The following is a 72,089-nucleotide window of genomic DNA, read 5'->3' as shown; positions in this document are numbered from 1 at the left end:
TGGGTCATTTGGATTAGAATTAGGTGGCTGTGATCCAGATGCAGATGGGTTGGATGTGGTTGGGTTATCCAAAATAACCTCATGAGGGTGATACTTGTCCCACTCTTCCAACCCCACAGTTTGAAACAGCTCCACATGCCCCTCACTGTGTTTGGACTCTAAAAAGTCCCTAACATCATCATCATTGTCAATCCTTCTCTTCCCAGTATCCCAAGTCTTCCCTCTCTCCTTAAACCACAAACTATAAATTTCAGCAACTTCCCACCCCATACCTATAAATCCTTCACTACAAAGATACTTTAAGTAACTCACACTCTTCACAAAGGACACAGGGACAGCATACTTCCAATACACAACCCCACCTTCATAAACCAAATACTTCCTCCCCCTACGATACTTTTCAACAAACCCTCCAAATAATCTAAGCTTCATGTCAATAGTTTCTTCCTCACCATCCATTTTATTCTACAATTAAAGCAAGTGAAACAACATACAACAAATCAATTTATAATTCACACATCAAATTCCACAAAATAAGACCAATTAACAATTATAAACAACAACACAGCATAACACATGATAGTACACCCACACAAGATTAATTAATTGTTAATTAAGAGATTAAATTAATCAAAGCGCGCAACTCTAGGGTTTACTATCAACTATTTTTCCTAAATTGCCCAAATTGAACATAATATATTGCAATTAAACCACCATTGATGCTTTGCTGGACCACAACAAGTACGAAAAAGGGTTCTTACCTGTCAAATGTTGTCGGAGAATCTTCAACCTTCCACTTCAGCAATGGTGATGACAGCGTTCCTAGGTGGACCTTCTCTTCCACTCAGAATCCAACACGAACACAAACCCTAGATCTGAGGATAAGATAGTGTAAGAGAGAGAAAGAAATTCGTGGTGAAAAGGAGGTAAAAAAAAATTCAATGCTGTGAATAATGGAGGTTGAGAGTATTGAATGGGAAGAGATAGAAAGAGACAGAGAAGTTAAAGAGAGAGAAGGGTAGTTAGAGAGAGAGGTAGTTAATAAGGTGGGCCCCACTAACGGCATATTGACAGATTTCGTCAAATGGTAGTTATTCATACAGTTAGGGAATTATGGTGGTAGTAATATAATTTTTTTTTTAAATGGGTAGTAAATGTGATACATGGTAATTTTGGTGGTAGTAAATATCAATTTTTCCTAAAAAAAAACTTAAACTTAAAAACAAAAAACAACACCAAACAAGCCCGAAATAATTAGATTTAATTAATATATATAAAAAAAAAACCACCACCATCTCCCCTTCCTTCTCCCTTTCCCCCTCCCCTTCCTCATCCTTCCTCCTCCCATGGAATCAACCCTCTCCCCACCAGACCCGCTGTCCGGATCCCCCCACCTCCGGCAACCTCCTCCACCACCAGACGACCCTCCCTTTCCCCTAATCACTGCCCAGCAACCACCTCCTTGATTTTGAAAAACCCTAGAAAACTGATTTGGGGGTTTTTTAATTTTGTGCATCTTGCTTGTAAGTTGCAATTGATGCTTGTTTTGGCTTTGATTATGTATGTATGTGATTCTAGGGTGATTTAGAAGCAAAGTGCAATTGATTTGGACTTGATTTGAGCATTTTTGAGTAAATAAGGTCCAAAAATTCGAAGGAAGGTGGTGGTTGCCAACGAGGATAAGGAGGAAAGGGACGGTCCACCGGAAGTGGAGGTAGGTCGCCAGAGATGGGGGGATCTGGGCGGCGGGTCCGGTGGGTGAGGGGGTTGCTTCCAAGGGAGGGGGGAAGGGAGGAAGAAGGGGAAGGGGTGGTTGGTTGGTGGTGGTTTTTTTTTTTATGTATAAATCAAATCTAATTATTAATGGGTGGGTTAGAGGTTAATTAGAAGAAATGGGAGGAAATTAGAGTTTAATTAAGTTAATTAGAGGATAATTATGAAATAGGTTTCCTCTTGCAAAAAAATTGAATGTGATGGTTTTTTTTAACCAAAAAGCTTTTAAAAGGTTTTTTTCGCAAAATAGTGCTTTTAAAAGGTTTTTTTTTGAAAAATTTTCCTAAATAATTTAATTAATCAATAAAATGCCAATCAGTAGTAAGTGTATGGATTACTCCATTTCTTCTGTAACTATTGAGAAACAAAGTATGACAATAGATAATTCGTATATGATTCATGAGAACACTCTCCTAAGGGTAGAATTATACAATTCTACATTCTTCAATTATCATAAATATTATTTGGACATCTCTTATCTTAAGCAAATTTGGTCATAATTGTTACTCCCTCTGTCCCTAAATTAAAAGTCTCTTTCTCTTTATTATGTGAGTAATAAATGTTAGAAAAAGGCTTTGCATTAAGGGATAGAGGGAGTATTAAATTAATGTATGGTATAAACTCTTAGATGATTTTCCCCCTTTTTCATAATCCTCGATCTTTAGTTCAACTCTACTCATCCATGTTTGCTACATAAAAGCTTTTGACTTTTTTTTTTTTTTTTTAAAAGCTTTTTACCTTTTAAAGCTATGTTAAAAGTCAATTAAAGCGGAACATTATATTAAGCCTTTGCAATGTGATAATGGTGATGAATTTGATAATATATTGTCCTTTTTATAATTGTTTTGTTGATTATTGCATGATTTTCGTCACAATCTAAGTACATCAATTATTAAAGACCATCAATAATACAAGAATTATTCTTACTCTATTATTCACACATCTCTTACTCCACTCTTCTAAGTTCAAGCTTTAGGTATAGCAACTTAATCATCTTGCCTACTTTGCTACTCGGATCGCACTCTCAATAATAACAAAGCCCCAACAAAGTTATCTTCGCTATTCTTATGATCATATTAGGGTTTTCAGTTGTTTATATGTTAACCTAAAATCTCTTGTTCAGTTTCTCATAAATTAACTCTTTATCTTTTTTTTTTCCATACTCATACGGATCATATGGATGAAGATACACGCCAAAATCAGTGTAACGGTAAGATTGTACTGCTGTTAATGATGTGGATTTAAACCCCTTAATCTGATAAAGAATCTAAAATCGCACAAGTAACACAAGCCTTCCGAATTCCTTAAGAAAATAGAACAATTTAAAGAACAACGAATCGGATATGACTTGTAATTCGACCACTCCTGGAACGAACTCAAGACTATTCAAACTACTTAGACTACTCCTAGAACTAAGTATTTTGATGATCAAAACTTAGACTACTCTTATAACTAAGAATTGAAAGCTCTAATTATCAAAACAACTCCTTGAATTAAAACTAGAAAGAAAAAGTTTAAACAAAGTTAAACAAATTGTATTGAAATTAATCTGATTTTCTATGAATCTAAAAGCCACGAAAATTCCCCTATTTATAGACTAAAACCACCTAATTCTACTCCGACAAGTATTAGGACAAACCCCTAACCTTGTTCCCCAAGTATCCTAACTAGAATAGAATTACTACTTCTATTTGGAATAGGAAAACCAAAACTAATCCTAAACAAACTTTACTTAAATAACTAAAAACTTTCCTAATATACTTAGGAAGTTTATAGCAACTAAATAACAAAAAATAAAGCTTATCTTAAGTGCTTAAACCAAGAAAAACCCTTTCAAGTGAAAGGTAAAATCCTGCAAGCAAAACTTAAAAAAAAAAAAAAAAAACTAAGTTAAAAAAAATCTTCCATTTCACATCGCCGCCATAACACCACCTCATGCGCCTGACCGGCGTGTAGCTGGCCTCAATCTGGTGCCGAGATGCCGGCACGTGGGACCCAGCTCGGCGTGTGTGCATCGTCATCGTCGCCGGAAGGGAACTGCTGCAAATCTTCTTCCTTGGTGATCACGCTTTCTTCTTTCTCAATTGATCTATTGAACCTTTCCTTGTTTATTTCCTTGTTTGGACAGCCTATACTGAAATTATTAAGACCTTCTAAAAGTACATTAGATCCTTCAAAAGGATTCCCCTCTTAATTCACATCAGCTAATATAGGCTTAAGTCCTATTATAAGCACTTTAAGAATAGAGATTTCTTTATGCCGCTAATTCAAATCAGATGTAATTATGTGAGAATTCAATTCGCTAGGGTATCTTCTCCTTATTTTCTACTACAGTAACATCAACACCATATACTACTCATAAAGACATACAGTATACTCTTTTCCATTCAACAAGCTTGCCAAAAATAAGGGTTGACTCTTAAATAGGGGTAATTTAAGGGTATAATTTAAACGTATTGTTCTTGCATCAGATGTTATCTATGTACGACTGTACGAGTAGTTTGAAAATTGAACCAAGATTTTGATGCCAGCTATTAGTAGGCTAATGTACGCATATGACTTTAAGTAGTTACAAAATTACAATGACGTCCAATTATAATCCAATAATCCCAGGTTCAACGGTAGACAAAGTCAACTAATTACACGATCGATTAAAGATTTATCTGTGTTGTTGTGAATTGAAGAACATTCTTCATTCAGTATAATAAACTACTCATACTCCATAACACATAAAAATAGTCTCTCAAATATTTAATACGGAGTAATTTTATATGAAACTGAATTATTTCATAACGTATATTTTATGCAAAGTCTCGAATTACGTATTTACTTTACTTTATTACTCCCTCACTTTTGTTTTTCAACTGTCACACTTTAGCGGGTACATTTACCATACGGAATTTTGACCAATTAATGATATCTCTTTTAATATAAGATTATTAATTATAAAAAAACTGCTATTCGTAAATAAATTATGTACTGAAACGATTACAACGTATAAGTGCTCATATGACCATGTTTAAACTTATGTACATATCAAGGATAAAATCAAACAAAATATGTGAATAATGTAAAAGTCAAAATGAGGCACTAAAAATAAAAGAACTATAGGGTATTTATTTGTAAAATTGTAGTACTAGATCAATAGACTTGACATCAAATTTTAAAATAATAATCTATAAGCTTGTTATGTTTGGGTGATATTTCATAAAATATGTATGATAATTCCTATAACAATGAAACATTGTATTAAAAATTTAAAATAAAGTATAAAGGTAAAGATATTTTCCTTCTCATAAACGGCATGTTTGATAAATGGTCATAAATTACGGGTATGTAAGATATGGTACAAACTTAAGAACGTGGAGGTTGAAATTCACTAGAATTGTTCGAATTATGGTACAAGTGTTATGTTCAATAATTCATTTCAATCAATTAATGTTCATGCATTGTTTAATTTTATTTCAGTATATTGTTGTCACCTTACTCCATGATTAGATCTTGCTCGGCCATTTGTATTACATTAACTAGGTTGTTGTGTTGAATATTTTGGTGGCTATTCAAGGTACGTAAATAGTATTATATTATATTCCATGAAAAAATATCAGGTTGAGTTGTATCATATAGAATTATATTCCATGAAAACCACTACCCAAAATTTTGTTAGATTTATTACATAATGTTAATTAGTTTGACGTTGTATCATAATATATGTTGTGTATAAATAGGTTATAGTTGTTTATTAGTAGTTGGGTGGGTTTCTTCTAAGGAAAAATTGCTCGGAATAATCCCACCTTTGGGCCGTCCGCTAAAAATAATCCCACCTTTGGATTATTTTTAAATAATCCCACCTTTGATATCAATCCGCTAAAAATGGTCCCAACCGGTCATATAACTTGTTATAACAAGTTACTTGACACGTGTCGGCCTGTGATTTGTCAAAAAAATAAAAATAAAATAAAACAAAATTTAAAATAAGTTAATTTTTTTTAAAAGACAAAATAATAAAACAATAATTATATATTGATTTTCAAAAAAAAAAAAAAAAAAACAATAATTATATAAAAACCACCACTAGCAGCCTTCCCCGCCCTCGTAACACCCCTGCACCGTTGCTCCAATCGCCAGACCCCCAACGCCAGCGACGGTGTCGGCGGCACGGCTGAACACCCTCCCCTAAACCACCTTTCTCCTTCACGAACCAGGCGCGCCTGACTTCCCCTGAACCACCCTCGAAACCCCTCCCCAGCTCCTCTGCCCATCCATACCCAACCCGGCCTTCTTGCCTCCCTCCCCGGCATCGGCGCGCCAAGAACCCCATCCCCAAGCCGGCACCGGCGCCGTGCCGAACATCCCCTGTTGTTCCCCCCCTTTCCCTGAATCACACAACCCTTTTCCCCGAAAAAATAGAACTTCCGATTAAGTGTGGGTTTTGATTGAATTGAAGAGGAGAAAAGGTTGAAGAAGAAAAGGGTTTAGTACCCAAAAGAAATGAGGATTAAGAAAGGCAATTTGTAAGGATACCCATTTCAATGAGTGGACGCCATTGAAGCTAAGTTTGTAAGCTCTAAATTGATTGCATTGAAATTGGAGAAATATACATAGAATCTGAGATGGGGATGTTCACTTTTGGGTTGTGGCTCTGTTAAACTTTGAGCTAAGACTTGGCCGGTAGAGGGAGGTTGTAGGTGCGCCAGTGCCGCCCACGGGGGGTTGGGAGGTCGGGCTGGTGGGGAGGGGTAGGGGGTGGCTAGGCTTTTTTTTTTTTTAATTCATTATTTTTTAATTTAAAATTTTAGACAAATTGTATGGTGACACATGTATTTTAAACCAAAAAAAAAAATTTACTTTTCTAGCAGGTAACCGGTCACTTGGGACCATTGAGAGCAGATTGGGGGTAAAGGTAGGATTATTTAAAAATAATCCAAAGGTGGGATTATTTTTAGCGGACGGCCCAAAGGTGGGATTATTCCGGACAATTTTTCCTTCTTCTAATGTATCCTTATAAGATAGTGTTTTATATCCTAGTAGGATAAGACTAGGGTCGGGAGGGATTCATATATACTTCCTCCGTTCTAAATTGAGACATAAAATTAACATCTTTAACGGTGTTGAAACCAAAATTAGGGTATGAAACCAAAATTAGGGTATGAAACCAAATGTTATAGTGAATTAAGGTGAGGCACCAAAAGTTCAATTCCGAACTTTAATGATTTTGTGTCAACATTATATTAGTATAATTATTAATGTACGTATGAGGACATTAGACTAGAACAAAAACAAAGCACGAATAAGACGTTAATGTACGGTAATACATACGGTATGACTTTCATTTGAGAGCATGACAACAACTAAGATAAATCTGATATTAATTCATTGGTGCAACAAGTAAGCAACATCAATCTGATTAGCAAAATCCTTACTTACATAATTACTTAGACTTGACTGATAATATGTGATGTATGAATACGACTTTGATAATATGAACTAGCCGTACTAAACGTACTAATCAAACTAAATGCAAGTTGATAAAACTCGAAACATATTAATTAAATAAATTATCCTGAAATTTTCATGATTAATTAAATCCATTGCACTTCTTGTACTTTTTATTCCATATTTCATTAGCCCTAATTATATATTACATACTCATAGACAATTTGTATTAATCTGTATTATTTTGCCGACTTTATATCTTAAAACCCTTTTCATACACTATATTGAATTATGGAATTATTTAGGTGGGTTAAGCAATTTGTCTAATTTGATGGCTCAATTTATTTGATTTTTAACTATAATAAACTTATTGATTTACATGAAATGAACATGAGGAAATGAATTTATTAAAATTAATGCACGTATATACTTGTATAAAAAAGATGCAAAAAGATAATGGTAATTAATAAGAGGGAAAATAATAATAAATATAAAAAAATTTGTATGTGGCAAGCCACATGGTGCGGCAGGGGTTACTTGTAGGGTGTTACTTGTAGGTGTTACTTGTATTATGGGGTTATTTGTAGGGTGTTACTGGTTTTGGTCAGGATGTTACTTGTATTCTGGGGTTACTCGTAGGGTGTTACTGGTTTTGATCAGGGGTTACTTGTAGGGTGTTACTTGTTTGGTATGGGGGTTCAGTCTGGGGTTACTTGTAGAGGTTACTCAGAATACAAGTAACACCTATACGTAACTAAAAATTCTACAATGTCATTCTTCAAAAAAAGGCACCACAATATGTTGACGTGGCGAAATCTGATTGGCCCATGTTTATTATTTTGATTTTAATTTTGAATTATTTTTTGTATCCATAATGTATTAAAATTGTATTTATATTACGTATTCTTTTTTAATACATGTAAAACACAATAATAAATTATGAAAATTCCTTTATGGCCATGCTTTTTCACCGCACCAAGCCACCAACATCAACTCCCAAACTAGACTACCAGCCGCCCGCAACGGCGCAACCCAACCAGCAACTCACCGATGCACCACCTACAAGCAGAACAACCACCTCCAACCGTCGAAAATCACATCAGCCACCAGTAGCCCTCCACCGCACCGCTACAAGTCTACAACAACCACCTGTCCACTACTCCATTGCCCCACAATCAATTATCAACCCACCGCTCCGAAATCTATCACCACCAACGTCCAGTTCAGCCCTGTAATCTATTACCACCGCCTGCTCGCAAACCCACAACAGCAGCATTTTCCGTCACCAGCCAGCAACCACCGCCACCTTCAGTCCACCGTCAACCTCCATTCCACCATCAATTACAGCAATTGGCTACCCAATGACAACAATCCCGGCCTCCAATCGCAGCAATAACCACCACCTCAATCCACGCTTCATCCACAACACCAAAACGTGACAACTAGAACCTCCAATCCACCATCAATTACAGCAATTCGCTATCCAATCACAACAATTTCGCCCTCCAATCGAAACAACAACTTCGAATTGTGCTCCAATTGAAGACCTCGAAGGTTCATTCATGGAAGCACTCAAGCAGATTCGAAAATAATTAAAAAAAATTAAATATTATAATTTTGTATTTTTTTTACAAAAATACATGTATTTACAATAATACATACGTGTATAGTATAATTTGATTTTTAAAAATAAATGAAAAATTGACCAATTATAGCATGCCACATTAGCATGTTATGGTGTCCTTTTTTGAAAATTGACACAGTAAACTCATACAAGTAACCCCAAAATACAAGTAACACCTACAAGTAACTCATACAAGTAACCCAAAATACAAGTAAAACCTACAAGTAACCCCTGACAAAACCGATAACACCCTACAAATAACCCCTACCACACCATATAACTTATGCCGCACTGAAAAACCTCCGTAATAAATAAAATATAAAGAAGTAAAGGCAAGAAATATGCATGAGTATATAATATTGATCCTAACTAGCTAACTGCCGATTGACTTTAAAATAATAATGAGAAGTTCAATTTCAGTTAGCAGCCCACAGTGTGTAGGAATACCAGCAGGTTACATGTTAAATCCTTGGGCGTTATATTTTGACTTCTAATTTAATTAAGATTTGTTTAATTTGATTGCTAGCTTAACATTAAATAACGAAGAAATATGAAATAGAATAAAGCTATAATGTTCGATTCATCTGATTTTGTCTGTGAGATTGGAATACTCTCTACATATCTGAAGTTATACTATTTTCTCTTAATTTAAATAAGTAATATTTTGTTTGAAATTATTAATTAATATTTTATCTGAATTAATCTGAACTTGTATTGTTTTGTCCGAATTGACGTAAACTTAATTTTTTAAGTAGAACTTATCTTGTCTTGGATATGATAAAATAAGTTAAAATATAATTATACAAATAAATCTTAAATTTAATTTCCCATTAAAGATACACAAAGATGATAAAAAAAAAAATATTTCTTAAAAATGTTTTTTTACAATGTTAGTACTAGTGTACTACTTTTGAGTTTGAACAAGATTTAAACTAGTTAATATTTAGACATGCATGAACAAACTTAGTCACGAATTTTCAAATAAGTTGTTATAAAACATTAATGAGCAAAAAAAAAAAAAAAAAATGGCGCTCGGCATCATTTACTTGAACTTAAGATCCTTAGATTTATGTTCAAAGACTGTCCTCAAAAAAAAGATTTATGTTCAAAGATTTTTATAATCTTAACTGATTAAGTTTTGACCGAGATTTGATCAAGTGAATCCATTCATTAATGTATTTATATCGTGTTCCGACACATGAAGAAGTATGTAAGAAGATAGAATCCCAACAAGCTAATAACACAGGGTAGTCATGATCAGAAATCAGAAGAAAAAACATCATCATGAACTCGTGATTATATGTAAAATCTAGTTGACATTTATTATTGACAAAAATTGAAAAGTGCAATATTTTTTTATTAGCCTATGAGGTATCAAGATTCGCGGGCAACCGTCCAAAATATGTGCGGTGAAAAATGATAATAAATGGGCTGTTATAATTCAACGACTCAAAAAAATATAAGGAGTATAACAGTTGACTTTGTACAAATGTTGATAATAAGCAGCAACACAGACAACTGAACCACGAGGAAATTAATACTCCCTCAAAACTACTCTCCCAGTCCGCCCCCAAAATTATAGAATTTGTTATATAATATATATACATGGGTGTACGGTATATTTGGAGTTATTTGCTCATTAATTTTTGCTCATGCTCAATTATTTAATGAGTGAATAATCTCGGGTGTACAGAATAGACTCTCCCGAAATTACTTCGTATGTTTTTTAGGTGCAATAGCTTTAGGAAGGTTAGTCCAATAGAGGAAAATATTATATATAAGTGATGTTTGTTGGAAAATTAATACAAGTATAACTAAAAATGAGATTGTGGGATACTCCATAATAGGTCTATTGTGTGTCATTTAAAAAAAAAACAAAAAAAAAAAAAAAAAAAAAAACAAATGTCTATCGCGGTTTTAACGGATTCTTATCATCTGGTCTCCCTGCTTCGTGGGGAGGGTCAAGGTAATATCGCTTATATATGGCTCATTAGGAATATTTTTCAACTTGCCTCAAGGTTTCGGGTTTGCAATATCCATAAGGCAGATCGCCAGCGCGTCCTCAGAGCTCATCTAATCGCAGGAGAAGCGGCGGTTAACTCTATTTGCTTTAGTATTAATATGTAATTGCTGTTTGTATCCTTTGTCAAAAAAAAAAAAGAAAACAACAATATGGAAAGGAAGAGATGTGACTGAAAGTAAAAATTATTAACCGTACTATTGAGGATAAGGTGATGATGAGAGATACTCCTTATACTTCCTCCGTTTTTATTTTATTGCACCATTAGGACTTTTACACTATTCACTTAATCTTCTTTGACCATCATTTGTGATTTATATATTAGGAAAAATATAGTCATGTGGGATCTAGTTAGATTCGTATTGAACTCTACTTTTCAAATATCAAATTTTTATAATTTTTACAAAAGTATAATTGAAGATATTGATAATTAAAGTAATGCATTGGCAAGCGTGAAATCCCTTATGGTGCAATAAAAAAAAACTGAGGAAGCATAATATTTCGTAAAAAATAAAAATAAATAAATAAATAAATAATTGTCTAAAACGAAAGTGATGCACTTTTTTTAAAAAAAACATCAATTTAGAAAATTGATGCACTTAGGGCTTGTTCACATTTACTGAAATAAGTTGAACTGAACTTATTGGAGTTAAACTAATTGAACTGGACTGAGCTAAAATGAATATTTTATGAGAGAAGGAAATTAGGAGCTGAACTGAACTAAACTGAAATGAACTGAACTGAACTGATTGGTGAACTGAACTGAAATTAAGTTGAAGTGAACAGACCCTTAATAAAACGAAGGAAATAGAAATAAACAAAAATTTTGAAATTACTTTGCAACAAAAGTCTTATTTCATCTAAAAACTAGTTTTTGGCATGGATAATGTCCCGGGTCATTGTTTGTATGTATTTTAAAAAAAATTATAATAAAATAAAGTGAAATATATTGGTAGTTTTATTTTATTTTTTTTTAAAATATCATTTGTTTATTTTTGCAAATATTGTTAATTAAAATTCATATTCAATATGTAGTAATTAAATTTTGTACTTCGTATTAGTTTATTTTATTTGCTAAAGGGATTTTTATTATTTAGTTGTCATAAGAAAATCCTTCAAAATCAACATATTTTGTGGTTAAAAAGAAAAAACATATATACGAAGTATAACATTGTTATGCATTTTTGGGTTAAATATGTAATTAAACTATCCATAATCTATACAATTTTATTTCGTTTTTGGTGAGTATAACCAATACTTCGTATAAATTATGAATGAGTAATTGAAAGAAATGAGATAAGTTTTATCATCATATTGTTTTTAAAATATACACATATAATATGATGATTAAAATTTTAGAATTTATGAATATTAATAACTCTTTTTAATATAAAATTATTCTTATGTGATGTAACTTAAGAGTGGTCATTAAAGGGTTTTTTTTTTTTTTTTTTGAAAAATTAACTTTGATGAATCAATAATATTAATGCTAATAAACTAGTTTTTGCTAAGGAAATATTGACGATCGGAAATAATATGACATGAAGCCACATCATTTGTCGACAGATGGTGAGATTGCCATTGAGTTTTAGTGAGAGGGGAGAAAACTAAAAATGTTATTCTCTCGGCGTGTCACATCAACAACCACGTCATACCATATAAAAAACAACAAAATTAAGTAAGAAAATAGGGGAGATTATTTTCAATCAATATCAAGATTATTTTCAATTAATATCAATAATCAAGAAACGAGATATCAAAGGATATTGATAAGAAGTTGAACCACTAAATCCACTAAAATGACCGCCTATTTAGGTTGTGTTCGCTCTCCATAGGAAAACCACCAATTAGTTGATGACGAGTTAGGAAAGACCCGCTAAAACTTAAAACTATGCTCCTTGACGATGAAGGTGCCAAGACTGAGCTTAGATGCGGACGGAATCCGGCGAGCACTCTAGGTGGCTTGAGTTTAAAGAAGGAAGAGAGAATGCTTGTTTTAGAGAGAAGTGTTCTTTTTGCGTGGTGTTTGATTTTAAATGTCAATACATTATGAATTATTGAGCGTATTGATATGAATAAATAATGATTATTCTAATAAACAAATTAAATGTATGTGTTTAGTCATCATGCATGCACAAGATTTGTTGACTCCCAAAAAAATGTATAAAACTTGTTAGATTTGGAGGAGTGTTTTAAGTTGAATTTTTCATCATCTAATTTTTCATCGAATTCTCATTCTCAAGTTTAATTTAAACTCAATTAAACAAAAGGATTCATCATATCTATTTATTCTCCTTTATAAAGGTAAATATCACAACAATTAATTACGACAAACCACTATTTATATCACCATATAAAGTACAATTCATGATTATTCAGGAAGGTTTTATTTTGTGATTGTACAACTAATTCCGAGCTGAGACTTGAACCAAAAGATTAAGTTTTTGATATAGTGATACCTTATTAACATAATATTATTAGAGCCAACGTGACAAGACAATCACATATTTCAATCTCATCATATAATCACATATTTCAGTCTCATAAAGATCAAAGTTTTATCCAAAACATGATATTAGGAATTAAACAAGCATTCTAACATGACACTAGGAATTGAAATAATCATCTAAGCATGATTTTTATATCAAAAGAATAGATAAGTAATTGAATTTCTCACTTTGATGCCTTGTACCTCTTTCTATCAAAAGAATACACGTGTTGGTAAACTTCCAAAAAAAATCAAATCAAAAAAATAAATCAAATAATAATTGAAATATAAATTTAGGACCAAACCCTCAGAACTATCAACCTTTCACGTCGAGGTCTAAGGTAACTACGAGTTTGGCTTGGAGTATTCGAATCTCGTGATGGAAAAATGGTGTTTGTTTGAGAAAAGTATCAAGGGTGAGTGTTCTTGAATGCATCGGTTTGTGTTTAGGCTAAGGCTAGACTAGAAATCAAGAGAGAGAAGAATAAGCTTTAGCTTAGAGAGGGAAATTAGATGATGATTGTTGGTGAATTAAAACAGAGGAAAACGTCCTCTATTTATAGAAAAAAGCGATGGAAAAGATCAGAAAAGAGTCAGAATATGACTCAGAGTAAAACAGCTCACATCGCAAAACGATGGTCATGTTGCGTCGTGATGCTTATATCGCTGCGATATTTCCATCGCCAGACATTGCTTTTGGAAGATAGAATCCGTACAAAATTCGTCTTCCAATCAAATTGGTTAAGATGAATTTCTGTATATCCTTATTTTATCATAATTAAATCTATTAAAAACAAATGTTTTATCCGATATAAAATTCTTAATCCTAATCTTTTTGAAAAAAGAGGATAAACTATAACCCTCTAGAGGATTCTAGAAGCTAATAATAAATCTGATCCTAATGGATTTAGAACTTAAAACAACATTCTAGAGAATTCTAGAAACTTGTGATAAATCCTAATTGGTTTAGGAATGAGGTTAAGATTAATGGACCCTTCACATGATCATTGGGCCGCAGGTAAGACTCAGTTTGGGCCCACTTTAGTATTTTGGCCATAACTTCTTATTATAACTCGGATTTGACTTATAATATATCATTGGAAAACTTTTTTCAAGCCCTATCCAACTACGCCATTATTGGACCCAGATTATGGACCAAAATAAACTGGTTTGGACGTTTTCATAAAAAGACACGAAATAAAATGATTTTAAGGATATGAAATGAATTATTTTGGACTAAAACATTTAGAGAAAAGTTAGGAAAGGGGAAATTGACGAGACTCTTCAACTCTTCACCTAACTTGATAATCAAAGACGTGAAATGTACTCATCAATGGGTTTGGTTTTTGGAGAGACACAATCAGGTGTCTACAACATGTGGGTTAGAGAAAGAAAAGTACTTGGGAATAATTGAAGAAATAGAGAGAGAAAGTGTTGAAAATTGATGTTATAAGTACAAAAGGGGGGTTGTTAAACAACGGTCGCATTTTACAAGGCATCGCTCGCATTTTAATACAAACTTCCGTATTTACCGCTCGTAAATAAATACTCACGACAACAATAAAAGTACTAATACTAATTACTCAATTAACCACAAAATTAATAATAATCATAATAAAAATACAAAGATTACAATAATAAGTTTGATCAATAAATCAATTCAAAAAAAAAAAAAAAAAAAATCTGCCTAAAAAATTAGGATCCACCTACTTAAAATTTCCGGATCCACCTAGGAAGATCCGGAAATTTTAGGCAGATGTGGAGATCCGCCTAAAATTTCCGGATCTTCCTAGGTGGATCCGGAAATTTTAAATGGATCCATCTAGGTGGATCCTAATTTTTTTGGCGGATTTTTATTTCAATTTTTTTTAAAAAAGTACGACGACTTATATAATCCTCCGATGAAGCCTTCGGTGTCCGAACGTTGTCGTCGTCCATTGTCCTAAACCCGTGCTAATGCTTAATAATTTTTTTTTTTAATAAAAAACTCGGATTTTTGGTGGGGGGTCGGATGTGGTGGTGTCGGGAATTTGTTTTACCACGTAGTAGTAAGTGGAGGGCTTGCGGAATGATATTATAACATTATATACTACAACTTACACAAAGGGCAATATCATCCTTCCATATCAAAAAGGGAGTGATGCCCTATAAAATGGGAACGTTGTTTAGCAGTTCACAAAAGAAAAGGAAAAAAAATGACTACTCATCAAAAAGAGGGTAATAATGTCAAAAAGTACAACCTTCAAGAGGCATTATATTTTGGTTTACCCAAAAAGAAAAAGAGGCATTGTATTATAAGACAGATGGAGTATTAATTTAGGAATGCATGCCAAAATTACGCGTCGATCAGTGTAATTAATGTTCATTTTAATTCAATAATTCTACTTTAATTTATTTTATCCAAAGCCCATAGGGCGTTCGTTAGCTTTTGCCTATTGTTTAATACTTTGTATCAAGTTCCTTTCACCTTATCACATTAACTTATTACTTATTCTTATCAATATAAAACCATATCAAATTTTACCAAATTTGATGGATTTCTCATTTACATCAAATTTTCAAATAAATATGGAGTGCAAATCACCAAATGAATAAATTACAATTAAATATAGATATACCTAACTCTAAATAAATCAAATCAAAATGTGATAACACCTCTTCATCTCTAAAAATTCTTATTTTGACTTTTTTTTGGTCAATCACTTTTATTTGGATGAGCTTTTATAGACGAGAAATTTTTTTTTTTCTTTTATGTTCCCACCGATTCATCATTTGGGCTAATTTTTTTCTTACTTTTTTTTAATGAAAACCATGAATGTAGACAAATCATTTTTTTTGAATGAAAACCTAAAAGCAATAAAACGATAAATGTGTACTAACTTTTTGTACTTTTATTTTGCTTTTTCCCATACGGCTCAAACGTCAACAACACGTGTCTATAAATCTATCCTTTTATTGTACTCTTCCTTTTTCTCCGTACATTCTTCCATATATAGCCATTGCTCTCCTCTTTCAACTCTTTAACCACCATTATTTCCAAAACACCCATTATTTTTCTTACCAAAAAAAAAAAAAAAAACTCTCAAAGTTATAGTCTTGTGAAGAATATTTCAAGAGTGTGAATATTATCAGAACAAAAATAAAGAAATGATGTACGAAAGGCATCATCAACAAGCGCGATTAGATGTGAGGAAGAATCACTTAATGAATACTTTTACTGTTAATAGTGATACTATTAGTAATACTAATCATGGTAAAAGTGTCAAGGATTTCAGAAGATCAAGATCGTCGTTAGCAACGACTAATAACAATAACATTAATAATAAAACGAATACGAATACAAAAACTAAGAATGATGATCAAAATGAAAGGCTTGAGATTGTTGATTTAAGTGGAAGGTCTCTTGATTCTCTCCCTAATCCTTCTATTAATCTTGCTGCTATCTGCAAACTTGATCTTTCCAATAATAATCTTGAGGTACTTTTCTACTCCTTCATTTTTCCTATTGTTTTTTTTAGTTTTAATTTGTTATTTTAAGTATTATTACTCCGTAATATTTTTTTTATTTCGGTTGAAGTTTATAATTTAAATGTATTTTACTCCTATAATATTAGAATTGCATGAACTCTGAGTTTTTTTTTTTTTTTTTTTTTTTTTTTTTTTTTTTTTTTTTTTTTTTTTTTTGAAATTGTCATCGAGAGTCTCTTGTTATTCACCCGGAAAATGATTCATGTTTTTCGGCTCTTTTTTTTGACACTTAAGTTTTAAAGAAACGACATTATTTCCTTGCATGTTTATAATTTTCTCTTTTTTTGTTAATGATTTTCCTTAGTGCTTACTATAAATAAAACATAACAGAAGTAGGGATTTTTAGCAACGCACAAAAATTTGCAAAATGTACATAAACTCTTTTAAAAATTATACTCCATACTTTAAAATAAGCAGATTAAAACTTTTAGGAATAGCTCAAGTGGTTAGAGCTTTCCTCCCGATTCCAGGAGATCCTGAGATCGATTCTCACCGCTGCCCTTATGGCTCTCTAAACACCAAAAAAAGATAGTCCGTATGTAAAAAGGAACTAATTACAAAGAATGAAATTATTTTAATAATAAAATTAGACTATACAACAAGGCGAGGAAAAAAAATCAAAATAGGAAGAACGAAAAATAACATTATGAGAATTAAGGAGCGGGGGCATCTTAATTGTAATAAAAATATCGAATAGAAAAACACCAGTAGCATATCATGATAAGCTTATCAAACCCCTCCTCCTTTTCACTTATTATAACCATTTGCTTACCTAAGACTTTATTAGCTTTTAAAGATGATGATATTTATTTTGGATAGAGACAAAATAATAGCACTTCATAAATTTTGTTTCATATTGGCTTACTTGAGTATTTTAAATTATTGATGATATATAAGTAATTTTAATTTAATTCGAGGGAAATTGCTTCTTAGTCCAAATTACTAGTGAAACTTTCACACTTTAAGAGCCTTTTTGCCCCTTCCGATCCAAAACGAAGTTACTCGTATTAAATGTTTACTAAAATAAAAAAGTTAAGTAGTTTTCTCCGTTTTATCATAAAATAAATGTCTAAACTTTTTAGTGTAATACTAGATGAAACTTGTCACTATCTAGTCTAGAAATTAAAGGTATCAATTTCTGTTTTATATGATGACCGCTAAAATCTGAATTTTAATGACAATCGCTATATAAATTTATTCCAACAAGTCCAAACAACTAGACGTCAACAATTGTCTTTCTAATCCTTATTCAATTTTTTTTGAAACAATGGTATTGTATCTTTAGGTTTAGTTTCTTTTAATTGGCTAGTTAATTTAATTGGCTAATTATCAATTAAACTTTTGATAGTATATATAATTAATTGATTGATTTGTTTGTTTTGTTTTGTTTTTCTCAATTCAAATTAGTGAATTAAAATTCCTTCAATTTTATTTATTTATTTATTTATTTTTATTTTTAAATTAGTGAATTAAAAGGGAATAATTAATTGATTTAATTGTTTTGTTTTTTCTGAAATTTAATTTAATATTCACAGAATATCCCAGAGTCAATGATAGCAAGGTTGCTGAATGTGGTAGTATTGGATGTACACTCAAATCAATTGACTTCTCTACCCAATTCAATTGGTTGTTTATCAAAGCTCAAGATCTTAAATGTTTCTGGTAACCTTTTAAGTTGCATTCCAAGAACCATTGAAAATTGCAGGTTAATTTCCTGATCTATTTTTCCTTTTTTTTTTTCAATTTATTTGCTTTAATATTACAGAGTATTAAACTCATAATTAATGCATGCACCACAAGTTTCACAACATAAAAGTTAGGATAGTTTTATCTCAATACTAAAGGTATTGGTATAATACGAGTAACAAATAACAATATGATGTCATGTTAATCATATTAGGCGATTTATCCATGTAAGAAAAAAATTTCTATGGTACAGAATAGTAGAATATTGAATTAAATTTAATGGGACTTCTTTTTAGATAGAAAATAATAATGCATTATTACGCATATTGTAGTCATCTGTACAAAATATTAAATGTACACTTGTACGCCTTGTATATGCGCTAGAGTCAATATGTGACACTTTGAATTATAGAAGCGCATGTCACATATGTGTTGCCCCAAAATTCGTTTGACATACTTTTTCTGAGGTTATATACATAGTAATATTAGAGATGTAAGAGTTATTGCTTATTTCCTAGCAAGAATTTATTGGATCATTTGAAACACACACACAAAAAAAAAAAAAAAAAAAAAAAAAAAAAAAAAAAAAAAAAAAGTTATGAAATCATTTAACAATAACCTTTTAATAGCCTTAAAACTAAGTTACTTGATTAAGTAATTCAATTGTAATGTTAAAATATACTCGTACTTGAGTTCCATTATTTAATTATATAATAGCGATGTAATAATTGGATTGTTAAGAAAGTTCAAAATCTTACATGAAATCGAGTTTCCGTGGTACTCATGATCTTCTAAAATCAAATTTTAACATCTCTATCTAAATCTCATTATGAAAAGGGTAGTTATCAAGAATTTTTAATGTCATATTTCTTATTTCTTTATGTAATTGATTCCATTTGATAGGAGCCAGCAAATCAGATTATCCAACAAGAACTTTCTCTACTTTCGTTAGTTGTAAGAGAATTGTCTACATTTTGTATGATTGTAATTAACAAATAATTGAGAAAATAATCAATCATCAATAACGATAAACTTCATTAATTTTCTATACTTAATAAGTACTCTTCTCTATCAACCAACTACTTGTTATATGCCTTAATCATATTTTTGAAAAGTAATTGAGAGTTGATTATATCAAGGAAATTAAATAAATAAAGTAATTTAAGGGTACACGTCTTTCACCTGATATTCATTATAGGAACTTATCTGAACTTTGGTAGCCCATATTAAGGCCCTGTTCTGTTCACCTTATTTCCACTTATTTAAGGGTTGATAGGTTCAAATAAGTTCAGATAAGGGTTAATAAGTTCAGATAAGATAAGTTCAGGAAAAATAAGTTTAGATAAGTTCAGATAAATTGTGATGAGGGTTAACCAGAGCTACCCAAGTTTAATTTATAACTAAAATAAGTTCTAATAAGGGTTAATAAGTTCAGATAAGTTTAGATAAGATCAGATAAGTTCAGATTAGCTCAAATAAGTTAAGATAAGTTCAGATAAGTAAAAATCAGGTGAATAAAACGCACCCTAACCATAGTTAGGATTTATATGAACTTATTTTTCTTGAGTATATGTTATTTGAATTTATTGATCCTTATCAAAACTTATTTCTCTTGTAAATAAGGTGAATTTAACATAATAATGCATGAGTTATGTAGAGTTATATATAGGTGTGAGTAGTTAATTTTGAGAGCAACAGTGTAGTAAAAAAAAAAAAGCTCCATTAAGTGTTCAAGTTGAGGTAATTATACATGTACTTTTATTTTTTTAAATAAAGGGATGAAGGATGTAAGAATTCAAAAAATTACAAAACAACATGAAATAAAAAGTAAGAAGAACTTCATAAAATTGATTTTTTTTTTTTAACATAAAATAAAATCGAAAATTTTTATGTATATACTGACATATATTCGGATATAAGGTGCACTCAACTAAAAAATATCATTGGATTCACCTTACACCTAGGTGTAAATAACAATCTCTCTCATACAGTAGGCTTAGGTTTTCTATTTCACAAAGTATTGGATGAGGTTGTTTCATACAATGGGTCCACCCTAAATCTAATACCAAGTATATAAAATGTTCAATGACTTGTAAGAAATTTCCTAAAAATTATATGATGAAATGTCCAAAAATTTAAATTCCAAAAAGTCAAATTGTTCAAAAACTTATATAAAGCGTTCAATAATTATCTCACCCTGAGTTTGAACCCACAAAATACCGTGAGTTTGAACCCACAAAATACCTTCTTTTTTTTTACTTACTAATTAAAGAGTATCAATTCCTAGCCCTTAAGATTTCGTTGAGCCATTTTCTTAATTAAATTATTACTTTAAGATTTGTGACAGGCTCATTGCTGGTAGTATACATGACATTTTATCTTGTACACCACATTTTGTATTTTTGTTATTATACATATCCTTTAATTAGCTAGGCTTGACCAAGAAAACTATTGTTTGAAAATCTTACCAATTATACAAGAAATTGAGTTGGATCGACTAGAATAAATCTAGGGTGTAATGAAAATGTCCACATCAAGCTTTTGTGGCTTCATTGTACTCTATATATGACGTACAATAGTACAAGTACGTTTATAAAATAGCCTACTTGATGTTAAAAAAAATTAAAAAAAAAAAAATCTAACTATTGTTGAAACATACTTTAATATATGAAGTAATAAAAAACTGGCTTGCACGATTAATGCTTCATTTTGATCAAATCTCTTTATTAAGGTGAAGATTAGTGTTAACCGTCGACCATGACTGCTTATAAAAATATTCTTCCAAATCTATATTCTCAACTTATTTCGTGGAATATAAAATTCAAAATTTTGAATAGTTTAGTGCTAGTAGTTTTTTCAAACAAGTAAAAATCAAGGTATTAATCTTTAAGGTCATATTTTATTTATTTTATTTTCACTTATCTTAAGAAAAATAAATCCATATTAATTCAAATTTCAAATAAATTTAGTCATTCAGATAAGATGAATTCTGAAAATTAAGTTTTGATAAAAATTGATAAGGGTTACTCGTGTCTACGTTATAAATAAAATAAGGTCTAATAAGTTTATATAAGTCTGGTAATATTAATAAGTTCAGATAAGTTCCTATTAGGTTAATAAAATATTTTTTTTTTTTTATTTTTTTGAGGAAATAGTAGAACAATTACTCTAAATTGGATAATTAATTGCCAATGATCAAATAGGGATACATCTAGGGGTGAGCAAAACTTCAGGGTACCCTAACCTGAAACCGGAACTTGCTCGGAATCGCATGTTCTAGAACCGGAACGTGTAGATCAAGTTCCGGTTCTGGGTAATAAAATTTTGGACCCGCAACCTGTAGGGTACCCTGTTAGTATAGGTTTCCTATAGAGTACATGAAACCGGAACCTATCATTTAAGCCCAAGTATAAAAGCCCTATATCAAAATTGTATAAAAGCCGTTACCTACCTCTCTCCCTCCTCTTATTCATTTTTCATCTTACTTTTAAAGGTTTAATTAATGATATTAATATAAGTATTTGTAATTTTGTATTAAATATTCTAGAAAATCAAGTAACTATTAATCTTGCTTTTGAAAGACAGGGTACCCTGTTCCGGAACCGAAACCTGCAGGTTTCGATTTCGGGTCTCAATTTTTAGGAACTTGTTCAACAGGTTCCGATTCCTATTTTCAGGAATCTGTTGCAACAAATTCTGGTTTCGGGTCCTAAAATTTTTACAGGGTACCCTGCTACGCTCACCCCTAGATACATCAACCATTTTAGTTGATAAACATGAACTTACACTTTTAGCTTTATTAAAAAAAAAAAAAAAAAAGACTATTGAAATTTCAAACATGTTTAATTGTATAGAAGAGAAACCAAAAAATTCATAGTTTATATAGCTAGAGGTTTTTTTTTTTTTTTTTCTCTTTTTTTTTTTTCTTAGATTGATGTTCAAAGAACATAAGAGACGTACTTACAATTTTCTTTTGACTAGTTCAATCATTACCCAAAATATGAATGGATAAGAAAAGAGGAATATAAAGCTGATAAATAATTTATTTTTTAAATTATATTTTATATTTTTAACGGATAAGCTTAGTAGTTATTAAAATAGATTGTATAAATATTTCTTTACATAGAAGAATTTGTATTACATTTACAAAGATAGATACGTATGTGATTAGGTGGGTCAATCACGTTACATAGATACTTCTATATTCATTTGGTCTTGCATTATCTATTCAATTATATCTAATCATTATATTTCCTCAATCTCTTCCCTTTGTCAATTTTTTGTATATTTGAAAATTGGAAAATAATCAAAAAAATTTGAAAACGACGTATAGTTTGTCATGTTGATTGCTTTGTTCTTCTATTATAACATGTTGGTGTTCTTGACTGTATTCGTGCTTAACGTGGCCACATGGTTCTATAGCAATAAAATTAGTACAATTAAGTTTAATAATTATAATAAAATTGTAATTAAGGCCGTCAATAGGTAGCTAGGTCGGCTGATTAAATTTCTAAAAGCATTGTTTAAAAACTTGGGGGTATCATCAACTACTATGTAACGAAAGTGTTGGCTATAAAATCATGATATAATGATATAGAGTCAGCTCGTTTTGTGTGCGGTTGGCTACATCATGTAACACTGACCGAGTAATTCTTATAACACTAACGAAATAAATCCATGATAACTAGCTACACGGTGTGACCAGTCACATATAAGAATTTGTGATTTTTTTGTAATTAAGTCCAATATGAAGTTACTAATTGTTATGTACCAGTTCATTTATTTAATACTACGTAACATTTTAAGGTATATATGACGCATGTTTCTATAATTTCTAACGTTTTCTTTCCTTTTGCATGAACAGATTACTAGAAGAACTAAATGCCAACTTCAACAAACTTACATTTTTACCGGACACAATTGGATTTGAGCTCTTAAATCTCAAGAAACTTTCAGTAAACTCAAACAAAATTGCCTTCCTACCATTTTCGATATGCCATGCAACGTCGTTACGTGTGCTAGACGTACGTCTCAATTGCCTTCGTTCGCTACCAGAAGACCTAGAAAACCTTATCAACTTAGAAGTTCTCAATGTAAGCCAAAACTTCCAATACCTCGTCGAATTGCCCTACTCCATAGGCCTTCTAATGTCACTTGTAGAGCTCGACGTGAGCTACAACAAGATATCGGAACTTCCAACTTCATTAGGGTGTCTTCGGAAGCTTCAGAAGCTTCATGTTGAAGGAAACCCTTTGGTTTCACCTCCCTTAGAAGTAATGGAGCAAGGATTAAACGCGGTTAGGCAATACATGACCGAAAAAATTAATGGTTATCATCAAGATTCTCCTAAGAAGTCTTGGTTTAAGAACCTTAAGAAGTATGGGAACTTTTATGGTAATGGAAATGCAACTCCCGGTAGAAGGTCGTACGAAATCGAGCGAGGGTTTATGATGCCAGAGTATCGCCCCATTGATGCTCTTGCTTCACCAAGATATAACTTTGGTATGTTCTCTCCAAAAAGGTTTTTCTCTTCATCACCTCGCAAGAGTTTCACCAACTACTTCTCCAAGTTTCGATAAAAGGGATATATACGTAGTATGATTCTAGTGGTTTTATGAATTTGGTTATGTGTGATCACATCATCACATGTCAAATTAAAGGTCCACTACATGACGATGTATTATATCACTACCCTTTGTGGCTCCCAAGAAGAAAGAAAAAAATATTCCAAAGGTCGAATATAATGTATATACATTATAGGGGTTTGGATTTCTTAATTATGTATACAAGATTTTGTGGTTTGGTACTTGATAATGTAGTACAAGTTGGGGTGTTTGTGACCCGTGTTACCTTGTCCTGTAAAACTATACTATTGGTTGTTCTTTGGAGCAAACTATAAATAAATTTGAAGTACTTAATTTGTGTGCATGTATCTGTTTAGTGTGCTAGAATGAAATTGTCAGATGTGTGCGTTTTTTATGTACTTTATAGATGTGAGATCGATCATTCACTCTAACACATTTTCAAGGTTGTTAATCCTTTTTCCAATTCCTTTGATTGTGTAATGTATTTTAACATATAATTTGGCCTCCCTGTAACAATCTGAGATGATGTGCGATATAGTAGAACGAATTAGAAAGATATGTTGGATTGAAAAATACATATATATGTATAAAGCATGCATAATAAATACAAACTACATACATGATGACAAATTCTTTTGCCAATAGTGCACAAAGAATGTCATTCTATCCATTTTCGCTTCATAAATAAGTTCAATATCTTTTATTTCTAAAAATTTTGAACTCCAAGATGTACTCATCTTCCTCTTCAAAGATTTTCATACAAAATAATTCATTAGCCATCACTTGACCAATTGTTTTAAGAAGTATGTGATCCACATACAAAACCAAAAAGACATGTGTATATGTCATATTTACATTCCAAAATAAATATTTCAGAATTCTCATTAGACATCAAACATATATTTCTTTGGCTGAGTATCTATTCTGCTTGTTTTCGTGGGTTTTTACTTTCCTCGATGTGTTTTGCTTCGTTTAACTAAGGGTTCGTTTGGCATCGCTGTGGTTTTCTGTTTTTTAGTTTTTTGTTTTTTAAAAGTATATTACATATGTCACATAATGGATCAAAAAATATTTAGACTTATTAAAATCATGATAATTTTGAAAACTGACAACAAAAAAGTGAAAACACCTTTTTCTTGTTTCCTGTTTTTGGTTTTTAGTTTTCAAAAAAACAGGAAACTGAAAACCAAAAATGATGTCAAACAAGCCCTAAGATTTTGGGTTTTTTTTTTTTTTTTTCCTTGTTTGGCAGAGGATTATTTCTCTTACTTTACTAAATGGAGGATGCAAGTAATTGAGCTTGTATTGCAAAATTAGGCTAGCTAGGATGCCAAATTTGATGGAATGAAGTGATGGATTGAAAAACAAACAATCCACTCTTTGCATTAATGGAACAAAATGGAAATAATAGGCTCATATAAATAGCCTTACAAATGAAACTAAATATTATCTAAAAATAAGCCACTAAAAAATTAAGTGGGTGAACATATTTTACATCCGCCAATACAAATTCACTAATAGAACTAGTTACTTGTAACATTTAATTTATGTTGGAAACATATATAATCAAACAAGGAGGGGATAATAATATAAGATTTTAAGGAGCTAGGGTATTTTAAGATTCCATCGCAAAAAAAAATCAATCAAATATGAATACGGTAATAGAGCATTGTCATGTGCTAATTAAACTCCGTTAGTCTTGAACCGCCCCGCCCACTATGCACGCCCATTAACTTTCTTCCCTTAGGATGCTAGTCAGGCTTAACTCCGAGGATGCTTATAGCAAAGTATGCAATGAAAGCTTAACTACGCGAGAGAGTAAGAATGGATGCACAAGAGATTAAGAATATTAAAAAAGATTTTAGTACTGGAGAATGATGAAAGTGCTTTTAAATGATATGATGCTACAAAAATGAGAGGAAGTGTTAAGATATTTAGAATATATGTTTTAATTTACTAGAATATTATATGGTAGGCATAGGATAGGATTATGGCATTCTTTGATTCTAGCTTGATTGTTTCCTAAGGCCTTCACATTTGTACGCTATATATATTTTCCAATTCAACTGAGATCAATACAAGGCTAAGTTTACACCGCATATAGATTTTACATGGTATCAGAGCCGTGTTTTTTTTAAACTTTAACAATGGCAGGTGATGATCCACCGCCACCATCTTCAAAAATTGAGCCAAATTCTCCTTTTTATCGTGGAAAACAAAGAAGCAACATACAGTTTCAAAGTCTCCCGCAAAGGCATAGTACCGCTCTCTCGAAGCTAATACATGTGAGCTGAAATGGTTGAAGTGTTTGTTACTCAGTCTTGGCATTTAGCATCCCAAGATTATTCATTTGTTTTGATAGTCAATAGGCATTACACATTGCCAAGAATCCGGTTTTTTCATAAAAGAACCAAACACATTGAGGTCACTTTTCGAGATGCTATTACCAATGGTACAATTGCGCCCTCTCATGTTACGACAAATTCTCAGTTGGAAGATATTTTTACCAAGGCTCCTGGTAAATGATAGTTTGATTACCTCTTGTCGACGTTGGGCATATATGATCCATACAATTCTCCAACTTGAGGGGGTTCAGATATTTAGAATATATGTTTTGATATACTGGAATATTATATGGTTGGCATATCATAGGATTATGGCATTATTTGATTCAATTCTAGCTTGATTAAGGCCTTCACATTTGTACGCTATATATATTTACACTGAGATCAATACAAGACTAAGCTTTCAGTGCATATAGATTTTACAGGAAGACACTTAATTATAGGGCTCCCAAGTGCCTAGAGACTTCTTTTCTAGAACCTTCTAACCTCCTCAAATGGAGAGTCCTAGAAGCTATCTTTTCTAGAGGCTTCTGTACAACTCCTGGCTATACAACTCGTATGTATGTACTTACATACTTCCGAAGTATTCTACAAATCTCTAGCACTAAGAGTATGTACAAGAGTATCCTAAAATGTTCTAGAAGCTTCCAAGCGTATCTCAAACCTCGTAGCGCAATATGGACATTTGTGGACCCAACTTGGAAAACCGACTTCACCATGATGTTCATTGGGTCCAAAAACGATGGGTCACCAAGTTGGGCTCGTTTAAGCTCCATTTGAGCCTCCAAATGGTCCATTATCGTGTTACTGTCAATGCGGTGTTCAATAGCAAAACAACACCTGAGCTAAATAAAGCTCTATAGGGAGAAGGTGCTTAGCAGCACCCATGAGCATCTCCCTTGGCCCAAGTTGTTGCCTATAGCCCACATGACCGCATTGACTCTAGCAAAGCTGTTGGGCATGAGTCGTGATAATAGTCTACTAACTCCATACCATTCCAAAACAGGAGTAGACAAGATAATAGTCTATTAAATCCTTTACCAGAAGCATTTCCTTACTTCCACTAATTCCATCAAAATATCTACTCCATTTCTATGTTAAAGTTCCTCTACTAAGGTGCTATCATTTCCGTTCTTTAACTATCTTTATAGCCTCAGCAAGTACAGGTGAATTGTGTTTTTGCAGGTTATTACGCGTTAGAAGTATTATCCCAATTCCATCCATGTCACGAAGGTCCGCAAGGATGTTGATTTCCACAAGCCTTTTTTTCTTTATGTTTAGTGGATTTACTAGTTTAGTTTGTTGTAGTTTCTTCCCTTTAGTATGTATCCTTCACACTTTGTAACGGCTCTTTATTTATGAAGTTCTCTTTGTAAAATAAATAAATAAATAACTAAAAAAGAAAAAACGAAAGAAAGAAACAAAAAAAGAAAGAAGAAGAAGAGAAGAAGAAGAAAAAAAAAAAAAAAAAAAAAAAAAAAAAAACATTCCATTCCGAATATCCCAAAAACCAACCAACAATTCCTTACTTCTGCAGTGGGTATTAAAGTGATCAGTGTGATCTATTGACAACATTTGTACTTACGAGAGTGATCAATTAATCAAGCTAACACTCTCACTATTGATGTCAACTGCTACCAAAAACCCACTTAATCATGTCATCTTGCAATCCTTTGGAAGTAATCTCAATTTTATTCCCAAAATAGAAAGAATTTCTTCAATATTTTCATTTCGTAAAAATCAAACTCCCATTAAACTCACAAATTGTCTCTCAAATTCAATTCAATCAACCCACAAAATTGTTCATGAATTTGATCCCAATATTCCTGTTGAAGAAGCTGTAACTCCACCCAGTTCATGGTATTTTGATTCTTCTTTTTATTCCCTTGAAATTGATCGTGTCTTTTACAATGGATGGCGAGTAATAGGTAATTCACTCAATTTTCTCTCTTTTTTATTACTTTTTAACCTGTTAAATTCTCGTATAATTTTCTGCAAATTTCGTTTTTTTTTGGCATAATAACAAAAACAACCAGATAATTTTTAAAATTTCTGCCAAAATGATGATGGTAAAATTAAATATGTGCTAGTATTGAAGCATTGTTAAAGATTTTAGTCTTGGATAATTGAGGGTATTTTTTACATTGGTGTTAAGATTTTAGGCTTGTGAAGTGATAACCAGATTATGAGGGTGATTCTGATGATTAAAGATGAACTTTTAAAACAAAGATATTATGGAATATAAATATATAATGTTGGAAACCTTATTTTTGCTTAATTGGGTATGCTTGTAAGGCAGGCTTAATTGTAGGGAAGCTAGGGGAGTCACCACGACACCCACCAAGTCACAATCTAGACAACCAACCAACAATTCAATCCAATGAACCTAAATAATAACAACAACTAATCACCAACAAAAATCAGCTACACATGTAATATAAACACGACAATAGTAGGAAGATTAAATTGCAAAGTATTCACAGGAATTATACATGGAAAACCCCTTCAAAACCCCTTCAATGTGAAGTGTAAAAACGACATTGACAGATAAAAGGTGTAGAAATCACTAAAACATTGGTGTTTGTCGGACGAACCAGAGCTTCATGCGACGATTCAACTGTCTATAAAGAGGTCCTATGTGTCTTCAACAAAAACTGACAAAACGATCTGATGGTTGAATTTCCGGCAACAGTCAGTTTTTTGGAAGTTGTCTCTGAAAACCTCAAAATGAATAAGCTCAAAAACCCGTGCTCCCGTTCTCTCTATTTTTGTGTGTATATTGTCTTAATATTCACCCTCTCACTTGCTGACTTCTTTTTAGCAAGAATTACTTTACCAAAGCGTACTAAGCAAGCTTCAAATTAAGCCGGTGAAGCCCAATTTGGACTTAACCATTCCTCAAAAAAAAAAAAAAAAAAAAAAAAAAAAAAAAAAAAAAAAAAAGAGAAAAAAAGGTTGGTCTTAAACATAATAAGTAAAATGCCAAGCAAATAGGCCATCCAAAATGGACCAAAATAAAACACATGTTAGTGAGACTTGGGCTGGACGCCTGGACCCACAACATTAAGTCATTAATATAGTAGAGGGAAGAAGACTGTGATCTTGTCTGTGTTCGCGGTATAGTAACAGTGTTATGCATTATAGTGTACTCGTAGATTGGTTGATATATGGTTATTTCTGAGATATGGGTATGCTCACTTTGCTTGTAAGGGCTTCTAGGATTAATATTAACTTTGGAGAATCAGTGATATCTAAGTATGAGAAATTGTCTCTTTGGCGAGTTATACTGGAATTATTAGTTTCTACTGAAAGTCTAAAAATGAAGTATGTATCCTTGATTCCTTGGTCCTAAAGGACAAAGATAGCATAAAAGATATCTAATGAGTAGATATTTTCCTATGTTATTTAAGGCTTTTACAGGCAGTGGAAGCTCATGTAGCTTTCTGTTGCCAGGTAAGCCAAAGCATGTGCGTAGACCAAAATCCTTAAAAGTAAAAGAGAATTCATGTACAGAAGGCGGAATTTCAGAACTCCCAAATTTAGCTGCTGCTGCTAAACTTGGGGATGATGCCATTTTCTTAGCTCTTATTGGTCTTTGAGGAAGTCAGTAGGCATTTATCTATTTTGGATGATACTCTGTAGTATCTGTATCTGGTTTTGTCATTGCTGTTCAGTTTGTTTGGTAAGAATCGGAACATTATTAGGAGTTGCCTATGGAGCAAAAGTTCTCAGTGTAGAATAATATATTGTATATTGCACACGATGTTTGTCAACAATACTTTCTTTTCAATGAAGGAATGCAACTGAATTGTTGTAGTTTAAGTTTCATAAGAAATCATACAGATATCCATTTTGGTCTTTCCAGTAATTAAATTCAGAGTAGGAATTTGGCTACTTTTGCTTATTACTTATTCTTTATATAGCTCTTTTGATAACTAACCCTTGACAGTCAATTAAAAGCTACTAAAACAGCTTGAGCTAGACCCTTAATTAGCTTAAGTTTTATAACTTCATGATTTATCTTTTATAGAAAAAATGTCATATAATGTGTATTTAAAAGCAATACAGAGATAAATGAGCAAAAGGCATGAATAAAGGACTCTGTTTCAAGCTGAAACTGAAAGTACTATATAGAGAGTTTAGGTTAAATAGGTTTTAAGTGTTTACTCTTCTTATCATCCTTCAAATGCATGTGAATTTATTCTGTAGAGAAGTACGACTATCATTATTTATTATAAATTAATGGTAATGATGTCGCAATCTTTATCTTGAACTTATAGGTTGCATTGATCAGATAAAGAATCCTCATGATTATTTCACTGGCAGGTGCGATTTTCTTTACTGTCTTTTGTGTGTGTGTGTGTAATGGTTGGGGGTGAGGGAGCATTCTACGGTTACTGATTTTCTGACTATCACCCTGGAAACAAACTACTTAAAATTTATTGTTAACCATGGCAGATTGGGGAACGTGGAATATGTGATATGTCGAGATGCTGATGGTGAGATTCATGCATTTCATAATGTTTGTCGCCATCATGCTTCCGTTCTTGCTTATGGAAGTGGTAGAAAAACCTGCTTTGTTTGCCCTTATCATGTGAGTTTCACTCCCATCCCAGTTTCCTATAGTATTACTTTTCATTGTTTTCAGTTTCCTCGGGGAGGGCCTAAGGCCTTGTAAAATGCAAGTACTTAAATCTTTTAAAAATAGAAACAAACATAGAATCCTTTTACATTTGACCATGGAACCATGAATTATAGAATGTTAGGCAATTTGCAAGAGTAAACATTTAGCTGCAAAAGTTAGCTATCTGCCTCAATCTTATATCTAATTGATGTGCTCTACTTTTTTAGATATCTGATTGAAAGTGCTCTGCTACATATGTTCCTAGACATGTTTATATGCAAAACTAGCTAACATAAACATAATGTCTCTGTCCATGACAGCTTCAGTGTCTGTAACATGACTTTCTACCATCTGCAAGTTGTTTTTTTATGTTGACCTTGAAACCTCCCATAACTGGGTTTTTCAGCATAGATATCAGTAAAGAGTGAGGTAAATTATCTTCTACACGACGAATCGATTGACTTGTTATTGATTTGGGCTCCATCAGAAATCATTGAGTCCTCCCGTACAGAAAATTTCTGTTATATACTTATCTGTGCTTGACTTTGACTTCTGTAGTTGTATTGTGTTATCTAACTTAAAACTCTAGTATAAAACTGAGGTATATAAGATACCTAGGCAAATTCCTTAATATTCTTCTTCAAGTCATTTTGGCTGCTAATGTTTCAAGATGCTAGTTTGATTATATTTTTAAAATATGGCGTAATAGGAACTACCATCAAGTCATCATATTATGTTTCACTCTCAGTCAATAGTGCCTCAGACATCAATGCAACTTTGCAAGGCAGGAAACTTGATCAAAATTTCTTCTCAGAAATTGACTCCTAGACCTTTTTCCTAGTAATATGCCTACTTTTAGCCACTTTCCATCCCTGCTGTTTCTCTATCCTTTCCCTTGTCCTGGATGGGTCACTGAGCTTCACTCTGGTTCAATGATGTACCGGTGGTTCCACTACAGGAGATGCATCATAACTTCCTTAAAAACCTTGTCAAATCTGTTACAAATCAATTATCCAGAGCATGCCACTTTAATAAATGCTTGCATGTCTTTGTAGACGTTAATTCAGGTTGGCAGACGTGAAACTTGCCTCAGTTTATGGATCAAATGCATTTTTCTTTTTGATTGTAGTGAATATCTTGTTTTAACAATTTTTACTTCTCTAGCAGATCAGAGTTTGTTACTTTGACCTACATATCCTAGTGACTCTCTTTTTCTTTGTTTATCTATCTGTCAAATTTGTTTTAAATTTTTAAAGTTTTTTGTTGGCAATTTTTTTTCCAAGATTAAAAAGGTTTGTTCGACTAACAAAAAGTTCCTTATTTAAATGGTATAATAACCTCTATTTATTCAAAGATTTTTTGCATCATTTTGTAGGGATGGACATATGGCTTAGAGGGAAATCTCCTGAAGGCTCAAAGAATTACAGGATTGCGGAATTTTGACCCTAAGGTATGCAATATTTCTTAACTTGATGTTTGCCATCCTAATTTTCTTTCCTATAATGATTTTCAACTTTGTTTTTAGGAGTATGGACTTGTACCCATAAGTGTTGCTACATGGGGGCCATTTATTGCTATCAACCTAGGTGTTTCCAAGAAGGAAGTTGATTTTGGAAGTATGGAGAATGACTGGCTTGGCAGTTCAGCTGGCTTGCTTAGTTCCAATGGAGTTGACACCTCTTTGAGTTACATTTGTAGACGTGAGTACACCTTAGAGTGTAACTGGAAGGTCTGAGCTTGCAGTTAGATATTGTAACACTCTCCTAATTTTGGTTTAATTAAATTTAGTTTCTCTTTGAGACACAAAGCTTGTTTCTCTTTCTGCTGAATGCAAAGAAAATATCTTTTACAGGTCAACTACATTTTGCATTAATTGACTTATTGACTTGTGTTAGTATTTTATGCTTGCTTCATTTGTCCTATTTCAGGTATTTTGTGACAATTATTTGGATGGTGGCTATCATGTTCCATATGCACACAAAAATCTTGCTTCTGGGCTTAACTTGGACACATATAGCAGTGAAGTATGGTCATTATTTCTCTTATATAGTATATGATTTTACTTGCAATTCTTAGGTGGTTTACATATGCCACCCAAGAGATATATAACATATATTGATGAAAGTAGATACTAAAATATTTTTTTAGTCTCCTATATATTTGTTTCAAAGCAAGTTATTAAGGGGAACTGAATTCTATAATAATGTCAAAATCTGATCTGACATCTAGTTTATTGCATTAGATTTTTGAAAAAGTTAGCATCCAAAGATGTGCAAGTGGAGGTGAATTTGACAGACTTGGATCGAAAGCACTCTATGCATTTGTTTATCCTAACTTCATGATTAACAGGTGAATATGTCTTTCATTTAAGAAGTTGCTGTTGCTCCATTTCTTACAACTGTACTTTCTGCATATTTTAACTTCCTTGAGACCTGGACCTCTTTTTCATGTACTGCTAATATAATAGGTATGGCCCTTGGATGGACACCAACCTTGTTGTCCCATTGGGACCACGGAAATGCCAAGTCGTGTTTGACTACTTTCTTGACGTGTCGTTGAAGGTGAGATTTCTTCTTTAGAGTTTTATACTCATGCTGTTTATAATGGAAATATACGACAGCAATCTCCTGTGAAAAACTAAGTTTATGTTACCTTTGTTCAATAAGTGACTCAAAGAAGTATGTTGCTGTCAACCACCCACAATTATCTATGAACTTTGACAATCCAACAATACAACTACTATTTATGTGCCTATAGGTATGTTTAATACCAACAAGAGTAGGCTCAAGTGGTAAGCAACTTGATGTCACTTAAGGGAGGTCTCGGGTTCGAGTCTCACCGTATGCAGAAACTCTTGTCGGGAGACTCACCCACCATAAGCCAGGTGTGCTACCCGAGTCGGATCCGAATATAGTCGGAGCTAAGCTCCGGTGAACCGGGTGGGCAACCTTAAAAAAAAACTATAGGTATGTTTAATAAAAAAAAAATAAAAAAGAGTGGCTATATAGGTATGTTGTTGCTCTCAACAATTTTGTTGATCTATTTTGGGTATTATGCCGGATTGCTGTTCATATGAGATTGCAATTTGTGCATCGGTGATTCACACTGGGTTTGAGGTATATCTCTGGAGGATCTTTAATTTTACCAAAAGATGAAAGCGTGCGATTTAAGAGTTTGCTGTTTAAAATGTACTTGTTGAGTGCAGGGTATGCTCATATATCTGTTGTTTATTGTAGGATGATAATGTTTTCATTGAAAAAAGCCTAAAAGACAGCGAAGAAGTACAGGTATGTGAGAACTGTTCTAGATTTGTTGTGAATATATTCACGATTGTCCCTTGCCTGGACCCCCCCTAACCTTGAAAAAGTAATGAAGGGATTTAGAAATGACCCATTGACATTATATCTGTAAAAACTTCAGATAGAAGATATCATGCTGTGTGAAGGTGTTCAGAGGGGTGTTGAATCACCTGCGTATAATACTGGAAGATATGCACCTACTCTCGAGAAACCGATGCACCATTTCCATTGCTTGCTATACAGCAACTTAACTGGACAGACTTCAATATTAGGTAAATTTTTGAGGAGCTCCTACTGAATGCAACGGTTGTGCCAAGAAGTGATGTGTTATATATGAAGTTTATTAATATTTTACTCGGTCTCTCATTAGGCTCAAAGAAGTAAGATCAGATTGAAAAACAGTCCTTTAACTCTAATTTTTAAGTTTTAGAATTTGTTTAATATTTTGCAGCTTGAAATCTGTACAGCTTTGATTATGTTGAAAATTGAACATAGATGCATGTGTTTATATAAGGGTCGTTGTATCATACCTTCTTCGGCTGAAGAATTGAATGTGGTGTTCTTGCTGTGCCCTGTTGGAAATGAGTGCTTCCTCACTTCTGCTTGCAGAAACAACCTCAAAATATTCTGCAGCCCCATATGGTGGAAGCACTTGTTTTTGCTCAAGATTGGTTTCACTTCTGCTCCTCTCATAATTTATAATTCATGAAAACTTGCTTGAATTAAAGCAGTGGCGTATCCAGGAATTCCGAACTGTGGGTTCGGAATTTTTAAAAAAATGATGATCATATATTAACTAAATATTCAATACATAAGTTCATTTTTTTTTTAAATTACAAATGGATGGATTTTACAAAAAAAAAAAAAAAAAAAAAAAAAACCTACAAAAGCATTTTTCGAGTTTTCATAGTTTGAAATTAAAGCGTGCTAATACATTACTACTTCTATAAATCTATATTTCTATTGCAAAAAATCAATATTACACATAAAAATAAAAATAAAAAATCTCAAGCCCCCAATAAACACAAATTTAACAATGTAAACTTCTTCTAATTATCAATTAAAAGACCAAGTAAAAATTTTAAATTCTAAGTTTCTACAATTCAATTTGTCAACAATTCAAGTATTCAACAATATATTAAAACCAATTAAAAAAATTAGTATGTAATTAACTAATTATCACTAATTTTAATAAAATCAACCATTAAATAAAGATTTAAGAATTAAGAGGAGTAGAGGAATAAGAGGTCTCACAAGCTCACGAAGAACGGAAGAACTCGGAAAAAAATTACAAAAAAGAAAGATAAAAACATTAAATGAGATTAACCATTAAATAAAGATTTAAGAATTAAGAGGAGTAGAGGAATAAGAGGTCTCACAAACTCATTAAGAACAGAAGAACTCGGAAAAAAATATCAAAAAAAAAATAAAAACATAAAATGAGGGCAGCAGGAATCGAACCCAAGACCTAAGGAGGAGATTCAATGCTCTAACAATCACTCCCTTACCAATGTGCCAGGCTTTAACATTTGATTATTTATCTCACATAAATTAGTTTTAACCCTTTTTTTCTTTTTTTTTTTTTAAAAAAAAAAAAATTAAAACTTATAATTTTTTTCCGAAAAATCTGTGGGTTCAATGAACCCCCTTGAACCCCCCCTAGATCCGCCCCTGAATTAAAGAATATGGAGGATGATAAGATCTTCTATATTAAAGTTTAAAATGGCAATTACTTTTATACTTGTATTTTTTTAACCCTATGTTAATATATTTCTCTCCTTATTTGTGATACTTCAATTGTAGCTATGAAAGAATTGAGGCTGGAGTAACCAACCATTGATGAGTCATTCGAAATTTTCGATGCATGAAGCACCATTTATAAATGTTCCAACTATGATGTAATATTTGTACGTATACTTGGATATTTAATCGAAGAACTCGCTACATTGCTGAACGTTATCATTTGTACATTGCTGAACTTTATTGTACTCCATTAACTTAGTACACATTATCCGTGTGTTTCCTTCCTTCGGCTCCCTGGAATACGGCTGGAACTGCTAGTCACACCAGGAGTAAAACTTGGTTGACTTGGTGGTATTTTTCCTCTTAAACGGACAGTTATAAACAACCCTGCAAAACAAAATTTTCTCATGGAGCCAATTTCACACCAGGAGGATATGTTTGTTGTGATGAAAAATAAACTACAAGTGCACGTCTGATAGATAGAGATCTTTCCTTGGACTTCGGTAAACAAAAGAGAGAATTTATTATAGTGTATTTTTTACAATAAAATTTATCTGAACTTAACTTATTAGACCCGATTATCATTGTATTGTATATTTGTATATGAGTAGGGGTGAGCATAACAGGGTACCCTGTTAAAATTCCTGGAATCGAAACCCGAATCTGTTGCAATAGGTTTCTTAAATTGGGAACTGGAATCGAAACCTGTTGAGTAGGTTCTTGGAAATTGGGAACTGAGTGTAGGTTTTGGTTCCAGTTCCGGTTCCGATTTCGATTCAAGGTACCCTATCTTGTAATATAATTAATAACTTGTTACATAACTTTTTATAGGAAAACAAGATGGTTACCAAGTAATGTTTATAACTCGCAAATAAAATGAGCTAATAGTAATTGTTGAGCAAATTTAATGTATTTATTTATAATTGTAATTTTGATATTTATTATTTAAAAAAATTGGTTAGAATTGGTATATAATTTGAACTCAAGTGGTACTTTTATCAGGTTATAGAATACCCTACAGGTTCCAGTTCCAAAAAATTGGTGAGAACCTGAACCGGTTGCAACAGATTCTCCATTTTGATACCAGGAACCGGAATCTCTTGTGCAGGTTTTGGTTCCGAAACCTGCGATTTCTAATAGGTTCTGTTCCTGATCAGGGTACCTTGATTTTTTGCTCACCCCAATATATGACTATATATACTAATGGAGCTAAGAGCAAAACTAAACTGGCATGACTGATAATAGTGGTCAAAGCTTATATTTAGATCAAATCGACTGGACATGTTTTAGATTTTTTTTTTTTAGGATAAATATGAAAAATTATAGAAATTAAATGGTTAATGCTTATTTGAAACCTGATATAATTTTTTCTTGATTAGAGTAAATTCAAAAACGATGAAAAAGAAAATCTATCATTGTAGAAGTTATGATGCTTAAATAATTAGCTTGCTGTATAATCGCTGACATAATCAAACTTGGAAGAATGTCAATGAATTAATTTGACCATCAACATATATAATTAAACATTAATAAATAAATTACAAAAAGATTAATCATGAAATAGGTTTTTGTAAGGATAGATTAGTCTTTATTTTAATCATTAAGGTTAGATAATGAGCCATTGCAGCATTGGTTAGCCATTATAATGAGAATGGGTGCACTACATAGAGTTAATCAAATGTATAGAGGCACTAGAGACTGTGGTAAAAGTTTAAAAATAAATAAATCTATCAAAGAGAAAATCCAAAAATAGAGGATCATCATGTAAATTTTCTGAATAAAATACAAGTTTATCTTCATGGTAAACTTTAGCACTTTAGCTGTTTATCTAGAGTTAAAATAGTGAAGTATTTTGGACAATTATGGGCAACATAGTCATTTTACAATTTATATTTTTAACGTCAGAAATCTGTTACTTTAGGCACTAATATCATTTTTAAAAATTTCAGAACTAACAATGGAGAAGAACAAGCTCTTCAACGGAGGAAATCAAGCTTAATAGTACCTTCGATGGAGGAGTTGGTCACCCCAACCCTTTAGGGTTGACCTTGCCCTTGATTTCACCCTTTCTATAGAGTTTCTCGTTTAATTGGGCCGTCGATAATGGTGATGTCGTTGGAGTGGTGGTGCGGTGGAAGGTTGGTAAGATAGAAGCTTAAGCAGTTAAGCTCCTTCAATGGAGTTAACTCGACAGAAATGAAGGAAATGGTGATGGGTGGGATGAAGAAGAAGAAAGCTTTACCCACTAAACACTACTTGTTTACAAACTTGCTATTAGATAAACAAAATTCTTTATCAATAAGATAAATTGGGATGTCCCTCGAATTTCTCATATATTTATGATCAAAATAATGTATCGGAAGAAGTACTAGTCTCATACTTCCTTGGTTTCTATTTAGTTGACGCGTTCAATTTAAACACACATATTAAGGAAAGGAGAGAGAATGAGTGAGAATGATAAAACAAGTGGGAGACACTAGTAAATATAAGGTATAAAACATATCCGAAAAATAAACATGTCAACTAAAAATAAATTTCTTAAAAATAAATGTATTAACAAAAAAAAAAAAAACGGAGATAAGTATTAATTAAAACAGAGAGAATAGACAACCTTTTCCATATAATTTTATTTACTACATATTTGTACTCTTTCCGTTTTTTTTATTTGTATCACTTGCAAATGCGCGGAGTTTAAGGAGAATGAATTAATAATGTGAGTGGATGAATAATCTATTATGGTAAAAGTAATGTAGGGACTATGAAAGTAAAAATATGTGAAAGGGTATTTGGGGACCATGAGAGAGAGAAATGATAAATTAATGTGAGTGGGGTTTAAACTAAGAGAGAGAAATAATAAAATATAGTGTAAAGTTACTATATATAGAAGTGATGTAAATAAAAAAAAAAAAAGCACCTATAAAAAAAAAGTGATGTAAAAAAAAAAAATAAAAAAAAAAAAAAAATAAAGGGAGTATTACATTAATGACCCATACTACTTGAAAGACAGTATATTAGGAATGAAAAATCCATTCCATGGCAAATCAAATATGTGAAGCAATCAATTTAATTATGTTTCGACCTCCCAATTTACAAAGAGATAAACTTGAATATTTTACTTTCAAAGCTCAGTTATTGCTAACTAAGTCATACAGTAAAAATTATTGACCAATTCTCATGGAGCCGTTTTTACACCAGGTGGAAATTTTGATTGAGATGGAAAATAGTGCGGAGGAAATTCTCTAGGAACTAAATGGGGACGTCTTTCAGATTCAGACCCTTCCTTGGACTCTGCTGAACAAAATACAGAATTTATTAACATAGTTTAAGGCATTAGCAATAATTTTATTTTATTTATTTTTTTTTTTTTACCAAACGATACAACTACTACTTCTAAGCGTTAGTTTGATTTGGGTTTAGTTAACATGAATCATCCGACAATGAAAAAAAAGACATAATAAGATAACCAGATTTTATACTAAACGATAAGAGAAATAAACAAAAAAAAAAAGTACGCTGTAATAAAAGTTGGATTGAATCATGTTACGTAGAATACGTACTGTGTGCATAGTTAAAAAGTAAGTATAGAAGGATTTAAACTTTAAAGCATAAATCTTTACAAGATTGATAACTAACCGGTCTGTTGAGTTGAGTCGGACTCAAGCAGCAGTCGAGCTGATGGGACCTCAGAGGAGACGAGAAGTGTCAAGGCGTAAACGATGAAAAGAAGATTAATTGCTTTTGAAGAGCCCATCTTAATCTCAATTATTTCTATTGTGTTTTTCTTTTTGGAAAAGAGTCGAACATGTATTTGTAGGAGTGTGGCTAGTAGCAAATTAAATATGACAACATGAAATAAGGGGACTGAGGTCAACAAGGACCAAGTCTTCTTGAGCAGTTGAGCTCGACAAAATTCATCAACTCCTATTTAGTTGATTTAAATTTTAAACTTTACTTAAAATAGCAATTTGATTTTAATTTGACTCCATGCCTACTAGTTTGGCTTGGTATATGCCAGCCTGATAATCGATGTTTCTATTATGATTATCTTGTAAAGAATAACATATTGCCAAATGCCAATAACATAAAAATTGACTCAACCTTAACCCAAACCTTATCCAAACTTGAAATCAACTCGAATGAAATTTGTTCTAAAATGACCTGACCTAAATTGATTTACTTGATCCGAATTAACCTGCTGGTGACCACCTCAAAGTATGTGTGACCATTTTCTAAAAGGGAACATAACGGTTATCCTTAATTAATGTGACACGCGCGTCCTTGGCAATCACTAAGCATTAATTCAATATTTGATCCAAAATGAAATTAGAATATTCGAAAAACTTCGAATCGAATATGATAGAGTATATTAGTCGATCATAAGCTTCAACTATTAGTTTTAATATTTGGTTGAGATGGATCTTTTATATGGTATCAAGATCCAACATTACAATAAGGTTACGGGCCGGGTTTAAATTTCATTCACACTACCTCCTTTCAACTAGAAAAATTATTATTAATAAAATTTGAAAAATATGTAAAAAAAAAAAAAAAAAAAAAAAAAAAAAAACAATTCTCAAATGTTTGCGACCTTTGCGAAATAATGCACAAGTTGTTAGTATGAACTAAATAATAGACTTTTAATATAATCCAACTCGTTTATTAGAACGGTCAAAAATCGTATTTCGTATTCATATACATTTGAAAACAAATGCGCATAAAAAAATTGCCGAATAATATAATTTTGTCAAAAGAGTTGTGCCTACATTCCAGACCGATATACGACAGTGGACTCGATCAATTGACCTCAATCTTTAAACTAATTCCACTTGGATTTTAGTAGGTGAATCCATAACTCAAGTATTTACATAATCGGTTTATACTTTATGTCTTTATATCTTGTAATATAAATTAAGCCATGCAAATTTTATAAATGAAGTGATAGAAATACAAGATTCTTTCATAATAAAATGCGTAAAAGAATAGCTTTTAATACAATTTACAGATTAAAAAATACAGATGACATTTGGGTAGAATCTAGGGAGGAAATCCACAATCTTCTTTTAGAATCTTTCAAATATAGATTCAGTTCAAATTCACCGACTAGTCAACAAATTGATCTTTCGTTCATTGAACCAATTGTTTCACCAGATGATTGTAACACACTCCTAAGCCCAATCTCTAAAGAAGAGATAAAAAGAGCCTTTTTGATATGAATCCAAATAAATCCCCCGGATCAGATGGCTTTGGGGCTAAATTTTTCCAAGCCTATTGGCCAATAGTTGAGAACGACGTCAATATAGCGATTCAGAGTTTTTTCTCGCATGGGCAGCTTCCTCCCTTTGTGAACCACACTATTATTACCTTAATACCCAAGGTAGATATCCCGGAAACCCCAAATCATTTTCGGCCGATTAGCCTGGTAAACACAATCTACAAAGCCATATAAAAATTATGGTTAATCGTCTATGTCCGATCCTAAAGAAGTCGGTTAGCCCCTTACAAAATTCTTTTACCCCCGATCGCTCGATACATGACAACATCCTTATAGTGCAAGAAATACTTAACACCTTCCATAAATCAAAAAATAAAACGGGTTGGTGTGCACTAAAAATGGACATGGAAAAAGCATATGATAGGATTGAATGGGATTTTTTGTGGGAAACCCTTAAATGTTTTGGATTCCCTTTGAAATGGATTCATTGGATCCAGGATTGTGTCACCAAAGTGTCATGTTCTCTTAAAATCAATGGAGAAACTACATAATGGTTCAAGCCTTCAAGGGGGCTAAGACAAGGGGACCCCCTCTCTCCGTATCTATTTATCTTATGCATGGAAGTTCTAATTAGAAAATTATCCCTAGAAAGCCAAAAACATAAATCAGGGATTGGATTCAAAATTGCTCGTCGTTCTTTTAATATTCCATGTCTCCTTTTTGCAGCTTAGTTTTATGTAAAGCTATAACGTCGGCTTGTAATAATTTAAAGAGAATACTAGATGAATTCTGCTCCTCCTCTGGTCAACTAATTAATTTCCATAAATCGTCAATCATTTTTTCACGTCAAATTACAAATAGTCATCGCACTACCCTTGCAGCCCATTTCAACATGACACCCAAGTCCTCTCTCGGAAGATATTTAGGGGTCATTTTTAGCTCTTATTACCCTATGAAAAAAGATTTTAAGAGAGTGCTTGATAGCACCAATCAACGAATAAGCTCTTGGGAAGCCAATTACCTCTCTAAAGCAGGTCGCCATACTTTAATCCAAAGTAATCTAGAAGTCCTTCCGTCCTACATTTGCTCTTCATCTCTTCTTCCCACTGATATTGCGAAAAATCTAGACTCCCTCCATAGAAATTTCTTTTGGAGGCAGCATAAAGACAAAAATGGTACTCCTCTAATAGGATGGAATAAAGTTTGCAAACCCAAGAACCATGGCGGCCTTGGTTTAAGGCGAACCCTTCCCTTAAATCAAGCATTCCTTGCTTAGTTAGGATGGAAGATTCTCTCAGACCCTACTAATCTTTGGGTTAAACTTATAAATGAAAAATATCTCCATAGCTCCTCTTTTTTTTGACTATCAACTTCAACCTAAAAACTCACATATATGGAAAACCATTCTTGCGCAGAGGGAAATTCTGCGCAAAGGCATTCGTTGGAAAATTGGCAATGACAATGACATTTATTTTTGGCTAGACAATTGGGTGATGAACAAGAGTCTCCTAGAAGCCTTAGAGTTTCAAGGCCACCATGTCAACATTAACTTAAAGGTTGTAGACTTTATTCTCCCCGATCGAACTTGGAATAAACATAAGCTTTGTTCTTTATTACTGAATTATATTGTACAACTAATCATAGGCATCCCCTTACCCAACTCTCAAATGGATGACACACCAGTATGGGGCCCTACGCCTTCGGGAAATTTTTCAGTGAAGTCGGCTACATGGATAGCACATGATTTAGAGCCAAATGCTGTAAAATGGCCGCATCGTTGGATATGGAAATTGGACATCCCGCCTAAACTCCAAATCTTCTTATGGCAAATAATGCATAATAGTCTTGGAGTTAGAGACATCCTTTATAAAAGGAAGATTATTCCTTTTAATCATTGCACCTTTTGTTCCGCCTATCTGGAATCTCACGACCACTTATTTCTTACTTGTGATAAGGCCAAAGAAATTTGGAATAACACTTTAATCCAAAACTGGTTTCCTGGTTCACTACCACCCACAGACTTGATAAAGACATTATCTACGATTCGGAAAAACAACTCTGCCCTCTGAATATTTATTTTCCTTTTATGGAGTATATGGAAAGAACGAAACTCTATTATTTTCCAGAATGAGATTTTTAGCATTGTTAGAACCTTCCACCGAGCGCAATTTGCGTTTGAAGAGTGGAATTATCGCATTCTCATAGATACCTCTTTAAGCTCGGGGTCTCCAATGCAGAGATCCTAAACCCATCATCTACCTCACTCAAACCACCCAAACACTCAGTTGGTTGCATGGGAGGCACCTCCTCTCAATTCTTTCAAACTCAACTTCGACGGTTTGGTAAAAAACAACTCAGGAGCAGCAGGAGTCATCATCAGAGACAGTGAAGGTACACCCATTGCAGCACAAGCTCTTGGTCGCTGAAGCTCTTGGTCTCCACAAGGGAATCATCCTCGCCCTCCAACAAGGAATACAAAAGCTTCACATTGAAGGGGACAACCTCCTAGTTGTCAACGCAGTAAACGGTATTTGGTCGACCCCATGGCAAATTGATCACATTATAGATGATATCAAGATCCTACTTTTCAGATTCCCCCATTGGGAACTCCGGCATGTCTACAGAGAAGCAAATAGAGCAACAGATTGGATAGCAAATGTTGGGCATATTGTCACCGACAAATTGGATATTCCATTTTGTACCTCTTCAGCTTTATACCCCATTCTCACCTCAGATGCTTTAGGATCGCCCCTCGTGAGGAGCGGTCCTAATTCTTTCCTTTTTCTTACCTTACAAAAAAAAAAAAAAAAAAAAAACACGTTTTACATAAAGTATATCGGAAAGACAGAGGATGAGAGAAAGTACGAAGAAGTAAAAGATGAATATATTTTGTGTAAATGAAAAAAAAAATTCAGTCAATAAGTGAAGGGAGGCCAAGTTTGATTTTTTTTTTTTTAAATTTTTTTTTCATAAGGCTGCTAAATTATTTTGAGCATTGATGGCCAAGTTTGAAAATATTACGAGTACTATTTTATTTTTGGTTATTTTGACTTTTACCACCTTCGAAAATCACTTATTGGCTTTTACCATCTAAATAAAATAAAGGCTGTGTTTGGTTATTAGCTAATTTGAGCAAAATAATCTTATTTGACCAATATTAGCTTATTAACTATTAAATAAGCTAAATCAAGGTGTTTGGTGGGAAGCTTTTTTAAAGAGCTTATTCCACTAAATAAGCTCTTTTTCAAAATTTTCAATTAGCTTATTCAATTTTTATGGTGAAATAACACTTAGAGCAACTTCAATGGTAAGCTAATTGTTAAATTAGCTTGTCATGCCACATATAATTTCAAGCTAACTTGCTTTATAGCTATTTTGTGCCCCAATGGTTAGCTACTAGCTTGCTAATTAAATAAGCTTGACTTTTTCAATTAGCCCTAGAAATTTAATTATTTTAATATATTAATCTCCAATAATTTTAAAAACTTTTTTGTCAAGCAAATTAGCTTATTTAGCTCCAATGGTCAAGCTAGTAGCTAGAAACTTTTGAAAATTGCAAGCAACTCCCTAGCTACAACCATTGGAGTTGCTCTTATACCCCCATTTAATTGAAAAAAACCTATATGAACCACCTACCCCATAATTATCTTATTGGTCATCTAATTTTGATGTAGATTCTGAGGCTAATCTGGCAGGTAAATTCTGCTTCTCATCTTTTCTAAATATGGGTTGGTTGATAGATAGTGGTGCAACATATCATGTTTGCACAAATTTGAGCATGTTTTCTATCTATAAAAAGCTATCTGGTTCTAATAATACCATAACAATTCCAGATGGAAGTAAGATTGAGGTGTTGTATATAGCTAGGAATGGTTGTTATAAACAATAGTATACATTTAGGGCCTGTTCACTTCAGCTTAATTTCAGTTCAGTTAAGCTCTAATCAGTTCCGTGCAGTTCAGCTCCAATCATTTCAATTCAGTTCAGCTCCTAATTTCCTTCTCTCATAAAATATCCATTTCAGTTCAGTTCAGTTTAGTTCAGCTCTAATCAGTTCAGTTTAGTTTAGTTCAACTTAGTTCAGTAAATGTGAACAGGCCCTTAACTAATGTTTTGCATGTTCCTGCCTTCAAGTTTATTCTTCTCTCAATTCCAAAACTATGCAAGGATATGAACTGTTCAATGTTATTCACAAGTACTGCATGTTTTGCTCAGGGCCCTTCACATAATTCAATTCTTCTTGGTAGTCTGCATGCTGGTTTATATTGCATTGAAGATCAGAGGTTATCTCCTAGTCATGATTTGTCTAGTCAAGTTTCTAAATCTTGTAATAATACTAGCTGAAATAAAGCTAGTAATGCCACTAAGAAGCAGAGTTAAGGCATCTTAGGTTAGGCCATTTACCTTTTCACAATTTTAAACACATTTTACCTTGGAATGTTAAGGATTGTAGTGATTCTGTTTTGTGTAGAATATCTCCTGTTGCTAAGTAGCCTAGGAAATCTTTTCCTAGGAGTTCAATAAAGTCTTGTAAGCCTTTTGAGCTAATTCATATTGATGTACGGGGTTCATATAAGGATCATACTTATAATGGATACAATCAATTCTTCACTATTGTTGATGATTATACTAGATACACAAGGGTTCATTTACTGAAATATAAATCTGATGCTGTAAATGTCATGAAAATTTTGCCAAATATGTTCACACTTAATTTGACTCTAAAATTTTGTGTGTGAGGTCTGATAATGCTTTGGAGCCGACTGAAGGTCCTATGAAGCAATTCTATATTACCAATGGCATTATTCATCAGACAAGTTGTTCTGACACTCCACAACATAATGGAGTTATGGAACGCAAACACAGGCACCTATTGGAGACAGGCAGGGCTCTTAGCTTTCAATCTAAGCTGCCTAGGAGGTTTTGGGGTGAGATTGTTCTATGTGCAGCTTACTTGGTAAATATAATGCCACTTAAGAACATTAACTACTGCACACCTTTTTAGAAACTCCATAATATTCCAGCATCCCTTGACAGACTAAGATCTTTTGGTTGTCTTTGTTTCTATTCAACCTCTCAGGTTCATAAAACCAAGTTTGATGCCAGGGCTACTGGTGGTATGTTTATTGGCTATGCTTTACACTAGAAAGGATATAAGGTGCTTGATTGGAGCACTTACAAGATCTATATTACCAAACATGTGGTGTTTCATGAACATCAATTTCCTACATTACAAGGAATCCAATCATCTTTATCCTGCTATCTTTCTTCCCAAACACACAACAAATTTCACAGATGATCTTGATTCTTTTCCTAACCCCACACCATCACCTCCATCTTCTCCTCTTCCTTAATAAAATTCTTCTTTTCTGCATTCTAATTTTATTTCTCATGAAGATAGTACTTCAGAGTCTGCCTCTAGTTCTCTTTCTTCTACTCCTCCTGTTCTATATACTCAACAACAACATCAACCACATCAACATAATAACTGATAATAATTACAAAAAACAAGCCACCACATCAACCAGATCTGTACCAACCACCACATCCACATCCACACCCACCACAACAACAAGCCAACAACCGACAATATTTAAAAAAAAACAAAAAAAATAAATATATTAAAGAGTCGAAAACCCACCTTAATAACCGAAGTTGGCTTTAAATTCTTGAATTTGGTTTAAATAGGACAATTCGACCATGAAAAGTCTAGATCTAGACTTTTCATGGTCGAATTAGACCAAAAAACCATTAATTTCTATAACATCGACTACACAACACCCATATGTTCCGGCCAAACAACCATTAAAGAGTCTGGATTCGACCATCGAGAAAAAAAACCCATTTTTTCCGTCGAGAAGAAAAGAGGCGAAGAGAAAGAGAAACAAAAGGAGGAGGAGGAGAGAGGAAGAGAAGGAGGAGGAGAGATGAAGAGAAGAGGAGGAAGGGGTGGAGGAGAGAGGAAGAGAAAAGGAAAGAATAGAAGAGAAGAGAAGAAGGGGGGCAGAGGAGAGAGAAGAGGAAGGAGGAGGAAATAATAGAGAGAAGAGGCGGGTTGGTTTAGGGTTTTAAGAGGGAAGGTTTATATATATATTCCGACGGAAAGCCCATTTATTTCGACGAATTTTCGACAGATTGTTAAAATCCGTCGGAAATAACCGATGGAATAAAAATCCGTTGGAATTTTCGATGTTTCCGACGGAATTTCATGTCCACCGGAAACCAATCCGTCGAAAATTAGCCTATTTCTAGTAGTATTGTAAAGCTACTTCCTTTTCTTAGCAATTCTAGTGGTCATTTAAATAAAGATTGTGATGTGTGTCATCGTTCTAAGCACACTAGAGACAAAATTCCTTTAAGTAAAAATAAAGCTTCCCGTATTTTTGAGATAGTATGTTGTGACTTATGGGGATCATATGCCGAACCCTCATCTTGTGGTGCTCATTATTTTTTAACTTTTGTAGATGATTACTCTCGTGTAGTTTGGATAAATTTATTGATTGATAAAACGAAAGTTTTTAGGACTTTTATGTACTATTTTCAAAGAAAATAAAAATTGTACGGAGTGATAATGGCACCGAATTTTTTTGTTTGAAAATTATTTCCTTTCCCAAGGTATCTTGTTTCAAACCTCGTGTGTAAGAACCCCTCAACAAAATGGGTGGGTAGAGAGAAAACACCAACATATTCTCAATGTTGCTCATGCCCTTCGATTTTAGGGGGGTTACCAATTTATTTTTGGGGGGAGTGTGCTCTAGCGGAAGCCCATATAATCAACCGTACTTCTTCTATCCTCCTAAACAATAAAACACCTTATGAAATGTTGTTTGGCTCCCCACCTTTATTTAGTGAATTACATGTGTTTGGTTCCTTGTGCTTTGCTCATAATCAAAGGGAAAAAGGTGATAAGTTTGCAAGTCGTAGTCGTAAATGTGTTTGTTGGGTATCCCTTTGGGAAGAAGGGATGGTATTTATTTGACTTAGATAAAAAGGAATTCTTTGTGTCCTGTGATGTACGATTTTTAAAGGATGTATACCCTTAGTTGAATGTCGAAAGTACCAACATTGACACTGCTACTGATGCTATGACTACCACAATTAATTTGGGTGAAAATATGGATTATTTTCACACCTTCAAAAACAATGATGAGGTGCTGCCACGGGAGCAGCCACCTGTGATTTTTGCACCACCACCCTCGACATCACAAGCGACTGGTGCACAACTCAGCTCACCTGCAGCCACGATAGCTGCTGATCCCAGCTTCCCAGCCATGACAGCAGCTCAGGAGGAAGAATCTGAGGGTGCCACGACACCTGACTTAATGGGGTGTGGTCACCGTACAAAATTTCCTTCGAGCAAATTCAAGGACTTTATTACTCTTACTCATGTTGCTTCAAAATAGTCCATCCGAAGCATCACTCAACCCAATTGCTCCACCTCCCTCACGTAAGCCTTATCCTATAGCATATTATGTTAGTTGTGATAAATTTTCTGCAAAACACCAAATTTTGTTGCAGCAATAACAAGAGGCAAAGAGCCACGATCCTTCAAAGAGGCGATGCAAGATAATGGTTGGAAGTTGGCTATGAAAGAAGAAATGCGTGCCCTTGAAACTAATGGCATGTGGACCTTGGAGAAATTACCTCATGGGAAAAAGGCTTTTGCAAGTCAATGGTTGTACAAAATCAAATACAACTCCGATGGAAGTATTGAAAGATTGAAGGCGAGATTGGTTGTCTTTGGTAACCATCAAGCTGAAGGCATAGATTATGATGAGACATTTTCCCCAGTTGTTAAGATGACCACGATCGTGCATTCCTTGCTATTGCTGCCTCAAAGAAGTAGGAATTGCATCAAATGGATGTCCACAATGCGTTTCTTCATGGTGACTTAAATGAGAAAGTATACATGAAACTTCCCCCAGGTTTCACTACTGATGAACTAGGCCTTGTTTGTCATCTTCGAAAGTTTTTATATGGCCTCAAACAAGCTCCTCGGTGTTGGTTTGCCAAGCTTGCTACGGCCTTGAAGAAGTATGGTTTTGTACAATCATACTCGGATTACTCCGTCTTCACTTATACAAAGGGATAAATTCAACTTAACATTCTTGTTTATGTGGACGATCTAATTGTTGCAAGGAACAATTCTACAGCTTTGAAATTGTTCAAAAATTATTTAAGTACTTGTTTTCATATGAAGGACTTGGGAGTTCTCAAATACTTCCTTGGCATTGAGGTAGCAAGAAGTAGTACAGGTTTATTCTTATGTCAACGCAAATATGCATTTGATTAATCTCATAATCCGACCTTATGGGGTCAAAATTAAAGCATTCTATTTAAGAGTTTGCTCTATTAATGACTTTGGAAGACTGTCGTGTCAAGAGGGAAAGCAGACTACTAGGCAGAAAGTAGAGAGGGCAAAGTGAAGAGGGTCTAGTATCTAGGACCTACTTTGAATAGGATTGATATCATCAAATGTCAGTTACTTGATTTTTGGACAGTTGCACCCTCATGTCTCTTTAATACTTGTATTTGATTCTTGAAGACATAACTCTTGACACTTAATTTTGTGACTTCTTGAAATGGCTGTTCAAGATGTGAACCTTTTTTTTTTTTTTTTTTTAGGCAGTGGTTTTATAGATATCCAAGCATCCAGAGTCAACCATTTATCCTGCATTTTATGGCAAGATTATGGGCCTCTTGGAATGCTTGTCTATCCATTTTAATACAAACAACAAAGTCTCTTTGTAAAGCTACAAGCTTGATATCTTTTGCTATGTGCTTCTGTTCCTCCTCTGCTAGTTGTTCATCCTTTAACGCTTGGAGGGCCTTGTTCTGAGTCCGTACGAATGATTATATTTCCAAAGTGTGCTGGTATCTCTTTGAGGGATAACAAGATTGCCAAAGATTCGGCCTGATTGGAGGTAGTTGCAAAAACTCTTCTTATTGCAAAAAGGCGATCCTCCCTTGCTTTCGTAGATATCCAAGCTGCAGCTGCAGTCCATGACGTCCCAGATGGTTTTGTTTCCCTTTTCCAGGCAGCATCTACACAAACAGTGAGGCTAGGCCTATTGCTTACTCTTCCTATGCTCCATATCTTAGGACTTTGATGGATAGTGCTTTGTTGTTGGGGGTGATTCAGCAGGGATGCTTCCAGCCTGTGAGCTTCATTACATCGTCGAGCGTGTATCTGTGCAAGTTCCAGTATGCTATTGGGGTTTACACTCACGCTCTTAAAAATGATCTCATTTCAGTGAGTCCAAATGGACCATAAGATGGAGATGAACATGATAAGGGTTGAGCTGTCCACTGAATTCTTTCCTAAGCAGTAGGTGATGAAATTGCCTATCCATTCCCTGCAAGACAAAAAACTTGGGTTATCAGAAATGATTCCAAGAGGGGAGGATGCCCATACCCTCTTGGAGATCTCACAAAATCGAAGCAGGTGATTAGTGGTTTCCAGCTGAGAGTTACACAAAGGGCAAGATCTTGACACCATGATGCCTCCTTTTTCCAAGTTTTCTGTTGTTGGCAATATATTCTGCAGAATTTTCCATATGAAAAGCTTCCAACGAGGGAAGAGCCCCGACTTCCATAGTCTCTTCCAGAAGTCTTCAGCTATTGGTTTCCATCATCTTCCTCCATTCTTCTGTATCAAGTACCAATAGCTTGAGGAGAATCTGAAATTTCCTGTCCTTTCCAGAGTCCTTGTGTATTCATCCTGTGTAGGTTGTTGGGGCAGATGAATGGCCAAGATATATTTTGTTGTGTTCTGGTCGAAACTCCTCCAGATAATTCCAGAGTTCCAGCTGCGATCAGTATTAATCAGATAAGATACTTTCAGAGGAGTGTTGTTTCCTTCTGATCTTCTGATTGATACTCTTTTCCTTTGAACCCAAATGTCTTGATCAATAAGGGTATTCTGTCCATCTCTTATTCTTTTCCCTATGACATCCTTGTATTGTTTAACTGCTCTAATAAGACTTCTAGCTGCCCAAGAGCTTTTTGAGATTCGTTTATTTGACAGGCCAAGAGACACTGGATCTGTACCATATCTAGCTCTGAAAATTCTACTGGCTAGGAGCTCCGGATTAGAGTACAATCTCCAACTCTGTTTCATCAAGAGACTGGAGTTCATAGCTGTAATATCCTTAAGTCCTAGACCACCATCCTTTTTATGCTGAAAGAGAGCCTCCTTCTTTCTCCAATTGATACCTCTTTTGGTGGGGAAGTCCGAAGACCACCAGAACCTTGTAAGAATTGATTGTAACTTATTAAAGGCTACCTTTGGGCACCAGTATTGGGAAAGGATATGGCTAGCCATCGATACCAGCACTCCATGTATTAGAAGAAGTTTGCCTGGAGTAGATAGGTGGGAAAATTTCCAAGAGGTGATTTTGTTTTGAATTTTTAAGAGCCTGGAACTTGGAGCTTGTACGTCCATCCACATCCATTGGGCTTCCTAGGTATACTCCAAATTCATTAGAGCTTCTAACTTTTAGGGGCTTCCTTAGGATACGAACAAATCTTGGGGGAGTATTGGGGATAAAGAGAATAGAGGATTTTTTCTCATTTATGACTTCTCCTGAGATTAGACAAAATTCCTGTATAACCTTTTTTACAGCCCTGCAGGAGGAGGGGGTCGCCTTAAAACACAGAAGGGCATCATCAGCAAAGAATAAATGGTTTATGGGAGGAGCGTTTCTTGCTACTTTTATCCCCTGAATCTCCCCCTTCTGCTGGAGAGAAGCCATTTTTTTGAGAGGATCTCCATAGCAGATTGGGTTTCAGGGGTAGTACAGGTGTGGATTCAGTTGATCACAAGGGAGGTCAGTTCCTTTGTTGGTCAGATAGAGTCTCGATTGAGATTGTTGAGACCTTGCCTTTTGTTATTTTGTGTAATATAAAACTAGTAGGATGTGTTGCTTATTATTTTTCCTATGTCTATGGTAGCCCTTATCTTCCTCAAAGGGCTGCAATATGGGACCTTTTGCATGATATCATGAACAACTATAAGGGAAGCTATATCCTATTGGTGATTTTAACCAATTAGAGAGTAGTGACCAGAAACTTGGTGGAAAGAATCAGATCCAGGGCACTGATGCATTCTTGAACTGGAAATTTCTAAATAATCTGTCGAACATAAAGGCCATAGGGTCGAAGTTCACGTGGTGTAATAATAGATCCCTAAACCCGATTTATGAACAACTTGATAGAGCCTATGCAAATGATGAATGGAGATTTTTATTCCCAAGAGCTAAGTGTGGAATCTGCCAATTATGTTCTCAGACCATGCCCCCTTAATTCTGGAAACTCAGCCTTGTACAAAGAAAAAATGTACTCCATATAAGATAGAGGCATGGTGTCTAGGTTATCAAGAAGTGGGGGACATCATTCTCCATATCTGGAATAAGAACCAAAAAGGCTCCCCTCTGTTTGCAGTTCAAAGAAAAATTAAAGCAAGTGTAAGGGAAATAAGGGAATGGTGCTCGGAGAAGAGAACTATGGACCAGAGGCCAAACTGGCAGCAAATTACTTCAAGCTTAGAAGATCAACAACAAGAAGATACCCTTATATCTACCCTTATAAGATTAGGCAGAGGAAAAAAGTTGAAGACCAAGCTATTGAAATATGGATGTACTAGAAGCAAAGAGCAAAATCACGATGGGATGCTTTTGGGGATAAGTCAACGGCGTTTTTCTACAAAAGTGTCAAACAAAGGTGCTTAAGAACAGAAATCAGAGCTCTTGAGTTGGACGATGGCACATGGGCCACGGAGCAGGAGGAGTTTAAGGCCCATTTCCAGCAATACTTCGTAAACCTGTTCAAGGGAAGTGCACTAACAGAAGAACAGGGCCAGGAGGTGGATTCTATTTCTGAGGAATGGCTATCTGGGCTCCCAAGGCTCCTGAGCCACCAGAAAGATTTTTTGAACCGGCCTTTTTCTGCGAAAGAAATAAAAGAAAGGGTTTTTGCTCCTCACCCTCTCAAGTCCCCAGGACCAGATGGGTCTCCCCCATGCTTCCTCCAAAAGAATTGGAATACCATCCAAACAGAGGTTATTAAAGGTGTATCTCACTTCTTCTCAACAGGAAGGATGCTCAAGGAATCTAATAGGACATTCATCACTTTGATCCCGAAAGTGAAACAACTAAAAAAAGTGGATGAATTCAGGCCAATAAGTCTTTGTAACTCAATCTACAAAGTGGTGTCAAAGTGCATGGTCAATAGGTTGAAATCTATTCTCCCGGACCTAGTGGGAGAATTCCAAAACGCTTTTATACCAGGTAGATTAATGGTAGACAATTGCTTTATAGCTCAAGAGATTTTTTTCCAAAGTTAAGGGTCGAAGGAAAGGAGGTAGGTTTGAAGGGATCCTCAAGATCGACCTAAGTAAGGCGTATGATAGAGTCAGCTGGAATTTTGTCGAGAAAATTTTAGAGCAAATGGAGTTTCCTGAGAGATGGAGAAGATGGATCTATCAATGTATCTCCATGGTGACATATGCAGTTCTGGTAAATGGTGAGCCAACCCCCTTCTTCTCCCCTAAAGCTGGCCTGAGACAAGGGGATCCTTTGTCCCCATATCTTTTCATTCTAGTAATGGAGACCCTCTCAAACAAACTGGCTTCTCTCCAGCAGAAGGGGGAGATTCAGGGAATAAAAGTAGCAAGAAATGCTCCTCCCATAAACCATTTGGTTGATTATGATGCCAGGACATGTAACTGCGTCCGACTCTGCTGTTTCTGTCTGAGTGGCACGACTTAGATTTAGATAACGGAAAAATGATGACTGAGAAATTCGCTAGCTCAGTTGATTTTAATTACACTCAGGCCAAACTGTGAAGAAAGTTGTAGCAACGACCGCAATAATATAATCTACTTGTGTTTATAATGTCTCCAATTGTGGATAAAAAACGAGCTTCTATGTTTTTAACCTTCTCACTGACAAATGACTGTATATCAAATCACAAATGCTAGTATATTTGGGCTTTTGATACTAAGATGTGTCTTAATAAAAAATTGAGGAAATTATGAAAAATGACTTTTTAAGTGGTCGACTTTTAAAAAAAGGACCTTTTAAGTGAAAACTAGTGAAAAAAGGACCTTTTAAGTTGCATTTTGTTTATATGGGGGGTACTTAGGTGAGCTTGCGTGGTGGTCAACGCCGAAACTCTAGCATTAACTATCACGTGTTAGTCACGTGACTTATTACAAAAAAAAATCCCCAAATTTCCCTCATTTCCCGACCTCCGTGAGAATACTATGAAAGGGTTAGGTCGAGAAAGGAGGGAAATTTGGGGAATTTTTTTTATTTTTTTATTATTTAAATACGGTCACGTAACTAACACGTGATAGTCAACGTCGGAGCACCACCACGCAAGCTCATCCAAGTACCCCATACAAACAAAATACAACTTAAAAGGTCCTTTTTCAAAAAGTCGACTATTTAAAAGGTACTTTTTCAAAAAATCGACTACTTAAATCCTTTTTCACAATTTTCTCTAAAAAATTCATCCTTTCAGTATATCAGAGGGTACATCTGCTTAAAATGTACTTGTTGAGTACAGGGTATGCTCATATATTTGTTGTTTATTGTAGGATGATAATATTTTCATTGAAAAAAGCCTAAAAGACAGTGAAGAAGTACAGGTATGTAAGAACTGTTCTAGTTTTGTTGTGAGTATATTCCTGATCCTCCCTTACCCGGACCCCCTTAACCTTGAAAAAAAAAAGAAGGGATTTAGAAATGACCCATTGAGATTGTATCTGTAAAAAACTGTTGATAGAAGATATCATGCTGTGTGAAGGTTTTCAGAGGGGCCTTGAATCACCTACGTGTAATACTGGAAGATATGCACCCACTCTTAAGAAACCAATGCACCATTTCCATTGCTTGTTATTCAGCAACTTAACTGGACAGACTTTTCAATATTAGGTAAGTTTTTGAGGAGCTCCTACTAAGTAATGTGTTTTAAATGAAGTTTGTTACTTCCTTTGTTTCTTTTTAGATACTACACTTTTCTATTTTGAAAATTTTTAATTAGTTGCAACACTTTTCATTTATGATATTCTTTTTCTCTCTCTCATACCCACATGGGTCCACCTTATTTTTCTCTCTATCTCTTTCCTCTTAAAAAAATGTCTAGGGGATCGTGAAAATAAAAGTGTACCAACTAAAAAAAACGGAGGAAGTAATATTTTACTTGGTGTCTCATTTTGCTCAAAGAAGTTTAAGATCAGATTGAAAAATAGTCCACTAAACCTTTAAAATAAGTTTTAGAGTTTGTTTAATCTTCCGCAGTTTGAAATCTGTAGATCTTTGGTTTGATGTGGAAAATCAAACATAGATGTATGTGTTTATGTAACACTCGTTTGGTTTGGACACTAGTATGTATCACCTTCTTCAGCTGTAGAATTGAATGTGGTGTTCTTGCTGTCCTGTTTGAAAAAAATTAGTGCTTCCTCACTTCTGCTTGCAGAAACAACCTTAAAACATTCTTAGTCCCATAAGGTGGAAGCGCTTTTTTGTGCTCAAGATTGGTTTCAATTCTTGAAAACTTGCTTGAATTAAAGAATATGGAAGATGGTAAGATCTTCTCAATTAAAGTTTTAAATTAGAATTACTTTTATACTTATATTTTTTTAACCTTATGTTAATATTTATAAATGCTCCAACAATGATGTAATATTTGTACGTAAACCTGGATATTTAATTGAAGAACTCGCTACATTGCTGATCGAACTTTAATGTACATTGTATAATTTTTTTTTTTTTTTGAATAGTTGTACATTGTATAATTGACACTGCTTACCATTATTGTACTCCATAAAATCACTTATTAAAAAAATGGTTATACTTCTTAATATAATTAGTTACACATTAGCCCTGTGTTTCCTTCCTTGGGCTTCCAGGGTAATGTCGGCTGGAACTGCTAGTCACACCAGGAGATAAACGTGGTTGACTTGGCGGTAATGCTCTAAGTAAACGGACATTTATAAACTTCTTTATTAACCCTGCAAAATAAAATTTTCTTATGGAGCCATTTTCAAACCAGGAGGAAATGCTTGTTGTGATAGAAAATAAACTACACCGAAAGAGAGAAATTTATTAGAATTTATGGTCTGTTCTCTTCAGCTTAATTTCAGTTAGCTTCAATCAGTTCATTTCAGTTCCTAATTTCCTTCTCTCATAAAATATTCATTTCACCTCTATTCAGTTCAGTTCTAAATCTGAACAGGCCCTTACCTAAACTTATTTTTAACCTAACTTATTAGACCTGATCTTCTTACACCTAATCATCAATTACATACTAGTATACTACTAAAAGCAAATCCAAAGAGACACTTGGTAATATACTATTTAAAAATTTCCCGCCAAACTTACTTAATAAAAAATGAGATTATATTAGATTGCATTTAGATTATGACTTTTATTTTATAAAATCTAAAGTAAACATCCTATAATATAAACTTGCACATTATAACTATTACACATTTAAATGTTTTCACTCACATGTTTTACTGTTCTAATTTATTTCATGCGTTTTAATATATGATCAATCGATTCAACATTTATATATACTACCTTCGATTTTTTTTTAGTTGCAACTTTGGAATATTTTATATCTCTCAAATAATACCCCAAAGTTGCAACTAAAAAAAATCGAAGGTAGTGTAATTATTATATTTTTATTATTATTACCAACATCCGTGCATTGCACGGGGTTTAACCTAGTTAGACTCTGTTCACTTTACCTTATTTTTGCTGAACTGAAATTATTTTTACTGAAATGAAATTATTTTTGCTGTAATTAAATTAATTTTACCGAACTGAAATTAATTTTACTGAATTCCCGCAAAAGAGTAAATACTTTAATAGGTGCATGATGGGACGAGATGGATTTAGTTTTGCACCTGATCGCTGATAGGGCAAGGATGAAGTTGAATTTTGTACCTACCTTGGGTGATAAGGCGATGATGAGGATTGGGGATCGGAATCAATCAACTCATATTAATCAAGTTAAGCTAGATTATGTAATCTTAATTGGAAGTCTTAATTATGCAAGAATAACATTAGATTAAGACCTAGATTGAAAATAAGGCCCCGTTCACTTCACCTTGTTTTTGCTGAACTGAAATTAATTTTATTGAACTGAAATTATTTTTACTAATATGAAATTATTTTTGCTGAACTTAAATTATTTTTTTTACTGAATTTATGTTATATTTCTTCTTTAAAGTTACTAATTTATACAAAACTGGAATTATTTTTACTGAACTAAAATTAATTTTATTAAACTGAAATTAATTTTACTAAACTGAAATTATTTTTACTGAAATAAACTTAATTTTACTGAATATTTTTTGAAGGTAAAGTGAACATGGCCTAAATCTTGGCTTGGTTAATATGTCACGTTACGATTCCAACTTTACATATGTCAACCCAACTCAATAAAATTAGAAAAGTATTATAATTACCACATATATTATTATTGTTCACTTTTTAGTAATTACCGCAAATTCAATAACTTTTTTTTCATAGTAGCTACATTTTTCACCCTTAACTCTCTGTTCTCTCTCCTCTCAAAAACCAAAACAGAGAACCCCCTTCCCCTGAAACCAAGAACTCACCGGAGTTCTGGCGCCGCGACCGGTTCTCCGGCGAGTTTCCTTTCCTTTACCTCTAGTTTTCTACACTCTGTGTTCCGGCGTGGTGAAGTTGAAGCGGAACCAAGCTCCATGAAGAGCTTCTAACTCCGTTTAATGTTACCTCTTCTCACCGGAAAGGTTAGTTTGGTTTTAATTTGTTGGTTCTCCGTTAGATAAGGAGACAAGGAGGCTTGTTTCTAGGTATAGATCCGTTTGTTCAAGGGACGAAATTGAAGTTTTTAGGGGTCTTGGGCTAACTCTAACGCTGCCGTCAGGGGATTGCCGAAAAAAAAGAAATCGCGACGGTAATTGGTGAAGTTAGGGTTAGGGTTTCGTAGATTTCTTGCGATCGGTTTCGAAATTCTTTGTTCTGGTTTCTTCTTTGGTTTTGGATAGTATCGATTTGCTCAGTTTTGTCTTTGTAAGTCTTCGTTCTCCATAGTTCTTATTTTGAAGCTAATATGTTAGTTTTCAGTTTAAGTTCATGCTGCGTGTTTGGGTGTCTCCCCTTTTGGTTTTGTTGGCTTGTTTTTTTCCTTGTATTATGTCTCTGTTTGGTTTTTGGTTGGATGGCCATGGTGGGCTTGTTCAATCTTTATGTGGTAAGGGGAAGTAAATTTGGGTTAGACTCTAGGTTTTGGGTGGTGGGAGGGAAAAGTGCCTTGCCCTTCGCCTTTGTTTCTTGTCTGGGATTTGGAGATGTTAGTCTCCTTGTTGTAGTTAGTTTTGGCTTATGCTTCCTGGGCTGTGGGTTTGCCTTGAAGAACAAGTTGGGTGAAAGTCATTTGTTAATGGCTCTTCGTCTGTTAGGTTTGCGAGTGTTCGACTAGAAGGTTGGGTGTTTTGTTTCGTTGTCAGTTGGCTCTAATTTTTATAATTGGAGTTATTTTAGTGTTTTCAGGTCTGTGATGGGTTTTGAACTCATTACATTCAAAATTTTAAATCTGTGCGCAGCTCCCATATTATTTGGGGTTCATAGTATGCTACCAATCATGAATTTCTTTCCCGTAAAAGAGAGAAATCAAGTTACTTGTTACCGTGATATTACCTTCCATTCGTTTCTGGCTTTGATTTTGTTTTTCAAGCTCCACAGGTTACAAAGAGTTTCTACTGAGGTCAATTACCCAAGCTTCACCCTAGGTGGAAAAAGGACACCGAGAATAACATGTAATGTAGGCTTCGCCTCGCTAGAAATGCAGCGGTGCTACCCACAAAGTGGTTCCAACGCTCAAGGGATGACAAAGAAAGCAGTTTCTTTTAAGTTTTGTTTTCCTCAGTTCATAAGAGCAAGTGTTGCTCGTAGCTTTGTTAATGTAAAGGTCTTAATAGGCCTAGTTCTTGTTGTTGTTGCTTAAACTCTTTCAATATATAAAAATAAATCCTTTGTCAAAAAAAAAAAAAAAAAAAAAATTCAACTTTTTTTTTTTTTTAACTTTATCACCAACATTTATTTCAAGACCTTGAATTCTACCACCTATTTGCCCAACGTCTTAATGTGACGTTTGGTAGGCTCTACTATATACTACTCCTCCGTTTTTTTTAGTTGACACGTATTCCTTTTTAGAAAGTTCTTTTTTAGTTGACACGTTTCCTTTTTGGGTAAATTTTTTACCTTGCATTTACAAGCTACCCACTTGCCTTTTCTTTCTTTCTCTCTCACTCTCTCTCTCCTCCTTAATATATGTGCTTAAATCAAACGCGTCAACTAAATAGAAACGAAGGAAGTATTATAGTATAAATAATATTCTATTATATTCGGAGATCCTTGCAGTTCTCTAATTAGAGCTATAAAAATTGACCTGACCCGATAATTCGACCTAAAATGACAATTGGCATGTACCCGAACAATGGGGTGAAACTAGTGCCATGTAACCCGACGTGATATTAACCGACAATCGATTTGATCCAATACTTTATGACCTAAATACGAACCTACATTCAGCCTGATAGTAAACGTCAACTGATTTAATCCGACTCGGCAACAATCAAAACCTGAACTAATACTCAGCCCAATTAGAACCCGAAAACCATTATAACCCGACACAATCTACTATTGACAAGAGTCATGGTGACCCGTAATCAGACTTAATTTGACTCATCATTGTTAACCCAACTTGCCATTTACCTGACCTAAAACTAACGTGAAACTAGATATCAATGGACCAGCTACTATCTAATAACCCGAAACAAGTTTAGCCAAAATAATTTTTGAGTTTAATTTGTTTACAATAAAATCAAAAAAAAAATCAAAAAAAAAAAAAAATGTTAATAGAACTGTATAGTTTCTTCAAATCATACAAGTAAAACTTTTGTTCAAATCATATACCAATATGTTGGCTTAATAAACAGCATACGGTACAATTTGTTAGATTATAGTATTATACCTTTTGTTTTCTATTACTCTATATATAGGCTTAATAAAATCTTCATAATAATAAATCAAATTAAGAAAGGCGTAATTATATAAGCTCAACTTGACCACACCGATATTACTTCGACTTGAACTTGAACCAAACCCAAGAATGATCCAACTTTAAGATTATCTGACAAGATAGTTATCTTACCCAACCAACTCGAACCTGAATTTCCCAGCTATGACCCACCCAAACCCGAACCCGAATTTATCAACTATTAGCCCCAAACCCGACTCAACACAACTTGAACCTAAAATTGAACTCGACCTGAATTTGACTCAAATCGAACCCAACCTACACCCAAAAGGGTGAATGATCCAAAATAACCTAAATTGAAATTTACCCGACTCGAACCTGGACCAATTATGAAGACTAGACTGACCTGACAAAAGTTAAACATGATTTACTCCGTAACCCGAGACCTAATTTGAACCGACCCGAACCCACGACTTGAATACTCAAATTCACAGCTCTAGCTCTAATAATGTACCCACGTCAATGGAACATTCATTTTGAAATGGATGGAATATAAACCTATACATTACATATAGAAGAATTTAATTCGAAGTAATACATTTCATGACCATATATAATTTATTACTCCCTCGGTCCCTTAATACAAAGCCTCTTTTTAGCAAAAGAGGCTTTGTATTAAAGGACGGAGGGAGTATTGTTTATATAATGAGATTATTGGTTAAAGTTTTCAAAATTTGATAACATAAAAAATGACTATATTATGAGATTGAGACAATAAAGCTTGAGTAAGCCTTTTCAATATATATCACTTCATTAATCATACAAATCATTTATTCACGTATACAACTTGCAAGGCAGTTGTAGAAAAATGAAATTCAATACATTTCATGGAAATCAATTTTTTCTTTTTTATACTTTCTGTGTTAAATATTAATTGCATTAAAGAAATATTTTATATCTCAGAAATAATACTCTTTGTGAATTCTTCCAATTTTCTCAGCTAAACCTTGAATTAAAATTCAATTATTGCTTATTAACTCGCTCGTACAGATTAGTGACCGTCTCATGGTCCACTTGGAGGAGGCTTTGTCACACCCGGAGCAAATTTATTTTGTGGTTCATAATACGGAGGACTATCATATTGAGGTGAAGACTTCTCCTTGGACTCTGGTAAACAAAAGAGAGAATTTATTAATGTAGTTCGAGACATCTGTTAACTCATTTTGAAAATTCTAGGATTATTAGAGCATGAATATTGTTAAATTGTTTCCTTTTTTCCTTTCCCATATTATCTTTCATCTCCTTCGATTGACACATTACACTATCTTTCCTTCACATTATTATCCACTATCTCAATCCTTTCGAAAAAGGTATGTCGTATCCTACATAATCAAAGATTTTTATTGGCTGAAAGAAGTTTGCCCACTTGGTCTCACGTAAATAATTTTGAAATTTCCTTTAAAACTTTTGTGAATGAAAATTTTGAATTTTGAATTGCAAATTTGAATTTAATTGTACTTTTGGGCTGAATGATGTTGGAAGATTTGTGAAAGGATATCATGGAGGGCCGACGTCGGTGGCTTTAAGGCGAGGGCCGATGACGGTGACTTTAAGGTAAGTAAGGTGGTTGAGAGGAAAGGAAGGGCTGATGATCGGCATATTCAAAGAGTGATGTGGTTTAGAGTATGAAACAATGGTTGGCGAAATTAGATAGTGATGTGGTCCATACGATGGTCGAAAACAATAAAGGCTTAAATCAAAGACAAACTACAGCAGGTGAGCGAGCGAAAGAGACGACGGAGACCAGATGTATTGTTATAGTATTGAAATTGTTATGAAAATATTTTGTAATTCATCATCGGTATTATTTTAGTATCAAAAATGATTGTTTTAGTATTATTTGTGTTATATTTGTATTAAAAATAAATGTTTTATTAACAAAATTCATATCAAATTTTTAGTTGTGGTATAGTATGGACATAAATATCACAAAATGTTATAAATATGAGAAAGATGTTTAATGGTGAATATTTTACCTGAAATTCTTAGTTGTGGTTGCATAATATGTGATTTTCAACTTGAACAGAGTTTGTGAATTTAGATAAGTTGTTGTAGATCTTTCAGAAGATAAATTCTCTATAACTAAAGTAATTGAAAACATTTGAGAAGAAATAGCGGGTATGTTATTGTTGGTAAATTGGTGAAGTGAGTTGATGGTAAAACATATAAATGGAGAAAGTGTTACCGTTATGATGATTTCAAAACTTGTATTATTGATGTCGGATAGCAAAATTAGTATGAAAATATGACTATTATAAAGTAAATAGTAATAATGGGTTGTTGAGGTCGGTTTGGGTGGCTCTCGAGTGGCGTTTTTGGAGGAGTTGATAAAGGGGTTGTGGGCAAAAGATGGTCGGCCGCTGGCAAGGAGGAATATAAAAGGGTCAAGGGTGAGGGAGGTGGTCTGTTTGGTGGTTGGCGGTGGATGAGGTTGAGGGCTTCTATGTAGTGGGGTATTGGGGTGGATGGTTATTTTATGTTTATAATAATATTTAAATTTAAATAATTAATAATAAGTACAATTAAGTGTATTATAATTGGTTTTTTTTACAAAAAAAAAAGTGTGCTGTAAGTCATGTGATTTATTTGAATAAAAGTATTTTCAAAATTTAGCTTATTGCTGAAATTATTTCCAAAACTAGACTGCAGTTGCACATTATTATGAAAAAATATCAATTTTGCACATTATTATGAAAAAATATCAATTTTGCATGACTCTATTATCTAGCAGGGAAAACCAATTAGTTAACTTTTTTAGGTATTGTCGTAAACTTTGGAGAAATAAAAGTTAAACATTATTTGCAAAAATTCAAAAATTCAAAAAAAAATGATTAATGTCTGAATTTGCGTGTCGATAATATTGCTCGATTAAGGGTATGTTCACATTTACTAAACTGAACTGATTGGAGTTGAGCTAAATCGAACTTTATTGAACTAAAAAATGATCTTACTAGAAATATTCCCTCCATTTCGTAGTAATGATCATAACACTTTCCTTTTACATTTGTTTCATAATAATTGCAACACTTCCTATTTTAGTAAAGATAAAGACTGAGATCACTATTATTTTATCGTTTTACTCTCGCATTATCCCCAAAGTAAATAAATATTTTATAATTTTTGTCCCTTAGCTTACTATCTTCTCTTATACTACAAATTATTAAAAAGAAATTTTGTATTTTAGTACCTTGAAAATGGGCCTTGTTGAATTTTGGTAGCCGTTTAAAACTTTTTTTCTACTTTGGTACCCATAAAAGTGTAAATTATAGGTTTTAGTACTTTCGTCCATGTTCAGTTAACTTTTCCATTAGTGGGGCCCATTTTCTAATTATTTAATAATTTAATTTATTAAAAAAAAGAAAAAACTTAAAATAATAAAAAAAACCAACCAACCACTATCACCCTTCCCCCTCCCCGTCAGCCACCCATCCCCCTCCCGTGTCGGCTTCCGGTGCCCAAACTCTCCCTCGGCACCGGTGAGCCCACCTCCTCCCTTTCCCTCCTCCGATCTCACTGCAATTACTGAAAAACCACCGCACAGCAGCAGCTACCCTCCAAAACAACCACCGTTTGCCGAAAATAACCCCCCTCCCCTTTTCACCAGCCTCCTCCTTCCCTGAAACAACCACCATCCCCCTTTCGCGACCCCCTGGAACAACCCGAAAAACAAAACCCCTCTAGGGTTTTTAAACAACCCAGAAAACAGGTGGACCACCTGTTTTCTGGGTTGTTTCGAGTGGGTTTGCGGCCATTGCGGGGATGTTTCAGGTGGTTTTGTTGGTGCGTGTTGCAAGGGGTAATTTTGGTGGTGGTGGTGGTGTGATGGACTGGAAAATTGGAGGCGCTAGTGATGCGAATTGGAGGTGCAGTGGTGCGAATGAGAGGTGTTGGTGGTGCAAATTGGAGGTGATGGTGCTCAAATTGGTGGTTGTGGTAGTGCGAATTGGAGGTGCTAGTGGTTAATTTGGCGGCTAACGATGGTTGCAGTCATGGTGGTGAGGTAAGGTGGTTGCGTGCCTGGTTGCTAGCGGCTTGAAGGTGGCTAAGGGGTCGCTAGAAGGTGGCTAAGGGGTGGCTGGAAGGTAACAGGGCTTCACTAACGGAAAAGTTAATGGAACATGGATGGATTGGAGGTACCAAAACCTATATTTTTACACTTTGATGGGTACCAAAGTAAAAATAAGTTTTAAATGGGTACCAAAATTCAACAGGGTCCATTTTCGAGGTAATAAAATTCAAAATTTTCTTATTAAAAGCATCTGGTTCACATTAGTTTATTATGGACTGCTAATATTAAAGACGCTATAACCATTTTACAAATAAAAAGTAAGGTCAATAATAAAAAGTTATTTTATTAGAATAAATTTAATTTCATTTGTTATTACAAAGGTCATGATATATATATATATATAAAATAAAGGCCACCATGCCAAAATAGGAAAACTATGTACTGTCCAACATAACGTGAACTAACACATGCATATTTTAGGTTCACAATATAAGTTTTAATAAAGGTTACCATGTTAAAATTAAGGTTACTATGTTCAACAATACATCAGTTGCGCATGTACGGAGTCTGGTCCACAATAATTTTATTGTGAACTAGGTAGGTCCACACAAGTTTTTTCTCACTTATACTTTTTATTTATTTATTTTTATTATTTTTCTCTTTCCTCATAACAATTAATAAATATATCTCCACTAACTATACTTTATAAATTTTATCCTATGATACCTATCATATAAATTTTATCCCATGATACCTATCTTATAATTATTTAATACTCCCTATTCTACTTACATATTTTTAAATTAAATTAAATTCAATTAATTTATCTAAATGTATCTGCCGGTCAAAGTGTAATATTTTTAAAAAATGAAGGGTGTATACCCCCACTTAAATCTTACTATATTGAAGATAATGAACTTACCTAGATTAGGCCATGTTCGATCAAACCAGGCAATTAGATCTGATTAGATCTAAAGAATTGAGTTCTTATCAAATTAGATTAGCAAATGAAAGATAAATTATATAGATATACTGCTTAAAAATGGAAGAAGTATAAACTTTGGTAAAACAATGCATTGCACGGGATTTAAGCTAGTTATTTCTCTAACTTTAAATCTTAAGACCTAAAATGATCCCAAAAATATGAGCAATTTCCTTACACAAATTGAGAAGATTTTGAGCACGAAAATTGAGGCAATAGTTACAATGTAAAGTAGAATTGATTGTTGGACAACTATGATTTATTAAAGTAATTGACCAATTTACTTTGCGTTTTGTTCACCTTTATTAAATAAATTTTAGGTCTAATAAGTTCAGATAGGATTTTATCATATTTATTGAGTTTAATAACTTCGAATAAATTTTAGTCCAATCAAATAATATGTAGTAATATTTCATTAAAGTTTTAGTCGTGTCTAAAAAATTCTACTCAAGTCTAATATGATATTGATATCATTAGTTTATTTTATAATTACATTATTGTTTTTATTAGGAAAATTTGTCAAAAAAAACCTTTATAGCAACGTTTTTGTCAATAAACCTTATAATATTTTTTTGGCAAGTTAAAACTTGATTGTAAATTTTTTTTGTCGAAGCCAAGAACCTTTATTAATTCACTTAATTACCATCTAATTTTCCCCATTTCTTCTAATTACCCTCTAACTCAATTAGTTATTTAACAATTAAATTTATTTATAAATAAAAAATTTGTAATAAAAAACCACCACCACCTCCACTAGCCAATTCAAATATCCCCTTCATGTGGCATCCCTTTTCCCCTACCTAAGCCACCACTCAATACGCCTCACCCCTAGTGACCCATCTCCATCAACAGCCGACCCCTCTCCATCTCCTCCTCGTACAACATTACAACTTATTAGGCACATGCTATTTGAAGATCTTCCTCTTCCTTTCCTCCTATCTCTCCATTATAACTTCATTTAGAGCAATATAATAATAATGCACGGTCCTTTTCGATACAAATTGGCTTTAAACAGATTTTCCATTAAGATAAAAATGCTTTGCAATTATCACGAAACACTTGAAAGCTTATGCCACTCATATAAACATAAATCTTAATTATACCAAATTTCTTACAATTATACCCACATTAATCAGATTGATACTTAAAAAATTCATGTGACACTAACATAATTTTTTAATCTAGTTACAACCCACCATTGAAAATCAACTCATAAGTAACCCTTATCTTCCAGACAAATGCATCGACAAATATCAAATCCATTTATCTAAGACTAACTACACGAATGAATTAAAAAGTTGAAAACAACTGACAACTTCTCACCCAAATACAATTTATCTTTTTTTTAAAAAAAAAAAATATTTAAACCTCACTATTGGCACACAAGCTAAAGTTCTCAATCCTCTCCACCAAAAGGAAAAAGGAACAGTATTCTCTTTTGCTAAAAGGATACTTTCAATAATCTTAGCATGAACAAGAATTGTGTTAAGTACAAAAAAGGAGAGCTAAGAGGATATCAATCCTTATTGATGTTCATGCTCTTATATACTGGATTGACGTAAGTTTTTATTATTTTTATTTATTTTTTTTTAAAAAAAAATTAAATTTTTTCTTAATGCAGGTCACCTTGGCCTAATAATATAGAACATCCCAAAAGGCCGGATTGATAAATAAAACCGCACAAGGTTGAATTATTAAAATCAAATTTTCCTTTTTTATATCTCACAAAGTCACAAATAATACAGGACTACAGTTGCAAATAATAGGTAAGGCAAGGGGTAAATAAAAATAAATAAAAGTAAGAATAAGAAAGTTTAAAACTTTAAAAGAAGTTCAAGAGTTGATTAAAAAAACTCACCGGTTAGTGGAGATGATGAGTCGGCTCAACCAGCAGTCGAGCTGAGAACACAGAAGAGATGAGAAGAAGGAGAGAGAAAAGGATGACAACTGTCTTTGAAGAAGTCATCTTAATTATGTCTATGTGAAAAAAGTCCAAGTTTCGAACATGTGTTTATAGGCAGTTGAGAAAAATGACAAATTGGCAACATGAATGATCAACTTACCAACTGATCAACACTAACCAATACGCGTTTTTCTTATCTTTTGCTCTTTTTAGTTTGCTCTTTTTAATTTTCTTTGCGTTGTGTGTTTTTTCTTCTCTGTGGGACTTTGCTCCTCTCTTGCACACACAAAAAAACATTTTTAAATCACCTTGATTCAATTTTGACTAGATAATTTATTTTTTGGATATTGAATACTCTCTCCTATTTTATTACTTGTTTAATTTTTTTATACGTGTAGTTGTAGAGAAATAGTGAAAGGTAATAAAATATGATGGAAATAGGATTTGTTGAAAAATCAAAAATCTTAAAAAACATTATATTGAATGATTTTCTTAACGAAAAGTGTTAAATTTTATAAACTAGATTAACTCCCTTGTAACACACGGTTTTTACAAAATTTATAACAATTTATAATGTTAATTCAAACTCTACCTATAAAATCCTCATATTTTTAAATGCAATTGAAAAGGTTTTAATCTTAATTTTTACACGGAATTGAGCCCCGAATTCGGATTAGACCAAAGGGTGAAGCAGGTGAAAAATATGAAATATATGTGCATATTTTTATATGAAGTGAATCACAAATAGATAAATTGGTGAATGTTTTTTTTTTAAGAAAGTGAATTACAATTATATAAAGGAGTGAACTTTTTTTAGGAAGTGAATAAAAAAAAAATAAAGATTAAAAATTTTGGACGAAAAAACAGCACCAAGAAGCGACATGTGTCATTCTTGACGTCTGTTTTAGTATTATGTTACTGATAACCACATTCAAACATCCTTTTTGGAAGTAACTACCCTTTTTCAATAATTTTAAACACCATTTTTTTAAAACAAAATAATGAAAATAAAAAAGTTAACTTTTATCACCTCTCAAAAAAAAAAAAAATAAATAAATGATTTTTGTGTCTTAATAGGCTTTATTAAGGTTTAGGTGTTCATTTCGATTCTCTAATATCAATTTGAGGTCAGAATTGAAAAAAGTTATTTAAAATAACTCATTTTAGGTACATCACACAGGTTGAGATAATTATTAGCATGTAAAATAAGACATTTTCAATATTTTTTCATTAGCATGCAAAATAAGACATTTTCAATATTTTTTGTTCAAAACGCAAAATGTAAAACGTTTGCACAATTAGTCATTGATCTCTCGCTAAAATTCAATTCAAAGTTCAAAGTTTAAAGTCTAGTCTCCTCACCCTACAAGTTGCATGCATGTCCCCATTTCCTAGTTCCTACTCTGAAGAATTTCTCCCAAATTTCACCTTTTGACTATCACAATATCACGTATGCTTTTGTATACAAAGTGTATACAGAAGACCATTATTTATGAACTTACACTAGACCATCATATGTAAGACTTACGACACTTATCTTTCTCTATTCTTTTTAGGTAGTTGTTACATAAATATGTGGTGCAAACTTATCTTCAACTAGAACATCATTAAGCATGTTCTGCTCAAGCTTTGCATTTAACTTGATCGTTTTTGCCACGTCCATGCTCTTCTGTTTTCAGCACTCAAGAGCTGGGAACAACGAAACAGAGAGGTTGGCATTGCTTGAAATCAAGGCACAAATACGCGATGATCCCTTGGGTGTCATGACCTCGTGGAATACCCAACACTTTTGTGAGTGGTACGGCATTACTTGTAGTCGTAAATACGAGCAAGTAACGAAACTAGACTTGAATTCTGCAAATCTCACAGGTACACTCTCTTCTCATGTAGGAAATTTAAGTTTCCTTACAGAGTTACGTCTTGATAACAACTTTTTTTATGGTAGGATCTCGGATAGTCTAGGAAAATTAAAGAATATACTATCCTATCTTTAGAAAACAATAAGTTTCATGGTATAGTCCCACCTTCAATTTTTAAACTCTCATTATTGACACTATTATCTTTCCTACAAAATGACTTAGAAGGATATCTTCCTTCAAATTTAGGCAATACTCTTCCTCGTCTTACATTCTTGTCGTTAGGCTATAATCGATTCACTGGTCATATACCGGCTTCATTATCCAATTGTTCAAATCTAGAAATTCTCCAACTCAATGACAACAATCTTCGAGGACAAGTTCCTTCTCTAAACAAGTTAGCAAGACTAACTCGCCTCGTCCTTTCTAATAACAACTTAGGTTTTAATCAACCCGAAGATTTGAATTTTGTTTCGTCCTTGGCAAATTCCACCAACTTAGACTATTTAGAGATTGATCAAAACAACTTTTATGGAGCTTTTCCTCGAGTCATTTGCAATTTCACATTGCTTACTTACTTGTTATTACATGATAACCACATATATGGAGAAATTCCAACGTGCATCGAAAACTTATCGAAATTGCAAATATTTTTGGCTAATGATAACAATCTTTCTGGGGTCATACCCCAAAACATAACCAAGCTCCAAAATCTCTACACCTTGTATTTGAATAATAACCATTTATCCGGGGTCATTCCACCTACAATCGGAAACTTAACTAGGTTGTCAACCTTTTCCCTAGCTAATAATCGAATTCAAGGCCAAATACCTTCAAGTCTAGGAAATTGTACATCACTAACATCATTATATCTTGCTTATAACAGCCTTACTGGCAGAATACCCTTAGAGCTGTTTAACCTCCCCTCCTTGTCAATCCAAGTCGATTTATCCGAAAACAAACTAGTTGGTTCTCTCCCTGATGAAGTTAGACAACTAACTAATCTTCAGGCCCTTATACTTTCGAGCAACATGTTATCTGGTGAGATACCAAGCTCTATCAGTAGTTGTGTCGCGCTAGAGTACCTGTACCTAGCAAAAAATAAGCTTCATGGAGCTATTCCTGATGCGTTGAAGTCATTAAGAAGTCTCCTTGAGCTCGATTTGTCATACAACAATTTCTCAGGTCCGATCCCACAGTTTCTAGAGAGTCTGCAGTTGCGATTGCTGAATATATCACACAATAAACTTGAAGGTAAAGTTCCCAGTGGCGGAGTATTTAGCAATGCAACTAATATTTTAGTGGATAGCAATAGTAGGATCTGTGGAGGCATACCTGAACTGAAGTTACCCCGCTGTAGTGTAAGCCAAAACAGTCAGAAAAGAAGTTCAGTGCAGAGGAAAAAATTGACAGTTGCAATTCTTTCTGCATTTTTTGGAATCAGTTTGCTGCTAGCTTCACTTGTGTTGGTGTACATATTCTGCAAGAAAAAGAGGATTCAGGAGCCTACACCTTTCAATAGTATAGAAAATTTTCCAAATGTATCATACCAAACTCTGTTTCAAGCTACAAATGGGTTTTCCACAGAAAATATGATTGGTAGTGGTACATTCGGGGTTGTGTACAAGGGAATCCTAGAGACTCATGGATCAACTGTTGCCATCAAGATATTTAACCTTGAATATCGTGGTGCTTCAATGAGTTTCATTGCTGAATGTGAGGTCCTTCGAAACATTAGACATCAAAATCTTCTAAAGGTGATAACAGCTTGCTCAAGTGTTGATCATCAAGGTAGAGATTTTAAGGCATTAGTCTATCAGTACATGGGGAATGGAAGTTTGGAAAACTGGTTGCATCTATCACAAGCAATAGATAAGGTTGAAAGTACATATAAACCATCAAGAACCTTGAATTTTCGCCAAAGACTTGATATTGCAGTTGATGTTGCATTTTCCTTGGATTATCTTCACCATCAATGTGGTGCCCCTGTAGTTCATTGTGACTTGAAGCCGAGCAATATCCTTCTTGATGATGACTTGGTTGCTCATGTCGGTGACTTTGGGCTAGCCAAGATCCTTCTTGAAGACATCAATAGCAGTCATGCAAACCAGTTCAGCTCTGTTGGAGTTAGAGGAACAATTGGTTACACTCCTCCAGGTAACAGCTCAACTTAATTATTGTTCTTATTTTTTTGGTTATAAATTCTACATTTTCATTGTACTAATATTTGAGGCTTGATCTGAATGCAGAATATGGTCTCGGAAATGAGGTGTCTACCATTGGTGATGTCTATAGCTTCGGGATCCTTTTACTCGAAATGTTTACAGGAATGAGGCCTACTAATGACATGTTCAAAGGGGGCTTGAGCCTACATAGATTTGTGAAAAACGCTATACCCAAAGAGATCAGCACGATTGTAGATCATACTCTTATAGAAGACATAGACAAAGAGAAAGACACCAACAAGAGTGTAATGTTGGAGGCTTTAACTTCTGTACTTGTTGTAGCCCTTTCTTGCTCAGCTGAAGTTCCACAAGAAAGGTTGAACATGAGTGATGTAGTTGCAAATTTATCACTAATCAGAAATAAGCCTCTTGATTAAAAATATGTATTAACAAATGTTTCAATTTAAATGTAAATTATTATCCCCACTGATCATGGAATAAAGTTAATCCATGCTTTAATCTAGTTTGTAATCTTGTATGTTTTCTGATGTATAAAATGGATGTATTTATTAAAGAAAGACTTTTCCTCTCAGAGTCTCAGACTTATACAAAGTAATTATTATTAATCACTCAGTTCAGTCAGTTATTTATTAATTCATTATCAATAATACAATCATCCACACATTTGGTTATATGAGCCAAAAATGAGT

General features: G+C 33.6%; 3 protein-coding genes and 1 pseudogene across 3 annotated transcripts; 3 read left to right on the top strand and 1 right to left on the bottom strand.

Annotated features, from left to right (window-relative positions):
- Window positions 1–16,488: 16,488 nt before the first annotated feature.
- LOC145578969 (plant intracellular Ras-group-related LRR protein 6-like) lies at window positions 16,489–24,189 on the top strand. Its single transcript, XM_081636265.1, has 3 exons — window positions 16,489–16,818; window positions 18,405–18,574; window positions 23,420–24,189. The coding sequence occupies exons 1-3, from the start codon at window positions 16,489–16,491 to the stop codon at window positions 24,132–24,134; spliced, it is 1,215 nt and encodes a 404-aa protein (XP_081492391.1). The 3' UTR covers window positions 24,135–24,189.
- A 3,383-nt stretch (window positions 24,190–27,572) lies between these two features.
- Window positions 27,573–34,915, top strand: LOC145578968 (choline monooxygenase, chloroplastic-like). The gene is made up of 10 exons (XM_081636264.1): window positions 27,573–28,413; window positions 30,766–30,811; window positions 30,944–31,079; window positions 32,485–32,559; window positions 32,635–32,838; window positions 33,038–33,133; window positions 33,352–33,458; window positions 33,577–33,670; window positions 34,346–34,396; window positions 34,530–34,915. Exons 1-10 carry the CDS (start codon window positions 28,110–28,112, stop codon window positions 34,704–34,706), a joined length of 1,290 nt encoding a protein of 429 aa, XP_081492390.1. The 5' UTR covers window positions 27,573–28,109; the 3' UTR covers window positions 34,707–34,915.
- Window positions 34,916–50,994: 16,079 nt separating this feature from the next.
- LOC145577814 (uncharacterized) lies at window positions 50,995–52,117 on the bottom strand. Its single transcript, XM_081635250.1, has 2 exons — window positions 51,723–52,117; window positions 50,995–51,613 (listed from the first exon to the last, which is right to left on the bottom strand). Exons 1-2 carry the CDS (start codon window positions 52,115–52,117, stop codon window positions 50,995–50,997), a joined length of 1,014 nt encoding a protein of 337 aa, XP_081491376.1.
- Window positions 52,118–68,971: 16,854 nt separating this feature from the next.
- On the top strand, window positions 68,972–71,816 carry LOC145577812 (putative LRR receptor-like serine/threonine-protein kinase At3g47570 pseudogene; annotated as a pseudogene).
- Window positions 71,817–72,089: the final 273 nt, after the last annotated feature.

The sequence above is a fragment of the Chenopodium album genome, chromosome 14, assembly GCF_948465745.1.
Source record: "Chenopodium album chromosome 14, dcCheAlbu1.1, whole genome shotgun sequence".
Taxonomy (NCBI): Eukaryota; Viridiplantae; Streptophyta; class Magnoliopsida; order Caryophyllales; family Amaranthaceae; genus Chenopodium; species Chenopodium album.
This window is presented reverse-complemented; position numbering and strand designations above follow the sequence as displayed.

Bases quoted from the DNA above. Each gene is read 5' to 3' on its own strand.
- LOC145578969 (XM_081636265.1), top strand. From the start codon at position 16,489: ATGATGTACGAAAGGCATCATCAACAAGCGCGATTAGATGTGAGGAAG. The intron at 16,819-18,404 runs GTACTTTTCTAC...TAATATTCACAG, and splicing joins TTTCCAATAATAATCTTGAG to AATATCCCAGAGTCAATGAT. The intron at 18,575-23,419 runs GTTAATTTCCTG...TTGCATGAACAG, and splicing joins AGAACCATTGAAAATTGCAG to ATTACTAGAAGAACTAAATG.
- LOC145578968 (XM_081636264.1), top strand. From the start codon at position 28,110: ATGTCAACTGCTACCAAAAACCCACTTAATCATGTCATCTTGCAATCC. The intron at 33,134-33,351 runs GTATGGTCATTA...TTATTGCATTAG, and splicing joins TGGACACATATAGCAGTGAA to ATTTTTGAAAAAGTTAGCAT. The intron at 33,671-34,345 runs GTGAGATTTCTT...TGTTTATTGTAG, and splicing joins TTCTTGACGTGTCGTTGAAG to GATGATAATGTTTTCATTGA.
- LOC145577814 (XM_081635250.1), bottom strand. From the start codon at position 52,117: ATGGCTTCTCTCCAGCAGAAGGGGGAGATTCAGGGGATAAAAGTAGCA. The intron at 51,614-51,722 runs GCAAACTTCTTC...AATTCTTACAAG, and splicing joins TTCCCACCTATCTACTCCAG to GTTCTGGTGGTCTTCGGACT.